At 47.1% G+C, this 72089-nt stretch overlaps 1 protein-coding gene across 1 annotated transcript; it reads right to left on the bottom strand.

Annotated features, from left to right (window-relative positions):
* Positions 1–38126: 38126 nt before the first annotated feature.
* On the bottom strand, positions 38127–61412 carry ADAMTS15 (ADAM metallopeptidase with thrombospondin type 1 motif 15). The gene is made up of 8 exons (XM_012783340.3): positions 60133–61412; positions 50087–50219; positions 49421–49588; positions 48899–49182; positions 43641–43818; positions 42482–42663; positions 42202–42377; positions 38127–40568 (listed from the first exon to the last, which is right to left on the bottom strand). Exons 1-8 carry the CDS (start codon positions 61087–61089, stop codon positions 39794–39796), a joined length of 2853 nt encoding a protein of 950 aa, XP_012638794.1. The 5' UTR covers positions 61090–61412; the 3' UTR covers positions 38127–39793.
* Positions 61413–72089: the final 10677 nt, after the last annotated feature.

Below are 72089 nucleotides of genomic sequence, written 5' to 3'. Positions count from 1 at the left end.
GGCGTCAAGAGGAGGGCTGCATTTCCACTTTCAGAAAGTATAGTGTAGACACACTTGTCCCTGTTCCTCCTGCTAAGTGCAGCTAAAAGCCCTGGGCACTCTCCACCCACAGTGGACAGAAGGCGGGCCAGCGGGGACAACACAGTGGGGAGCAACCTGGGCTTTCTTTTTGCCTCAAATATACCACACGTGGCACTGAAGAAGATGGCCAACAGATGAGAAGACAGATAAAACCCCAACAGAGGCCTGCCCTCTCTAGACAAAGAAAGGAGCAGCTGAGCGAGCAGAACAGAAAACTTTTAGACAATAGCTGTTCTCTTCCAGCCAGACGCCACAGAAAAAGCTGTGACCCACCCTGCTATAGCGAGGACCTCCTCTCATTAGTGGTCAAGCGGCGGCCTTGGGCTTCTGCTTCCACCCAACAATGCCTCAGTGCCCTTCCCCTGCTGGAATGGTGTCTACGGGGGAGAAAAAAAACAGTGAAATAGAAGGTTTAAATAAGATTCAGGCTCTCATAACATGATACTCAAAATGTACAAGTTTCCACTAAAAATCACTCATCGTGCCAATAAATAGGAAAACAATTTGAATAGAAAAAGACATCTAGACCAACACCAACATAATAGAGGTTTTAGAATTATCTGACAAAGATTTTAAAGCAGCCATTATAAAAATACTTCAATGAACATGCTTGAGACAAATGAAAAAACATGAAGTCTAAGAAAAGAAATAGAAGATATAAAGAACCAAGTGGAAATTTTAGAACTGAAAAATACTGTAACTCACTTTATGGACTCAACAGCATAACAGAGGGAACATAAAAGAGAATTCATGAACCTGAAGATAGAACAATAAAAAATATTCAATATTAACAACAGAGTGAAAATAGACTGAAAAGAGATGGACATGAACTCAGGAATATGTGGAATTATTTTTTTAAAAAATCTAACATTCAAGTAATTGGAGTCCTGAAAGGAGAGGAGAAAAAGGGCAGAGCTGAAGAAGACTTGAAGAAATAATGGCTGAAAACCTCTCTAATTTAGCAAAAGACAAAAACATATAGACTCAAGAACTTGAGGAAACCCAAAATGATAAACACAAGCAGTCCACAACAAGACACATCATAGAAAAACTTCTGAAAACTAAAAGCAAAGAAAAGATCCCACAAGAGAGACATGACATTTTATGTAGAGGGGGGAAACAATTGAATAACAATGGATTTCTTAGAGAATACCACGAATACTATGAGGAAGTGGCATAACATTTATCAAGTGCTGAAGTAAAAGAATTGTCAACCCAGCATTCTACACTCAACAAAATATCCTTCTGGAATTCTGAAATGAAGGGAAAATCAAGACATCGTTAGGTGAAAATGAAGAGAGTTTGTCGCCAACAGGTCTACCATAAAAGAATAGCTAAAGGAAGTTCTCCAAGCAAAAAAGGAGTAATAAAGAATCTTGGAACATCAAGAAAGAAAAACAATGGAAATAGTAAAAATATGGATAAATACATATATTCCTTTTCCTGTTGAGTTTTCTAAATAATGTTTGACAATTGAAGCAAAATTGTAGCACAGTCTGATGCGATTTTAAATGTATGTACAGACTTTTGGGGGGAGGGGGGAAATGGGCATTTATTGAAACCTTAAAATCTGTACCCCCATAATATGCCAAAATAAAAAAAAATTAAAAAAAAAAATAAATAAATGTATGTAGAAAAATATTTCATGCAATTATATTACAAATGAGGAAAGGCTAAGGATGTAAAGGAAGGTAAAATTTGACATATTATCCAAACTGGTAAAATGACTACACCAGTAGACTCTTGAAAGTTATATATATAAAATGTAATATCCAGGCCGGGCGCGGTGGCTCACGCCTGTAATCCTAGCTCTTGGGAGGCCGAGGCGGGCGGATTGCTCAAGGTCAGGAGTTCAAAACCAGCCTGAGCAAGAGCGAGACCCCGTTTCTACTATAAATAGAAAGAAATTAATTGGCCAACTGATATATATATAAAAAAATTAGCCGGGCATGGTGGCTCATGCCTGTAGTCCCAGCTACTCGGGAGGCTGAGGCAGAAGGATCACTCGAGCCCAGGAGTTTGAGGTTGCTGTGAGCTAGGCTGACGCCACGGCACTCACTCTAGCCTGGACAACAAAGCGAGACTCTGTCTCAAAAAAAAAAAATGTGATATCCAGAGCAAGCACTAAGAATGCTATATAAAGACTTATATTCAAAAACACTACAGATAAGTCAAAACTCAATTCTAAAATGAGTTCAAGTAACCAACAAGAAGGCAGGAAAAAGAAAACAAAAGAACTAAAATCAAAGAGGAAAAATCAAAAAATAAAATGGCCAGCTTAAGCCTGAATATATTAATAATAATGTTAAATGTAAATGGTCTAAATATATCAATTAAAAGACAGATATTGGCAGAGCTGGGCACAGTGGTTCACACTTGTAATCCTAGCACTCTGGGAGGCTGAAGCAGGTGATCAGTTGAGGTCAGGAATTCCAGACCAGCCTGAGCAAGAGCAAGACCCTGTCTCTACTAAAAATAGAAAGAAATTAGCCAGGCAACTAAAAATATATAGAAAAAAATAGCTGGGCATGGTGGTGCATGCCTGTAGTCCTAGCTACTTGGGAAGCTGAAGCAGAAGGATTGCTTGAGCCCAGGAGTTGGAAGTTGCTGTGAGCTAGTCTGTTGCCACAGCACTCTAGCCCAGGCAACAGAGTGAGATTCTGTCTCAAAAAAAAAAAAAAAAAAAGATACTAAATGTTGTTTATAACATACTTCAAATATAGAAATATAGGCATATTTAAAGTAGAAGAATGGAAAATATCGTGCAAATATTAATCAAAAGAAAACAGGTGGCTATGTTAATATCAAATAAAGTAGACTTCTGAGCAAAGAAAATTACTAGAGACAGAGAGGGACATTATATAATACTACTAGGGTTAATACACCAACAGACATAGCAATCTTAAATGTGCATGCACCAAACAACAGAGCTGCAAAATATATGACGAAAAAACTGATAGAACTGAAAGGAGAAATATACAAAATTATAATTATTGTTGAAGGCTTCAATGCCCCTCTTTCAACAATTAAGTTTTTTAAAAAACTAGAAAAAAGGCTGAGTGCGGTGGCTCACACCTGTAATCCTAGTACTCTGGGAGGCCGAGGCAGGTGGATCACTCAGGGTCAGGAGTTCAAAACCAGCCTGAGCAAGAGCAAGACCCTATCTCTACTAAAAATAGAAAGAAATTAATTGGCCAACTAAAAATATATAGAAAAAATTAGCCGGATATGGTGGCACATGCCTGTAGTTCCAGCTACTTGGGAGGCTGAGGCAGAAGGATTGCTTGAGCACAGGAGTTTGAAGTTGCTGTGAACTGGGCTGATGCCATGGCACTCTAGCCTGGGCAACAGAGTGAGACTCTGTCTCAAAAAGAAAAAAAAAAAAAAAACTGGACAAAGAATCAGCAAGAGTATAAAAGAGTTAATACCACCATAAATCAATAGGATCTAATTGACATTTATAAAACATACCACCCAACAAAAGCAGAGTTCGCATTCTTTTCAAGTGCCCACAGAATACACAAGATAGACTATATCCTGGACAATAAAACAAACCTCAACAAATTTTTAAAAACTGAAACTATATAGACTGTATTCTCCAATCACAGTGAAATCAAACTAGAAATTCATAGCAGAAAGATAATAGGAAAACAAACAACGCATTTCTAAATAATCCATAAGTCAAAGAGAAAGACTCAAGGGAAATCAAATAAAGACAATGAACAGAAAGAAAATGAAAATACAACATATCAAAATGTGTGGGACGCAGTTAAAGCAGTGACTTGAGGGAAATTTATAGAACTAAATGATGGCCAGTCACAGTGGCTCACACCTATAATCCCAGCACTTTGGGAGGTTGAGGTGAGAGGATAGCTTGAGGCCAGGAATTTGAGACCAGCCTGGGCAACATAGCAAGACCCCATCTCTTAAAAAAAATTAGTTGGACATGGTAGCATGTGCCTATAGTTCTAGCTTCTCAGGAGGCTGAGACAGGAGGATTGCGTGAGCCCCAGAGTTCAAAGTTACAGAGAGCTATGATTGTGCCATTGCTCTCCAACCTAGGAGACAGAGCAAGACCCTGTCTATACCAAAATTTTAAAAAAGGAAGAATAACTAAATGATACACTAGAAAAAAAGTATAAATCTCAAATCAATAAGCTCCCACCTCAAGAACCTATGGAAAAAAGAGCAAAAAAAGCCCAAAGCAAGTAGAAGGAAGGAAATAATAAAGAGAAGAGTAGAAATCAATGAAATTGAAAACTGAAAAAAGAATAGATAAAAGCAATGAAACAAAGAACTAGTTCTTTGAAAAGATCAATAAAATTGACAAACCTTTAAGAAGACTGACAATGAAAAAAGAAAGAAAACACAAATTAATAATATCATAAATGAAATATAGGCTATTGTTACAGATCTCACAGATATCAATAGAATAATAAGGGAATAATAAAAATAATTCTGCTTGCATAAATTTAAAAACTTAGATCAAATGGACTAATTTCTTGAAAAACACCAAACTCACAATTCACCCAATATGAAATAAATAATTTAAATGATGCTACAACTGTTAAGGAAATTGAATCTGTAACTTTAAAATCCCCAAAAAAGAAATCTTCAGGCCCAGTTTGTTTCACTAGAGAATTCTACCAAACATTTAAAGAAAAATGTATACCAATTCTATACCATCTCTTCCAGAAAATAGAAAAGTAGGCAAGGCAATGCTTCTCAATTTATTTAATGAAATTAGCATTACCCTGATACCAAAACCAGGTAAAGATAGTACAAAAAAAAGAAAACTACACACCAGTATTCCTCATGAATATAAATGCCCAAATCCTTAACAAAATATTAGCAAATAGAATTCAGCAATGCAGGAAAGAATTATACACATGGCTGAATAGGGTTTATTCCAGATTTGCAAGGCTGATTCAATTCACACCTAGTCAATGTCATCCACTATATTAACAGGCTAAAGAAAAATTTTACGATCATAATATCAATTAATACAGAAAAAGCATTTGACAAAATTCAACACCACTTGTGATGAAATACTAGAAATAGAGGTAATCTTCCTCAACTCAATAAAGAGATCTACAAAAAGCCTACAGCTAACTTAATGGTGAAGAATTAATGCTAGCACCCTCCACCCTGTCAAGTTGAGAACAAGGTAAGGATGTCCACTACTCTTATTCAACATACTGCTGAAAGTTCTAGCCAGTGTGATAAGGCTAGAAAAGGAAATAAAATTCGTACAGATCCAAAATGAAGAAATAAAACAGCCCCTATTTGAAGATGACATTATTATATATGTTTAAAATTCCAAGCAACCTACTTTTTTAAAAACACCTAGAATTAATGACTCCAGTGAGCTTGTAAATACAAAATAAACATCATAAAAATAAATTAGATTTCTATATACTAACTGTAAACACATAGATATCAAAACTGAAAATACAATACCACTTACAACTGCTGAAAAATAAATAAATGCTTGGGTGTAAATCTAACAAAACCTGTACAGAACTTTTATACTAAAAACTACAAAATGCTGGTGAAAGAAAACATACCTAAATAAATGAATATAAACACAATGTTCATGGATTAGAAAACTAAACATGGTAAAGATGTCAATTCTCAAATTTATATACAGATTTAATATAATTCTTATCAAAATGCTATTAAGGATTTTTGTAGAAATAGAGGATTATTCTAAAATTTATATGAAAAGATAAAGGAACTAGAATAGCTAAAGAAATTTTTAAAAATAAAAATAATTAAGAGGAGGCCATCTACCAATTCCAAGACTTATTATATATAAATATTGTGTGGCATTGGCAAAGGGAAAAACACATAAATCAATGGAACATAATAGGGAACCCAGTAAGAAATCTACACAAATAGGCCCAACTGATTATTGATGAAGGGGCAAAAGCAATTTATAGAGGAAAGATAGCCATTTCAACAAATGGTATTGGAACCACTGGACACCTAGAAACAAAGTGAACCTCAATCCAAGTCTCACACTTTATTTAAAAAACTTTATCCAAATGGATCATAGAATTAAATGTAAACCATAAAACTACAAAACTATTTTTTTATTACAGCATATTATGGGGATACAAATTTTAAGGTTTTGAATAATGCCCTTGTCCCCCCTCACCCCACAAGTCTGAGCTTCAAGTGTGACCATCCCCTAGATGGTGCACATCTCACATATTATGTATGTATATACCAGCCCCCCATAACTATTTTTAAAATAGGAGAAAATCTTTGGGATCCAGGCCTAGGCAAAGAGCTCCTAGATAACACCAAAATCACAATTCAAAAAAGGAAAAGTGACAAATTGAACTCCATCAAAATTAAAAACTTTTCCAAAAAAGGAAAAGTGACAAATTGAAAAGACACAATTGGAAAGACAGTCAAATACAGAGCACAATTTACCAGAACAGAAGCTCATGAGCAGAAACTTCCATGGGAGGTATTGGAGTAGGAAAACCTAAACTATAATTGATTAATTACCAGAGGTTCAGTGTGGACAAGTCTCAGAGTTAAAAACTCTAGGGAGATTCAACCAGAGGAGGGACCCCCACATTTTTGTGAGTTTTGCCTCCATATTCTTTCACCGAATGTCAAAGAAAAATCCCCTGTGCTTCTGGGAGAGGAAGAAAAAAAAAACATTTTAAAATACACCAGAACATTCTGTTCTTCTTAGCAAGGCCTTCCCCTAAGAGCAAATATTTCACCAGAGCCTAAACTATTTAAGTGTTTTTCTGAACCTAACTGACCCAGGGGAAGGGAAATACCCAAATCCAGACACCTTTAGCCATTATGTACCACTTATGAGGGTGAATAAAATAAAACTAAGAAGCACTGGTGAAGTCCACAGTCCAGAGGCACAGGCTCACTAATAGACTGAGACCTAATCATAGGATTACTGACCACTTCCCTCTTCCCACACTTACCACCACATTACTAAAGGACTATTTACTGGCATTGTGTCTTAATCTCACGTCTGACTATCAGGAAAAAATTACAAGCCATACTAAAAGACAAAAACTCAGTTTCAAGAGACAAAGAAAGCATCAGAAAAAGACTGAGATATGGCAAGGATGATGGGATTATCAGACCAGGAATTTGAAACAGCTATGAATAGGATTAATATACCAAAGGTTTTATTGAATAAAGTAGACAGTATGTAAGAACAGATGGGCAATGTAAGCAGAGATGGAAATTCTAAGAAAGAATCTAAAAGAAATGCTAAAAGTCAAAAATACTAGAACAAAAAGGAGTAATACTTTTAATGAGTTTATTAATAGACTGGACACAGCTGAAGAAAGAATCTTAAGCTTGAGGATATCTCAATAGAAATCTCTAAAACTGAAAATCAAAGAGAAAAGAAGATTGAGAAAAAAAATATACAAGAACCATGGGACTACAAAAGGTATAACATATGTGTAATGGAACACCAGAAGAAGAAGAAAGAGAGAAAAGAATAGAAGAAATACTTGAAGTGATAATGACTGAAATTTCCCCAAATTAATGCAGCAAGCCACAGATTCAGGAAGCTCAAAGAACACCAATCAGTATAAATGCCAAAAAGCTACACCTACTCATATCACATTCAAACTGCAGAAAATCAAAAATAAAGAAAAAATCTTGAAATAAGTCAAACAGAAAAACTGCCTTTTCTATAAAGGAGCAAAGATAAAAATTGTGTCATATACAACTTCTCCACAGAAACTGGCAAGCAAGAAGAAAATGTTGTGAAATATTTAAAGTTTTGAGAGAAAAAAAACCAACCTAGAATTCTGTACTCTGAAATTATCCTTCAAAAGTTGAGGAAATATATAGACTTTTTCAGACACAGAAAAATTGAGAGAATTTGTTGGCATTATATCTGCCTTTCAAAAAATGTTTTAAAAACGTTTTCAAAGAGAAGGAAAATTATATCAGTTAAAAACTCAGATCTACATAAAGGAAAATCAATGTATAAGGAATAAGTGAAGGTGAAACTTTTATTTTTATTATCTTTATTCACCTAAAAGATAAAATACGAACAATGTAATTCATTATGTATGCATATACATATTTAATGTATAATATGTATACTTATATGTAAGTTAAATGAATAACAGTAATGATACAAGGAATGGGAAGAGGAAATTTTGCTCTTATAAGGTATTTGCCATACCTGTGAAGCAGTGTAGTGTTAGTTGAAAGTGGGCTTGGATTAGTTGTAAATGTATATTGCAAATTCTAGGGTAACCATTTAAAAAGTTTAAAAATAAAGAAAAAAACAAAATAAAGGAAAAGAATTATAACTGTTATCCTAAGAAAGGAGAGAAAATGAATAACATAAAATTCTCATTTAAAACCACAAAAGGCAGAAAAAGGAGTGGAAGGAGTGGAAGAAAAATATAGAATCAAAGAACAAGGACAATAAGTAGAAAATAGTAACAAATATGGTAGATATTAATCCAACTATATGAATAATTACTTTAAACATTAATGGTCTAAATATAGCAATTAAAATACAGAGATTATCAAAGTGAATGATAAAACAAGACCCAATTATATGTTGTCTACAAGAAACCCACTTTATCCAGTTATACCAGGAATGTTAAAAAAAAAAAAAAAAAAGAAACCCACTTTAAATATCAAGATATATATACATTAATAGTAAAAGGATAAAGAAAGATATATAATGTTAACACTAATCAAAAGAAACAGGAATGGCTATATTAATTTCAGACAGAGCAGACTTCGGAGCAAGGAAATTTATCAGTGATAAAGAGGAGTATTACATAATGATAAAGGGGACAATTTTACAAGAAGACATAATCCTTAACACATATGGGCCTAGCTACAAAGTGCCAAAATAAGTAAGGCAAAAATCTAATAGACTGCAAGGTGATACAGATAAGTCAACTATTATTATTGGAGATTTCTACACCCCTCTCTCAGAAATGAATAGATCCAGAAGACACACAATCAGTAAGGATATAGATGAACTCAACAGTACCATCAATCAACTGCACATCTGTGACATCTATGACACCTATTGACATCTATGGGCTACTTCATCCAACAGCAGCAAAATACACATTCTTCTCAAGTGTATCTGGAGCATTTCACCAAGGCAGATCAAATTCTTGACCATAAAACAAAGCTTAATAAATGTCTTTAAGTGGAATTATACATTGTATGCTTTCAGGCCATAATAGAATTAAACTAGAAATCAGTAACAGAAAGATAGCTGAAAAATCCCAAAATAGTTGGAGATTCCACAACCTACTTCTAAACACATGAGTCAAAGAAGAAATCTAAAAAGCAATTTTTAAAAATTTTGAAATGAATGAAAATAAAAACACAACTTATCAAAATTTGTGAGATACAGTGAAAGCAATTAGATAGAAATTTATAGCATTGAATGCATATGTTTGAAAAGAAAAAAGATATAAAGTCAATAATCTGGGCTTCCACCTTACAAAACTAGAAGAAGAAGAGAAGATTAAATCCAAGGTAAGCAGAAGAAAAAAATAAAATAAAATAAAACAGAAATTGAAGAAATTGAAAAGAGAAAATCTATGGAGAAAAATCAATAAAACCAAAAGCTGGTTCTTGGAAAAGATCAATAAAATCAATAAGCCTTTAACCAGACTAACTAAGAAAAAATAGAAAGAAAGAGGACATAAGTTACTAATATCAAAATTGCCAAAGGGCATCACTATAGATTTCATGGGCAGTATACATCCTATAGTAATAGACTAATAGAGGCATACTACAAATAAATCTATACTCACAAGTTTGCTAACCTAAATGAAATGGACCAATTTCTTCAAAAAGGCAATCTGTCAAAACTTATACAAGAAGAAAGAAATAATTTGAATAGATTTATATCTAGCAGATAAATTGAATTAATAATGAATAATCTTCCAAAACAGAAAGGACTAGATCCACCTGGGTTCACTGGTGAATTCTACCAAACATTTAACCACTTCGTAGCGTCGACTATAGCCGATATCCACAGATGAAAGAGCACAGTGACTTTACTGAAAGTCATGATATGAAGGCGCACAGTCGAGCGTCGACTTTAGCCAACAGCCATTATATGACTTTTCTAATTTTTCATTTATCAAAATAAAATTGTGAACATTTAAAAATAACATCACAAAAACATATATGTATATGTTACCTATTCTGATTTACATTACCAGTAAAGCTGCCTGTAAAGTAAAACAAGCTTTCAGTGCTCTGAAGCTTTCCTCATCACACAAGAGCAAAATGGATTCGTCATCAATGCACAGCACAAGCTATCGTGCGGACTGTGAGTGCCCGCTGGGGGCAAGGTTTCATAGCCGGTGAGCGCTGTACCAAAGTGGTTAAGGAAGAAATTATACCAATTCTCTACCATCTCTTTCAGAAGATAAAACAAAGAGAATACTTTCCAACTTATTCTATAGGCCAGCATTACCCTAACACCAAAACCAGACAAAGACGTTATAAGAAAAGGAAACTACAAACCAATATCTCTCATGATCATAGATATAAAAATTCTCAACAAAATATTAGCAAGTCTAATCCAACAATGTATAAAAAGAATTATACACCATGATTAAGTGAGATTTATTCCCAGGTATGCAAGTGTGGTTCAACAATTGGAACTCAATTAACATAATCTGTCACATTAACAGGATAAATAAGAAAAATCACATGAATATATCAATAGATGCAGGAAAAGCATTTGACAAAGTCCAATACCCATTCATGATTAAAAAAAAACAAACTCTCAGCAAACTAGAAATGAAGGGGAATTCCTCAGCTTGATAAAGAACATCTACCAAAAATCTACAGCTAGCATACTTAACGATAAGAAACTCAAAGCTTTTTCACAAGATCAGGAACAAGGCAAGGGTGTCTCCTCTCACCATTTCTGTTAAACATCACACTGGAAGCCCTAACTAATGCAGTAAGACAAGAAAAAGAAATAAAATGTATACTGATTTGGGAATAAAGAAATAAAACTGTCTTTGTTCACATATCACATGAGTGTCTATGTAAAATATCCAAAAGAGTCAACAGAAACACTCCTGGAACTAGTAAGTGATTATAGCAAGGTTGCAAGATACCAGGTTAATATACAAGAGTCAATCACTTTCCTACATACCATCAATGAACAAGTGGAATTTGAAATTAAAAACACAATACCATTTACATTAGCACCCAAAAGAATAAGATACTTAGGTATAACCTAACAAAATATATACAAGAGGAAAATTACATACTATATGAGGAACTATAAAACTCTGATGAAAGAAATCAAAGAACCAAATATTAATAAATGGAGAGATTTTCCATGTGCATGGATAAAAAGGTTCAATATTGTCGAGATGTCAGTTCTTCCTAACCTGATCTATAGACTTCAGTGCAAGCCCAATCAATATTTTAGTGAGTTATTTTGTGGATATCAACAGGCTGATTCTAAAGTTTATATGGAAAGACAAGAGGCCCATAATAGCCCACAGAATATCAGAAGAGAAGAACAAAGTCAGGGACTAAATTTACATGGTCAGTAGGATTGACCCTACCTATTTCAAGACTTAATATAAAGCTCCAGTAATCAGAATAGTATGATGATACTGGTAAACAAAAAATAGACACATAAATCAATGGAACAAAATAGAAAGTCTAGAAATAAACTCACATAAATATAGTCAATTAATCTTTGACAAACAGGAAAGGCAATACAATGGAGCAAAAACAGTCCTTTTTTAACAAATGGTGCTGGAACAACTGAACATTCACATGCAAAAAATAAAAAATTAATCTAGAAACAAACCTTACACCCATCACAAAAATTAACTCAGAATGGATCATAGACCTAAGTGTAAAATGCAAAACTGTAAAATTCCTGGAGTACATAAGAGAAAATCTAATGACCTTGGGTATAGTGATAACTTTTTGGGTACAACACCAAGGGCATGACCCATTAAAGAAATAAATGATAAGCTAGATTCCATCAAAATTAAAAACTTCTGCTCTGCCAAACGCACTATCAAAAGGATGAGAAGACAAGCCACAGACTGGGAGAAATATTTGCAAAATTTATATGTGATGAAGGACTATTATCCAAAACATATAAAGAACTCTTAAAACTCAACAATAAGAAAATGAACAACCTGGTTAAAAAATGGGCCAAAGACCTGAAAGGACACCTCTCTATCAAAAATATAAGACACTCAATATCTTGTATCATCAGGGAAATGCAAATTAAAACAACGAGATACAACTACCTAGTTCTCAGAATGATAAATCAAAACACCGACAATACCAAATGCTGGCAAGCCTCATCTGGTTCTTCAACCCTTCCTTAAACCACCTCATGAAGAAAGGCCTTTTTTTAAATTTTTTTTTTAATTTTTTTTTTTTTGAGACAGAGTCTCGCTTTGTTGCCCAGGCTAGAGTGAGTGCCGTGGCGTCAGCCTAGCTCACAGCAACCTCAAACTCCTGGGCTCAAACCATCCTCCTGCCTCAGCCTCCCAAGTAGCTGGGACTCCAGGCATGTGCCACCATGCCCGGCTAATTTTTTTTTTCTATATATATTAGTTGGCCAATTAGTTTCTTTCTATTTATAGTAGAGATGGGGTCTCGTTCTCGCTCAGGCTGGTTTCGAACTCCTGACCTCGAGCAATCCACCCGCCTCGGCCTCCCAGAGTGCTAGGATTACAGGCGTGAGCCATCGCACCCGGCCAGTAAGGCCTTTTTTATCCTAAGTTAGCTCGAGACAATTCTTGTCCCCTGCAAATCAAAAATTACTGCTCCAAATATCAAGGCTTGGGTTCTGGCAGTTTAACTATCATTAAATAAGTATAATCATGCATAACTAAATCATGGGAATATGTTCTGAGAAATGTATAGTTAGGCTATTTCATCTTTGTGCAAATATCATAGGATGTACTTACACAAACCTAGATGGTATCGTCTACTGCACACTAGGCTATATGGTATAGCCAATTGCTCCTAAGCTACAAACCTGTACAGCATGTTACTGTTCTGAATACTGTGACCAGGTGTCCTCAAACTATGGCCCGAGGGCCACATGCCACCTGCCTAGGACATTTATCCGACCTGCTGGGTGTTTTTGCCGCTGCTGCCTGTCCTGATTAGCAGCCGACTCATCCCCGGGCCCACAGTGTGCACTCTCCAATGGTCTGAGGGACAGTGAACTGGCCCCCTGTTTAAAAAGTTTGAGGACCCCTGTTGTAGACAATTGTAACACAACAGTGTTTGTGCATCTAAACAAATCTATACATACAAAGGGTACAGTAAACATATGGTATAAAAGATTCAAAATGGTACTCCTTAACAGGGCACTTACCATGAATGGAGCTTGCAAGACTGTAAGTTGCTCTGGATGAGTCAGGGGGTAGTAAGTGAATGTGAAGGCCTAGGACATTACTGTACACTACAGTAGACTCTAAACACTGAATGCTTGGGCTACACTAAATTTATTTTTTAAATTTTCTTTTTTCAAACCAAGTCTCAGGATTTACATAGTCTTCAGTTGTAGTAGAATTTTGTTTTTACTCAATACCCATTAAATAAGTGAGCCACTTAGGAGGATTCAAAATCTTGGTTGTTACATGGAGAATTTTGCTGTACTCATACATTTTTGTCAGCAGTATTGAAATGTATGTGTTCATATATTAAAATTTTTACAGGTGTACCAGTAGAGTGGGGCAGGAAAAAAATTATTTTTTCAGTAATAAATTAACCTTGGTTTACTGTAACATTTTTACTTTATAAACTTTTTAATATTTTTCAACTTTTGACTTTTGTAATAACACTTAGCTTAAAACACAAACATTGAACAGCTAGACAAAAATTTTTTCTTTATATCCTTATTCTATAAGCTTTTTTCTATTTTTAATTTTTTTTTTTTACTTTTTAAACATTTTTGCTAAAAACTAAGACACAAACACATTTATTAGCCCAAGCCTATATAAGATCAGGATCATCAATATCACTGTCTTCACCTCCACATCTTTTCCCACCGGAATGTCTTCAGAGGCAATAGCACACATAGAGACGATGATCTCCTATGATAATAATGCCTTCTTCTGGAATGCGTCCTACAGGACCTGCCTGAGGCTTTTTTAATAGCTAACTTTTTCTTTATAAGTAGAAGTATATGCTAAAATAATGATTAAAAGTGTACCATAGGAAAAACATAAGCCAGCAACATAATTGTTTATTAACATTATCAAGGATTATGTGCTGTACATAATAGCATGTGCTAGACTTTTCTACAACTGTCAGCACAGTAGGTTTGTTTACACCAGCATCACCGCAAACACATGAGTAATGCTTTGCACTGCACACTGTAAGGGTTGTCACTTCACTAGGCAATAGGAATTTTTCAGGTCCATTACAATCTTTTTCTTAATTGATACATAATAATTGTACATATTTGTGGGTCTATAGTGATGTTTAAAGACCTATAATCTATAGTGATCAAATCAGAGTAATTAGCAGATCCATCATCTTAAACATTTATCATTTCTTTATGTTGGTGACATTCAATACCCTCCTTCTAGCTATTTGAAACTAAATATTATTGTTAACTATAGTCATTCTACAGTGCTGCAGAACACTAGAACTTATTTCTCCTACCTAGCTGTAATTTGTATCCTTTAACAAATCTCTCCCTATTGCCCATTATTATCATAGGGGATCATCATCTCCATGTGTGCTATTGCCTCTGAAAACCTTCCAGTGGGAAAGGTGTGGAGGTGGAAGACAGTGATATTGATGATCCTGACCCCACCCCCTACTGTTCCCAGCCTCTGGTATCCTCTGTTCTTGTCTTTGACTTTTGCCAGTTAGACTATAATGTGCCTCAAAGAGGACCTGTTTAGGTTGAATCTATTTGGGATTCTTTGAGCTTCCTGGACCTGAATGTCCATCTCTCTCCCAATGCTTAGGAAGTTTTCAGCTATAATTTCATTAAATATATTTTCTATGCCTTTCCCCTTCTCTTTTCCTTCTTAAATGCCCATAATGCAAATATTTGTTTGCTTAATGGTGACCCATAAATCCTATAGGCCTTTTTCATTTTTTGTTTTTTTATTTTTTCTGTTTGTGCTATTTCAAAGGAACTGTCTATGGTCTTTTTCCAAGTCTTTTGTTGGAGATTTTGGTTGTATTTTTATTTCATTCATTAAATTCTTCAGCTGTGGGATTTCTGTTTGGTTCTTTTTTCATATATCTATCTTCTTGTTGAATTTCCCATTCAAATCCTGAACTGTTTTCTTGATTTTATTACATTATCTATCTGTATTCTCCTCTATCTCACTAAGTTTACATAAGATTATTTTGGATTCTTTTTCTGGCATTTCATATATTTTCTTATGATTGGAGTCCATTACTGGAAAAGTATGATGTTCTTTTGGAGGTGTCATGTTTTCTTGCTGTCTCATATTTGATGTGTCCCTACACATGTCTATGCATCTGTTGGAAAAGTCACCTCTTCCAATTTTATGGAGTAGGTGTCATAAAGAAAGACTTATGTGTATGAAGGTTCATAGGGTATTGGTTTGGTTGAGTGCATTGGCTTTGGTTCTAGGTGGACACAGCAGTGTAGTCTCCATGTAGTTTCTTCAGCTGTAATACATGCCAGTGATATTTGCAAGTGTCTCAGTGTCCTAGCTGACAGAGATTGTGGTGGCCGTGGTGCAGTTTGCCGGGAGTGGGCTCACCAGGCTGTTTCTCAGATCAGGGGTGCACGTATGTATACACATGATGGACCAGCCAACTTGGAGCTGGGGTTGGGACCACAGAGCTGTTACTGTGACCAGGACCATGGTAACATAGTTTCTCAGACTGTGTGGCTGTTTTTCAGGTCCAAGATGTGGGTTTAAGGCTGCTCACCTGGCCTGCGGGCATGTCTGCTAGGGGCAGCCCATGAGGCTGTTTCTCAGGCCCAGGATACAGGCACAAGGCTGCTTGGCCAGCCTGGGGACTTACCCAACAGGAGTGGCCTATGGGGCTATTTCCCAAGCCCAGGATATAGGCACACTGCTGCTTGGCCAACCTGGGGGCATGTCTGCCAAGGGCAGCCCACAGGGCTGTTTTCAGGCCCTGGGTGTGAGTGCATAACTGTTCTGCTGGACCAGGGGTATGTCAGCTGCTCCAAGGGTTGGGGGCCTCTCCCACTTGGGGAAGATGCATGGCAGTTTGGCCAGCTCAAGGGGCAGGTCTGCCCAGGGCAGGACTGCCAGGCTATTCCGCTGGCTGGCTAAGAGGGTGGCAGGAGTTGGTTTCCCTGCTATGCAGGACCAGAATCACAGCCAATTCTGGACCTAGGCTTCACGCTGCTAGAGTTGTGACGTTCAGCCACCTGTGTGGGCTTGGTGGAACGAAGATGGAGCCCCATACCTAGAGAGGTTCAGTGACTACTGGCCCCCAGAGAAGGGCACACTTCAGAGGTGGTTCTGGTGTTAAGATGGTGCTGTGCTGCAGCAGCATGGTTCACAGGGGTGGTGGGGGGGTGTACACCTTGTGTTCCTAATCTGGGGCAGTGCAGCTGTGTGCATTCCCAGCAGCTCTCCAAAATGAGCTCAGGGCTTGTGAGGACTGTGGGATTCTCCTGCAGTAAGGACTATAGGTGTTTGTAGTGGCACTAAGGGCTGGTGGGGATCTTCTGCTTACCTTTCCCAAAAAATGGGAAGTCCTTCCTAACTCTCAGCAGTTCTCATCTAGGCTGGGTGCCTCCACACTGCCCTCCTAGACTTCCCGTCACCACTGGTGTGTCTCCACTCCCCACTGCACGCCACCACTCTGCCTTTGACACTCCAGGGAAATCTTGTCTGTTTACTTATGCCTCAGTCCTTTCTTCTGGGGGAAGGGGTGCCAGGTATCTCTAGTCAGCCATATTGCTGACGGCACTCTCTAGAAAGCTTTTATCTTTACAGCAACTCTCTGAAACATGAACCTCATTCCAATAGCCAATGTTTATAATTAAGCAAGTCAACCACGAGTAAAATCCTACCTCTTTTAAAGATTATGATCCTGACCCTCTATTGCTCAAACGCCCCCACCCCTGGTAGGCCGTGACCTCTGCACACCCCTCAGCTCCATCATGACCTTAGGGGACCATCATTGTATTTGCTGTCTGTCATTGAGTGAGATCTTATTATGTAGCACAGAACCGTAATTTTCACTTAAGAACAAATATAATCTAGACTTCAGCTGCTCTAAAGCCACAGAAAGAACCTTCAACATGAAGAGGCCATGGAATGATTATAACAGTAACAACGTAGAACTGGGTGAGTAGAGAAAATTTCCTTCCTCTCCCTGTACTAATTCCACCCTCTGTAAAACAGGAATAGTAGCAATGACAAAAGGTCCATATGTCCCTACCCTCTTTCTCCTTCAAGAATCAGCTTAAATGTCACCTGTCTTCATAGTCTGCCCTCCTTCCTCATCTTCACATAACTTCTTCCTCCTCTCCACTCCAATAAACTTTATCTAAAACACTCCCACACCTTAAATCTTGTGTTATAATTAAATGAACATGTCTGATATTCCCTAAACTAATTCCCTAAAGACAAGCATTTGTTTTATCTTTATTGGTCCATATCCATGGTGCCTGGTAGGAAACAAATAAAGTGGGAAGTGAGTATCTGTTGAAAGAATAAACCGAGAACAAATCGAGACAAGATATGAGGAAGCCCTTTTAAAAAGTATAAACCATAAATTGTGAAGTATAAATGTACTGCACGTAAGCAAAGTCTGATTACCACTTAATGCAGGTGTGATCGTGGGCTGGTACTTAAACCCTTTATGCTTCTCACAAACACGGCTCTCTGGACAAGAATCGAAGGAAAGGCCCAGTTGTATTCTGTTTGCTTTTGGTTTTAATTTCTACCACTCCTAATTTTAAAGAAATGAAATGAAGGTTGAGTACAATAAAACCTTTGTGCCCATAAAGATAAAAGGAAGAAATTGGAAGAGGAAATGGGGGAGATAAGTTAACTGAAACCACAGGTGAAATAGTCACTCTAATTGAGCTTTAAATTCAGCACTAAGCTTCCTGGTAGACAAGGCAAAAAGCAAAACACAATGATGTTCATAGTCCTCATTATTAGAAAAAAAGATCATACCACTTATCAGGAAAGATAAACCCTTTCCCAGAGCTGCCTTCTAGAAAGAATCACGGTGTCGTTCCTTTAAAAAAGGAACAATGTCGTGGGCAATATCCTCGCCTGCCCCATCACTAAATCAGCAAAAATGCCTTCCCCAAATAACATTTTCAATCCAGCATGACGTTGGGCTGTTCTTTCTGACAATGGTTTGCCATTGAATTGTGGTATCAATTAAAACAGATCAGGACTCCTCAGTGTAAAACATAAGCCATGATAATAGCATTGGTTTCCTGTTACCATGGCAGAAGGGCATGAGCCAAATTCATCTCAGAAGTCATCAACTATTTGCAGGTTAAAGATAAGAGCACTGCACAGAGGTCGGGGTGAGGAAATGAATAGCAGAAAGTCTGGGCTTTGTGAATCTGAGCAGTGAATACTGGGATTTTGTTGCTCTATTCCCTCTGCTTTTGTGTCTTTGAAGATATCCATAATAAAAATATGCTTTTAGAGGAAAATCAAGATGGAGGATGAGAAACACCGCCAGACAGAGTGTCTCTGCAGCAAAGACAGATTCTAGCAGAAATTAGAAGAAAGAAGCAAGAAGACAAGCATACATCAGACAAGGGTCGGAAGGAGGGGTACCTCAGACCACAGGAGACTCCACGGGAGGAGGTTGTAGAGGAAAACTGGAAGCAGAGACCTCCGGAGCAGCCTGGAGACCAGCAGCAAAGGTAGGTGGAACAGTTAACATTCCCCTCCCTTGCATCTTGGACTGCTGGTGGGCGGATGGAGAGACCAGCGGGTGGAGAGACCTGCGGACACCAGCCCAGAGACGGCCACTGCCAGCGAGCGGGAGGCTATAGCAGACGGGCACCAGGCTCCCAACTCCCTCGGGGCACCTCCATGTGCACAGACCCGAGCCACACGGCAGGCGCCATATTGTCTCCTTCTCCCCTCCGCCGACCATACCCGTGGCTGCTGAGAGAGACAATACAGCCACCAGCCGGAGGAACCTCCAGAGAATGGGACCTTCCCTTTTGAAGCCCTACAGCTGACTGAGGGGAACTCAGACAGTGAACTCCCTACCTGCCATCCCTCCCAGGTGCTGCCGGCACAGTGATCCCAAGAGAACGGGGCAGACCCTGAGGCTGAGAGGCATAGACCCAGCTTGGGCTCCCCGTGGGTGAATCAGGACTGGCACTCTTCTCCCTGGTGGGGATATAGTTTGAACTCTGGGGCCCAGAGGTCAGACCTGCAGATCAGATCCCGTGCACAGTGGTCTCGCATTGCCCGGGGCAACAGAAGGGATGTACGTGAACAGCCTACTGAGGTGTGTGTGCCTTCAGGGGCAGATCAGCGTCCTAGAGGGCAACCCTCCTCCCAAAGGGAGGCTGTGCACCCAGCCCAGGTGGCGTTCCTGCACAGGGAACCTCCCGGCCGGCATCACAGCCAGGGGAGGCCCAGTGGTGTGAGGTCTGGCCTGCTGGCAGAGGCCTAGGAGTAGCTGCAGAATTGGGGAGGGTGGAAAGAAGCAAGGCCTGCTCCAGACTGCAGGTCTCAGACAGCCCTACCCCACACATAGACTTTCTGACTGAGCAGGGCCATTCTAGCCCCTCCCTGACAGCTTTTCCTGGAAGCAGAGAACAGAACTTTCACACCTGCTAAAGGCATTGGTGGTGCCTGAGGGCAGGCTTACCCAACCCAGCTCCGCCCAGACTCTCTCCTAGACCAGCCCTTACTGAGGGGGAGAAAAGGACACACCTGGAAGTCCCAGGCCCCCACCCACCACCTGAGGCACCAGAGTGCCCCTCTACAGGAAAAAGAGCTGGTTACAGGACACAAAAACAACAGCATAGCCTGTTTCTCCAAACAAGCGCCACCTACTGAAAGGGAGGGCATCCGGCATACCCTTTTCACAGCACCTACTGACTCATCATACAGGGAGTAGTCGATTCTCACCCACAGACACCACCTCCTGGCTCAGAAACTAAACAAAGCATGTGAATACACAAATGAAAACCTAAAGGAAAGAAGCAACAACTGATCAACATGGGAAGAAATCAGCAAAGGAACTCTGGAAATATGAAGAACCAAATGGAAAACACACCCCCAAAGAGGAGCACCAGCCCCTTAGAAACAGACACCAACCAAAATCAGGCAACCAAAATGACAGAAGATGAATTTCAAATGTGAATCATAAGAAAATTCAATAACCTGCAAGAACAACTCAATAACCAACACAAAGAAACCACAAAAGGCCTCCAGGACCTGGAACAAAAAATCACTAAAGAAATCGATACAATGAAGAAAAGTTTAACCAAACTCCTGGAAATGAAGAATCAATTCAGGGAACTACAAAATACAGTGGAAAGCCTCAAGAACAGGGTAGATCAAACAGAAGAAAGAATTTCAGAGATTGAAGATAACACCTTCCAATTAAATAAATCAGTCACAGAGATAGAGCAGAGAAACAAGAGAAAAGAGCAAAGCCTACAAGAGATGTGGGATTATGTGAAGAACCCTAATGTCAGGGTCATAGGGTTACCAGAAGGGGAAGAAGACAACACTCAAGGGTTGGACAAGCTATTTGAAGATCTAATAGAGGAAAATTTCCCAGGCCTTGCTAAAAATCTCAATATACAAGTTCAAGGAGCTCAGAGGACCCCTGGGAGATTCAATGCAAACAGGAAGACGTCATGACATGCTGTCATCAGACTGACCAAAATAGCAACTAAAGAGGCCCTTCTAAGAGCTATAAGACGAAAGAGGCAAGTAACATACAAGGGAAAGCCAATCCGAATAACACCAGACTTCTCTACTGAGACTTTACAAGAAGGAGAGACTGAGGCCCCATTCTCACTCTTCTGAAACAAAACAATGCCCAGCTTAGAATCTTATTCCCTGCAAAACTAAGTTTTGTATATGAAGGAGAAATCAAGACATTCTCAGATAAGCAAAGACTGAGGGAATTCAGCAAGACAAGACCGGCCCTTCAAGAAGTACTCAAAACAGTGTTACCCACGGATCAGCACAATAAACACTCATGAATGTAAATCTACTCAAAGCTAAAGATCAAAGCCCAGACACTACAATGGCTCAAGAGAGAAAACAAAGCAACAAAGTTCAACCCAACATAATGAACAGAAATATTCCCCACCTATCAGTTATCTCAATAAATGTGAATGGCTTGAACTCCCCACTCAAGAGACATAAGTCTGGCCAAATAGATAAAAAACACACTAGCCAAGTACCTGCCACCTTCAGGAAACACATCTAACCTGCAAGGATGCAATTAGACTAAAGGTAAAGGAGTGGAGAATAATATTTCAAGCAAACGGAAGCCAAAAGAAAGTTGGTGTGGTGGTGCTGATTACAGATAACTTAGTTTTTAAATCAACAAAATAAAAGACAAAGAAGGTCACTATATAATGGTGAAGGGTACAATTCAACAAGATAACAATTCTAAACATATATATGCACCCAACCTTGGTGCACCCAGATTCATAAAGCAAACTCTACTGGATCTAAACAAATGGATAAAGAACAACATCATAATAGTTGGAGACTTTAACACCCCACTGACAGCACAGGACAGATCTACCAAACAGAAAATCAACAAAGAAATAATGGACTTAAACAGAACCCTAGAACAAATGGGCCTGACTGACATTTACAGGACATTCTACCCAAAACCACTGAATATACGTTCTTCTCATCAGCTCATGGGTCATTCTCTAACATTGACCATATCCTAGGACACAAAGCACGTCTCAAACAATTTTAAAAAATAGAAATTATACCATGTATCTTTTCAGACCACAATGGAATAAATGTAGAAATCAATCCTAACAGGAGTCCTCATTTCTACACATAGTCATGGAAACTAAACAACCTTCTGCTGAATGATCACTTCATAAATGAGGAAATCAAGATGGAAATCAAAAGATTCTTTGAACTAAATGACAAAGATGACACAAGTTACCAAGACCTGTGGGACACAGCTAAAGCAGTCCTGAAAGGAAAGTTTATTTCCATAATTGCCTATATCCAAAAGTCAAAAAGATCACAAATAGACAACCTAATGAATCGTCTCAAAGAGCTGGAAAAAGAAGAATAGACCAGCCCCAAACCCAGCAGAAGAAGTGAAATCATTAAGATCAAATCAGAACTAAACGAAATTGACAACAGGGAAACTATACAGAAGATTAATAAAACGAAAAGTTGATTCTTTGAAAAAATAAACAAAATTGACACACCATTGGCTAGACTAATGAAAAGCAAAAAGAAAAGTCTCTAATAAGCTCCATCAGGAACAATAAAGGAGAAATTACAACTGATGCCACAGAGATACAAGATACAATTTATGAATACTACAAAAACCTCTATGCACACAAACTGGAAAATGTGGAGGAAATGCACAATTTCTTAGAAACACACAGCCTCCCTAGGCTCAACTAGGAAGAAATAGAATTCCTGAAAAGACCAATATCAAGTACTGAAATTGAAACAGCAATAAAAAACCTTCCTAAAAAGAAAAGTCCTGGACCAGATGGTTTTACACCCGAATTGTACCACACCTACAAAGAAGAACTGGTGCCTATCCTGCAGAAATTATTCCACAACATCGAGAAGGATGAAATCCTCCCCAACACATTTTATGAAGCGAACATAACCCTGATACCCAAACCAGGAAAGGATGCAACAAAAAAAGAAAACTACAGACCAATATCCCTTATGAATATAGATGCAAAAATTCTCAACAAAATCCTAGCCAATCAAATCCAGGTGCTTGTCAAGAAAATAATTCATCACAACCAAGTGGGCTTCATCCCAAGGATGCAGGGATGGTTCAACATATGCAAATCTATAAATGTAATTCACCATATAAACGGAAGCAAAAACAAAGACCATATGATCCTCTCAATAGATGCAGAGAAAGCATTTGACAAAATTCAACACCCTTTTATGATAAGAATACTCAACAAAATAGGCATAGACAGGGCTTACCTAAAAATGACACAAGCCATATATGACAAATCCACAGCCAATATCATACTGAATGGGGAAAAATTGAAAGCATTCCCACTTAGAACTGGAACAAGAAAAGGTTGCCCACTATCTCCACTTCTGTTCAACATAGTGCTGGAAGTCTTCGCTACAGCAATCAGACACGAGAGCAGAATTAAGGGCGTCCAAATGGGAGAAGAAGAGCTCAAACTCTCACTCTTTGCTGATGACATGATATTATACCTAGAAAACCCCAAGGATTCAACCAAGAGACTCCTTGATCTTATAAATGAATTTGGTAAAGTCTCAGGATACAAAATCAATATACAGAAATCAGAGGCATTCATATATGCCAACCACAGTCAAAGTGAGAACCAAATCAAAGACTCAATTCCCTTCAAAATAGCAACAAAGGAAATAAAGTGCCTTGGAATATATTTAACTAAGGAGGTAAAAGACCTCTACAGGGAGAACTATGAAACACTGAAGAAGGAAATAGCAGAGGACGTAAACAGGTGGAAGAATATACCATGCTCATGGGTTGGCAGAATCAACATTGTTAAAATGTCTATACTACCCAAAGTGACCTACAGAGTCAATTCAATCCCTATCAAAATACCATCATCATTTTTCACAGATATAGAAAAAACAATTTTACACTTCGTATGGAACCAGAGAAGACCCCATATAGCAAAATCAATCCTAGGCAATAAAAACAAAATGTAAGGTATCAATTTATCAGACTTCAAACTATACTACAAGGCTATAGTCATTAAAATAGCTTTTTTACTGACACAACAACAGGGATATTGACCAGTGGAAGAGAACAGAGAACCCAGATATAAAACCATCCTCATATAGCCAACTAACCTTCGACAAAGCAGACAAAAACATACACTGGGGAAAAGAATCCTTATTCAATAAATGGTGCTGGGAAAACTGGATAGCCACATGTAGAAGACTGAAACAAGACCCACACCTTTCACCTCTCACAAAAATCAACTCATGCTGGGCAACAGACTTGAACCGTAGGTGTGACACTATTAGAATTCTAGAGGAAAATGTTGGAAATACTCTTCTAGACATTGGCCTAGGCAAATAATTTATGAAGAAGACCCCAAAGGCAATCACAACAGCAACAAAAATAAACAAATGGGACCTGATCAAATTAAAAAGCTTCTGCACAGCCAAAGAAACTATCACAAGAGTAAACAGACAACCTATAGAATGGGAGAAAATATTCACATGCTACACATCCGATAAGGGGCTGATAACTAGAATCTATTTAGAACTCAGAAAAATCATCAAGAAAAAAATCAAACAACCCTATCAAAAAATGGGCAAAGGGCATAAACAGAAACTTCTCAAAAGAAGAAAGAATAATGGCCAACAAACATATGAAAAAATGTTCAACATCTCTAATCATCAAATCAAAACCACAATGAGATATCACTTAACTCCAGTGAGAATGGCCTTTATCAAAAAGCCCCCAAACAACAAATGTTGGTGTGGATGCGGAGAGAGAGAAACACTCCTACACTGCTGGTGGGACTGCAAACTAGTGCAACTTCTGTGGAAAGCAATATGGTGATACCTCAAAGTGATACAAGTAGATCTACCATTTGATCCAGCAATGTCACTACTGGGCATCTACCCAAAAGATTAAAAGTCACTTTATGAAAAAGACACCTCCACTCGAATGTTTATAGCAACACAATTCACAATTGCAAAGCTGTGGAAATAACCCAAGTGCCCATCAATTCATGAGTGGATTAATAAAATGTGATATATGTATACCATGGAATACTACTCAGCTTTAAGAAACAATGGTGATATAGCACCTCTTGTATATTCCTGGATACAGCTGGAACCCATTCTACTAAGTGATGTACCTCAAGAATGGAAAAACCAGCACCACATGTACTCACCAGCTAATTGGTATTAACGGATCAACACCTAAGTGGACATATAGGAGTAACATTTATGGGGTGTCAGGAGGGTGGGAGGGGGGAGGAAGGGAGGGGTATACACAACCACAACGAGTGAGATGTGCAACGTTGGGGGGATGGACACGCTTGAAGCTCTTACTCGAGGGGGGAGGGGGCATGGGCAATATATGTAACCTTAAAACTTGTACCCCCATAATACGCTAAAATAAAAAAATATATATGTGCTTTTAAAACATTTATCATGCAAGATTCTGAATAGGGAAAGGGTTTTGAACCCTGCAAAGCACCATCCAGGGGCGACTGATGACTCCTTGGTGCTGCTGGGACTCAACTGCTCCGTGAGGCCCCAAGTTCACACGTAGGCCTTGTCCTCAGGTCCTGGCCAAGGGCACCCGGTGACCCAGTAGATTCTGAATGCTCCTAGGAGCATCTCAAACAATGAGCCTCTTGTTCCCGCCCAGTGGCTGGGCTTAGCTCCCTCGCTGCCTGCAACAAGAAACTTTGACCCTCAGTGGAAGGGGAGGGGGAATGAAGGGGATAAAGGGTTCGGCCCTCCCTGGAGTGGGGGAGGGAGAATGTGGTGCGGGCCCTAGGGACTGGTGGGTCCGGACCCGGAGAAGGAAAGAGAAGAAGCAGAAACAGGAGGGAAAGAGGGATGCCCTGCCAGGGAAGCGGTTAGCCTCGCAGCTGGAGCTGCAGACTCTGCAAAATGAAGGGGGTGGCCCAGCAAGGAGGAGCCTGGAGAGCAGAGTCCAGCGTGGGGGCGGGGCATCAGCAGTCAGCAGTGCCAGAGGTGGAGGGTTGTGACCTGGAACAGGGGGAAGCGTGGAGATGGTGAACCCTCCCCTACCGGAGCCAAGTTCAGAGAGACAGCGCGATGCAGAGCCCTGGGTTTGGGTGTGCTGACACAATCCGATTCCATGAAGATTGGCCCAAGAAAGGGATATGCCCAGACCACAAGCAAAGAGGCTAAGAAGGAACCTCTCTCTCTGACCCCCTGAGCTTGGCAGCCCCTGTCCCCAGGCAGCAGCCAGCTTTTGCTCTTTTCCTCCCTTTGAAGAAAGCAGCAAAAGAACATGCTTTGATTTCCCTAAAACAAACACCGTGTTGAGTAAAGAGATAAGCCCAGCTGTGGTTGGCTCAGGCTTCCCCAGGCAAGGAAGTCACACGTCCTATTTCCAACATGAACATCCAAGAAGGGCCAGGCCTGACACACGGCAGACGGCGGGAGGCTGCTGGCCCGTGTTCCTCTTCAGGCAGAGGCCTGGCCAGCGACAGTTGTGGCTGAGGCACGTTTCCCTGCCAGCCGGGCCTGTGTGTCCAGAGCCAGAAGATCAAACGCTAAAGGGACCCTGGTGGCTGATGCTCAAGGAAGTGCCACCTGCCACTCCTGGGGCGCTGGAAAAGGGACCTTTTCACTGGGGAGGAATATTGTCCACTAAGAAGCTGCCAGAGTAACCCAGACGTGAGAGGCAGGAGGGGAGAAGGCTCAGGAGGGGTGGGAGGACCCCCCTTTCTCTCTGCCGTCGCCTCCCCGTGGCACACATGGGGGCTGAGACAGCCGGACAGCCGGGCCCTCAGCGTTCTGGCGCTTTCCCTGGCACGTCTCACTCGGTCCCCTAAGCAAACCTATCGGGCAGGTGCTGCTATTTCTCCATGTACAGTTAAGTGAACCAAAGCACAGGGGAGCAACGTCACCTGGGGTCATACGGAGTTCCCAAGGAGTCAAACCGGGGTTCGGACCCGGATCTTTGAACCAAACCGCTGTGCCTCAGCCCTCCATCACCACGGCTGCCCGCACGCCCTCCCGCGGTCGCCTGAGGTGTGGCTCTGGCGTTTCCCGCTCCCCTCCTGGTGTGGCTCTGGTGCTCCCCACAGGCCCCTCGCCCGCAGCACCTCTCGCCTCTCAGTGGGCCTCCTCTTGCACCCTCTCGCCAGACCTCTCCCACCGCCAACGCCTCTGGCGCAAAGCCTGTAAGCCTACGTTCCTCTCTCCTCATCTCTCTCACTAAGAAAGCCAATTTCACGTGACTTCCCCCAAAGGAAAGAATGAAAAAAAGAAGAAATAGAATATCCCCCTATGTCTGGCCCAAATATTCTTTTTATTTTCTGTCAAGTTGGGCTTGCCAAGCCACCTCTTAAGATGCAGCGGGAGGACTCGGATGCGGCGGGGCGCGCGCGGCCCTGGGCTGCACGCGGCGCGCAGACGCACACGCGCCCTGAGCGCAAAGACCCAGGGCCTGAGCCCGGTCAGTCGTGAGACCAAGAGAGCAGAGCCCCAGCGACAGGACTTCACCGGCACCACCAACGACGGCCACAGTGCTGTTGGCCAAGGATCGTGGTTGTCTAACAGGGGCCCACAAAAACACTGTCTTCTAAGACACAGGGACAAGGGACGAGAATCTGCAAGGACCTTTCAGAAATAATCCATTGAAAGCAAGTGCCACAAAGAAGCCAGTCTCTTAGGTGGGGACAATCATCTAAGAAGCTATAACTTGTCTCTGTGGTGAAGTTATATTTAAAGAAGTCATTGGTTACCAAACAGGAATGTCGAGGAGGAAATTTGTCAGATTTCCCCCTGGTGTTGGCAGACAGCACCCTGAACGGCCACCACAGGTATTCCAACCTGCTTCAAGAAATATCTGGAATGATCTAGGCTCTTCATGGCTTGTGACACTTCCCTTAAGTAATTTTTCCTGAGTCTTTATTTCCTGAGCTGCCTTCTAAATTTAATTTTCCAAATAGGTTCCGCTACAAAAGAGAAGCCAATAATAATAGCAGCAAACATTGCCATATATTGAATTCTTGCTAAGCACTTTATAGAGATTTCCTCATTAAACAGTCATAATCCCCCTCTGAGTTAGGGTTATTTTATAGACGCAGCCGTATCTGCCTATGGTTAAGTTACTCACAGGCAGATGGTGTAACTATGTTCATTCCTCTGCCCATTTTAGTGCAGTGTCTTGCATATATGGTAGACTCTCAATTATTTTTTCAATTAAATTGAACAGGATTTAACACCACTCTGGGATTAAGAACACCACACCTCTTTACCATAAATTGCGAATGAGAGGTTTTTCTCTTTGTTACCATAGTAATAAGAATAGCTCATACTAATTGGTCATACCAGGTGCCTAATACATTACATCCATCATCTAATCTGTCACAAAAATCTTATTATTTTCCCCATTACAAATGTAGCTCCAGAGGTGTAGAGAAGCCATTACAAAGGGGCAAAGTCAGGATTTGAGCCTATTCTCAAATTAAGAGTCAAACGTGGGAGGAAATGCCCATAGTTCACTCCTGCACAGCCACATCCCTGTCACTGTGATGTCCAGCACTTTCTCACAAATGTCCACTGTAAAATGTCTGGCATGTATCCTTCCAAGTATTTTTTTGGTATAGATATATACATATATGTTACATATATAATCTTTGTTATCAAAATGGTTATCATACTTATTATATTAATGCTGATCTGCAATTTGATTTTAACAATTCTTTCCACCTTTCCACACGAGTATATATTTAGCTTGTTATGAGCTCAATTGTGTTTCCCCAAAACTCATATTCACATTCAGTACCTCAGATTGTGACTGTATTTGGAGGTCGGGTCTTTAAAGAGGTAATTGAGTTGAAATGAGGTCATTAGGGTGGGCCTAATCCCATATGGTTGATGTTCTTATAAGAAAAAAAGATTAAGACACAGACACATGCAGAGGGAAGACCACATGAAGACACAGGGAGAAGACAAACCAAGGAGAGGGGCCTCAGGAGAAACCAACTCTGCCGACACCTTCATCTTGGACTTCTAGCATCCAGAATTGTGAGAGAATTAATTTCTGCTGTTTAAGCCACCCAGTCTGTGGTACCTGTTTGCCAGCCCTAACAAATTAGTACATAGCTCTCCCACATTCCTCTTTAACTGCCACATAGAATTCCATTTTGTAAATGTACCATAATTAATTTAAACAATCCCTTTTTGGTAAGTATCTAAGCTCTTTTTTTCTCTCTCTTTCTTTCTTCTCTCCTTTTTTTTTTTTTTTTTTTTTTTTGCGCGCGTGTGTGTGTGTGTGTGTGTGTGACAAAGTCTCAATCTGTCGCCCTAGGTAGAGTGCAATGTCATCACGGAAGCTCACTGCAACCTTAAACTCCTGAGCTCAAGCAATCCTCCTACCTCAGCCTCCCCAGTAGCTGGGACTATATGCATGCACCACCATGCCTACTAATTTGTCCGTGTGTGGGGGGGGGGAAGATGGAGTCTTGTTCTTGCTTAGGCTGGTCTCAAATGCCTTAGCTCAAGCAATCCTCCTGCCTGGACCTCCCAGAGTGCTAGGATTACAGGCGTGAGCCACCGTGCTCAGCCTCTCTTCCCTCCTTTGTTTCCCTCTTTCTTCTTTCTTCCTTTTCAATTGCAAGCAATGCTATAACAAACATTCCTGTAGATATATTCTTGCATATTTGTGAGTGAGTGTTTGTATAGGTTAGGGCCGTCAAAGAGGAGTTCCCATGCCAAATAAGAAGCATATTTTATGTCAGTACATATTGCCTGGGAGCTTTGAGTTTTGTGTGTATATGGTTTGTTAAATAATTCATCATAGTTCTTTCCCTAGACTAAATTAGCTTCCTCTGAGGTCCAGCAAAGAAAAAATAAATAAATAAATAAATAAATTAGCTTCCTGTTCTCCGTCTATGTGGCCTATTTCATTTTTTGAATTGCTTTTGACCTCTTTCAAAGAGGAAGTTATGGGAGTTATAAAGGGAAGAAAAAAAGAAAAGAATCATTCACATACTTAACTCCAGAAAATGACAAAACCCTCAACTGCACAAAAGTCAAGGAGCCGGTTCTCTTTCTCCTTTCAGCTTAGGGTCATCATCTCTTGAGTTCCCTGAGCAATTCCTTAAACGTGAAGAGACCGTAGTAAACGACCAGGAAGCAATGCAACACTAACAGTCAATATGGTTGTCATTGCTAAATATGTCATTGTTGTCATTGCTAAATCCCCCCAGGAATAGTTCTGGGTGGAGACAGGCACTGGCTCGGCAGTGTTGGAGAGTTCTCCATGGTTGCTTTCAAAGAGCTCAACACATGAGTGCAGAGACTCATTTCCAGCACAAAGCACATAAATCTATATTCCTCTCTCCTCTCCTCATTTCTCTTACCTAGAAAAGTCAATACGACAGTATTTCAGAATACTATGCCCTTGTTTAGAAACCAGACTCTCATTGGTATGGCTCAGCACACACTCTCTGGGCAGAACGCAACCCCCCCCCACCAGCCTGGTTCTGCTCCCCTGTTGCCCACCACACCTCTCAGGCATGGCACCCCTGCTCCATACCGAGAGCCCTCAATTGTCCCTGTCCCATGCCTTTGATCAGGGCAAAAAAATTATATGGTCTCGCCATTAGACTGTGAGCTCTCAGAGTGCAGATAGCGCGTCTCGTCCTCCATACATCTGGAATATACTGAGAAAATAATAAAACATTGAAAGGGGGGAAGGAGGAGAGAAAGAACAGGGAAGGCACAGCCCCTGCCTCAAGGAGATTACCCTCCTAGGCTCTCCATGCCACCTCTCTGCTCTCATCCCCCGCCTCTAAATTCAAGCCATGCTTTCCTCATTGATTTCAATTCTTCCTCCTCCATAAACTGTTTTGGGCTACTCTATAATATTTCTGTATTTCCAAGTAGATACATAGGGCACAATGCCCTGACCTGGACCGTAGGCCCTTTAAGGACAAGGACAATGCTTTTGGCTTCTTTCTTCTTCCCCACTGCTTCAAGCACACACACTGCAACAGGTAGTTATTGAACTGAACCAAAAATACTGTCCATCACTAAACCCATTCTTCTCTAATGTTTGAGATAGCAGTTGAGACAGAAACTTAGCTGTTTAGAGTCTCTATGAGATCAGAGGCCCAGGAGGAACCATTTTCACCGTTTTTAACCCTAAATTCCACCAAGCCAGTTATCACTTGCCAACTTTTATAAACGTCAGTTTTCTAATCTGCACGATGGGGATAATAATAATAAAATGTAGTTTATCAAGGCAGTATGAAAACAAACAACATGTAACACATAAATACTTATAACCTATAAATACATATAACATGCACCACATACAAACACTTAACAGTGCCTGCGTGTTGAAAACCCTCTATGAACAACAGCAGCAGCCTTCTCATCATCCTGACTTCCAGCGGGAGCCCAGGTTTCTTCACCCAGGCCCACACAAAGAAAATGCAGTGATGAGAGCTACCCACCGGGCGGCAGTGCGGAGTTCAAAACGGATTTCATTTGATAGGTATGGCCATGACACATATGGGGAAGAAAGAAAAAATAGGTATCACTTTCCTGGTCGATGACATCTAAAACTACTTCAAAAGTCAAGAGGAACAGAGAAAACCACAGAGGCTAATCTATAGCCTGAGATTTCTCGAATATTTACTCTCCTCTAGAGGGCTGCCTCCAGATGCAAGAGCTGGTGGACATGCCTTGGGTGAGGAACTTCCAAATAAGAGCAGAGAGGCATGGAAATTTCCAGAGTGTACAGCGGAAAAGATGCATCTCCTTTTGTTTCAGAAGAAGTGGCAGACTAAAGCTTTTGAAAATCCCCTTGGAGCTGAGATTTTTCAGGTTATGGAATTGACGAGTCTTAGAGCTTGAAAGGGAAGTGTAATTAATGATTGAGTCCAAAGCCCTGTCTAACAAACAAGGATATGGACACCCAGAGAAGTCAAGCCATTTGCACATGATCAGTCACGGAGCCCGGAGCTCGCAGAGCCTGAACAAAAGCCTGGCTCTCCTGGCTCCCAGGCCACCAGAGCCATGTCTACACATGTGGCTTTTGAAGAAATAAGAACAAAGTGAACGTACCAATACATAGTGCCCTGGACTCATGGGAAGTAGGAGAATTTCTCATTCAGCAATAAGGTATTTATCTAATGGTCTCAAAGGCAATCGACATGTGTCAAACTTTCCCAGGATGGTGGGGAGAAGATAGCAGTGGCCTAACCACTGGAATCTCTTTTTCAGGTGGAGATTGAGCAACAAGGAGATTGCGCCAGACTGCCTCAGGAAGGCTTCCTTGCCCAGATATAACACAAAACCTTCTCATTCAGAAGATCTTCATTTTTCTCTGCCTAACTCCAATCCTCTTGCCAATGCTGCCCACAGTGTGTGACACATAAAAGCCACAGGATTCCTTATGGGTAACATATGTTGCTGAAACATATGAAGCCACAATATCTCATAACCCAGCGATATTGTCCCCAGAGTTAACATAACTCCGTTAACATATGTTTCTGCTATTCCCATCCTGAGATACGAGTATTGAAGTATATTATACACAATGTATGGTTAATTGAAAGATACAGGGGGTATATTAAAAAATAAATCTGTTTATATGACCTATGCTGAAATATATTTGAAGTATCATACAATTGCTTTCATACTAGTGTATGTGAACTATCCCCGTTGTTTCCTCTGATCTCTCTCCTATTTCCTTTCCATCTCTTCTGTCTTCTTGTATGTCTTCTTGGTGCCAAGCTAACCACAGAATACTAAGCTTAGAGGTAGGGGTTGTGATACCAGGAACTAAGGCAGTGAGTGAAGAGGTTTGGTAGGAAGAACCACATGACAAAGTGTCAGTCATCCCATCCCTCTGAATCGTGGCAGTACTATATTTTAGAAACTTAATCCCAAGAGGAAATCAAGTATATCCACTTTTCCTCTACACTTCTTCCATGTTCAAGGGATGGCCCAATTTTATACTCCTTCGTAAAGCAAGGAAGTCATTGAGATGGAAAACATTAATCTGCAGTTTCCTGACACTTCTTTTATTGTCATACCCTGCACACAGCTCTTAAGACCAGCTCATACTACTCCTATATATTTTTAGAATTTATGTCATCCTCTCCAACCCGCTTACACTGCCAGGCTTTCATGGTCTTAATTCTGGATTATTGTAGAAGCCTCTTACTTGGTCTTTCTGCTAACAGTCACTTCCCATCTCAACCCGTGCTTACTAACAGCTCACCAGAGTTGTGAGCTGATAAAAACCTGCTCTGATTTTAAATCCTTCCCTGTATCTCTTCGTGATCAGACCCCCGGCCAACCCAGGCCGGCCTTTGAGCCCACCACACTCTCCAATGCATTCTACATTGCAGCCATGCCTCCATGTCGTTGTGCATGCTGGTCACACTTCAGGACTCTCCTTTTTCACCAAACAAATTCTATCCATTCTTCAAGACCCAGCTCAAGCATCATTTCCTCTGTGAGGTCTTCCCAGGTCCACACAAAGTGATTACTGCAATTGCTTCTTGTATAATCTCATAGATCTATAAACATACCTTTGTCACAGCACTTCTCACACTGCATCGTGATCATTTGCTTGTGCCTGTCACCCCAACAAAATGAGAGTCTCCTGAAGAGCAGGATAAGTGGTTCATTCTACAACCCATTCAATAAATAGGAGCTCAGAGTCCTGACTCTGCCATTTACAAGTTGGGGGAACACAGACAAGATCCTTAACATCTTTGGTCCTCAGCTTTCTCATATGTAAAGGGGGGTAGTGATAGAATGTAATTAATGATGCTATTATAAACAATAAATACAATAACACAGGTACAGCCCTTAACATAATACTCCTATGTAGTTAATGCTGGGTGATGGGTATTATCATTATATTAGTACTGTGTGCCAAGCACGTACTAAGTGCAAGGGCAACTAAGGCCTACACTCAAGGGCCTTAGAGCACAACTAAAGAGACAGACAACCAGTGCAACCTCAGAGGACACAGAGGATGCCATGAGAGCTCAAGATGGGGCACCTGCTGTTGAGGCTAAAAGTCATTCCTGGGGGAAAGGTTGAAAGGGGATGAATCTGGAACCAGAGAGGCCAGGTACGGTCTACTGACGTGCTCCAGATGAGACGTGGTACTAGCCTGCACTAGAGCAACAGTGGAAAGGCAGGAAGGGGACGAAGTTTGAAGACATCACTGAATGAATGATGAGATGCTGGGGGTCCCTGCAGGGGGTCCATGTGCTCTGAGTGAGCACAGGTGGGCAAAAGGGGTACCTGGATTCATGAGCTATCAATACATTGGTTTTAACTGAAACCGTGAGAGAGCATGTGATTCCCCAGGCAGAGTGCATGGATGAGCCAAGCAGGGTACTGCCAGGTGCACTGGCGCTAGAGTGGCTGTGAAGATCGGCCGGACCACATATGTAGATAGAACGGAGCCTGCACCAAGAAGCGTCCTCGTAGTTTCAGAGAAGACAGGCTCCTTCATCCCTCTTGGTTTGGTGCACGCTCCCAGGGGAGCCCCCCTTTTACAGATACGCCCTGACCACTGCCTGTATCCCAAGCCCTGGCCAGGTGCTGTGTGTAACCGAAGCTTCGGAGCCAGATTCCCACACGCCACACACCCAGCCCAGAGAGGCTTCTTGGAGAGGTCATGTCATCCTCCTGCACACGTTGCCTTCGGACTCCCAAAGGCTCTCTTCTTAAAATCCCCAACAAAAAAACCACATCAGGAGTATCTGCTCAATTACCCGTGGCAGAGGTGAGGGGTCCTCCCTGCTGAGACTAGAATCCCAGTCCCATGAGGTCATCGAACAGTTGGCCAGAGGTCTTGGGCAGCAGTGGCTGAAGCCCCTGCACACTGTCTGGGATGGTGGCCAGGTTGGGGAGGGTGGACGGGGCGGAATGAGAAGGTGATTGTTTATAACAACCCAAGGGTGCAGCTAAAATCTCATCAGCCTCCAGCCATTCCCTATGACAATATTTTCACCCTTTTCCCAAGTCCAATTTTTAATGAGGAGATTCCCTTCTCTCTTCATCTCCCTTTATCTTGCCCTTTCTGCCAAAATTTGCTCCTTCGGAAACAAACAGTTCTGTTTCTTCTTTGGAATGCCTCTGGAGGCCAGGAACTCTCACCTCCTCCTTAACAATGTTCCGGTCAGTGCTTGGAATGTGATTTACGTTACTGACCGCAGCGCATGAGAGCAAAACAAAGGGAGCACAGCCGGACGAGCACCCGAGCACCCGGGCAGCCTGCGGTGCCTGCAGGGCAGGGGAAGGGAGAGGGCCGAGTGCTAGCGCTGCTGCTCCTCCTTCTTCGGTCTCGTGCTTGGTGCAGGGGAGGTATCGTGGCAACCCTCCTGCAGCTGCCATGGGTGGGGGTGACACCGTGGCCATGGCATCTGAAGAGCCTGAAGGGAGCCGTTCCGCTCCTCTGGGATTTGTTGCAGAGATCGCAAGCTTCGGGGCTGACTCACCGCCAAAGGCTGGACGCAAGCCAAGGAGCAACGGCAAGACTCCCGGGTCACACGCGCTGCCCGGGCCGTGCCAGCTCAGCCTGCTGGGGCCAGCCAGGGCTGCTAGGCACGTAGAGTGCAACCCAGGGGCGAGACCTTCTTACAATTATTGAGGCTTTTCTCACTGGGTCAAGAACGCTTTCCCCTCCCTTGGATGGATTACAAAGCAAATTGTCCCTGCCTCTCTTCAAAGGCCCGTGAGGTTAGGCAACTGCTCCTTCCTTCCCCAGAAAGCTTAAATATACAGGCAGCCTTCTTGCCCTCTGTAACCTTACCTGGAGCTCTTCTGCCCCTCCGTGCTGGGTCTCCAGATGGGACCCTGCCTCCTCTGCCTCCTCTTTTATTTGCTGACCCCCCGGCCAGCCCAGGGGACCTTTTCCTTAGAAAGGCTTTACTGGCAGTGGCTACAATAGAAACCAGAAGGGTAACAGAAGTAACCCCAGGAATGTGACAACGTTTTGGGCAATTTCACAAAGATCTTACAGTTGCTGACTTCAGCTTAGACATCAAGCCATATCCCTCCAGGTCCCTTCCAGGCCTCCAGCTAGCTCACAGAGTCACATAAACTCTTTTGGCTATTTCCTCTTTCTTCCAGAACTTTCTATCAAGTGCTGAAGCTTTGTCCAAGCACCCTGCTGAGACCCCTCACCCACTGCCTCAAGGGACAGCTCTCCCAGCTCATAAGGACGTCATTTCCCCGAGGCCTCACCCTGCAGGAAAATACAGGGGGGAAACCTATTCCTCTCTGAACCCCAAACTGAAACCAAACAGTCAGCTACCAAAGCCTAAACCATAACTGTGCCCGGAACCCCAGAGTGTTAAAGCTGAAAGCGCCCTTAAAAAAACATTAAATCTACCTTTCCCACCTTGCAGATAGGAAGTGAGGTTCCAAGAGAAGATCCTGGGCCTGGGACCAACGCAAGTTTCTAGATGTTTTTTAAAATGCTTCACACCCTCCACCACGCCTGTGTATTTGCTAAAATTGCCAGGTTAAAACAGAACTAGGAAGAGGGAAACACTCTCCAAAGAGAGTGAAACTTTCCCTCAGAAATTGTGGGTTCCTCTTAAGGCAGGGGGCTGGACCCCTCTGGCCTCTTTGTGCCTCACCCGTCCCCAAGGTGCAGCCCCAGAGCCCCTCCCTCAGGCACTGCGCACCTGCTCCGCCGGCCCCCAGGCCCCGTCCCTTTAACAGAGCTGCTGTCTCATTCTTCAGTCCCAGCTCAGGGGCCCCATCCTCTGAGCCTTTTCCCCAGTTCTTCCGCTAACACCCAGACCCAGGTTCTCTTCTTAGCCGCTGTTGGCATCTTCTTCTTCGCACTTCCCACCACCTGTCATGACCCTGTCTCTCCGATCGTTGACCTGAGCTCTGCCCCTCGGCCACCTGGGAGCCCATAGGACCGGGACTGCACCCGTCACAGTCACTGCTGCCTGCGTAGCTCCTAGCACCGTGGCTGCCACGAGATGGCTTTCCGTGAACGCAGGGAATGCATAATGAAGGAGATGAAGTCACAGAGGCAAGACACGGGTGTTAAATACTTACGACTTTATTAGGAGCAGGCTGTTGTCACCTCAGCAGCCAGCTCCCACGTATACACAGTATACACGGCCCAGCAAGCACCCAGGTCCTCCGTCCCTCTGCAGGACATGGAATGCAAAAGAACGAAACACAGAGGGGTGGGGTCTCCCGATGACGGGGTCTAGTGCCGTCAGGAGCCAACTCCCACGCTGGGGACGCTCAGGTCTCTCAAACTGTCCTCAGCTTCTTCCAGCCCCCGACTCCAGTATGACAAGGTCCATAAGGGTGAGTTTGGGTCAGGCTCCTCCAATCAGTGCATGTGACAGGCAGCGGAGGCCAGGGAATCTTGAGCCCAAAGCCGTGTTGGTCCCCACCCCAGTGAAGAAGCTGCTGGAGCTCCCAGAATGTTCTTCTCCAATAGACATGACAGACCCCCTTGACTTTTTATTGCATCGCCAGAAACCTGTGCTTTCAGTCTCCTTTCTGGATTAACAAAATGTTCAAAGACAAGACAAATATCCCAAGTTGTCTTGGTCATACTTCTTTTAAAAAGGAAAAAAGAAAAGAAAAAACACCACAACAGAAAAAAACATTGAGGCCTGGCTTGTGTCAGGAGCAAGAGTGGTTGTTCTTCCTTGAAATGGTTTGTAAAGTGACTGATGGCAGAAGCCGCTCTGCTGGGGCCAGCCACCCCCTGACAGCACCTCCCTCCCACCCTCTCTTTTCCCCTGCCCACTCTGCACAGCCCCCGTGCTCCCTCCTCCCCACAGAGGGGAGCGCCAAGCCCAGGGCACAGTGCTGTCGTCGGCTGGCAGAGCTCTGCTTCCACCTGGTGCCCTGGGTCCCTTTTGTCCCTGCAGCCACCGTGCTCACTGGTGCAGGGGGACTCCCCCTCGATCCAGCCTTCAGGGGAGACTGCAGCCCCGCCTCAGAGATCTGCATGGCCCCAGCCTCTGCAAGAGCTCTGTCCAACGGCTCCAGCCCAGGACTCAACAGGTAAAAACATGAGAACACCATCCCAGAGGGCTGGCTGGCTTGGTGGATGGTTGGTTTGTGGATTTTGACTATAAGGGAAAACCACATCAAAGGACTGATCTCCACCCCCCACCCCCCACCCCTCACCCCCCAAGGAAGACACATGCTTTGAAGTTATCTCAGTGAAGTTCTCCACTGAGATCCTGGACTCATGACCTACACTCAGAAGAAAAATGTCCCATGTCCACACTGGGATCTGCACCTTCAAGAAATACCCTGCTTGGCCAAAGGAGCTCTAATCTCAAAGTATCTCCCCACTTGGAGCGATAGGAAATGTCCGGGTTTCTACTCCCCTGCCAGATCTAGAAGACAGACAAGTCTCTGGCAGTTCCCCTGGGTCAAGTCATTGATTCTTGGTGCCTCCTGAAACCTGCTCCCAAGAAACCTGAAGAGAGAGACCCTGTCTTCATGTCTGGGGCCCCAGCAGGTGGCCAGGCTGTGGGAGCAGGAAGCTGAGCTCACGTACTTCTCTCTGGGGCGGAGCAGCAGCTCAGTCTATGAAGATGACAGCTGGGTGTGGTGAAAGGACCAGGGCGCTACTGTCCCGGGGGAGGGACAGGGGTGGGTTCCCAGAGAGAATAATCTGAGGTAGCGAACAGTGAACCCCATCTCCAAGGCCTGGGGAGGATGCAGCGTGACGTGCCTGAAGCAGACCGCAGTGGCTGTCGGGATGGAGACGCGTTTGCAGGCACGTCAGCACTTGGCCCTCCAAGGCACGTCCCCTTGCGGTAGGTACAGGACTGTGGCCACTTTGGGGGTTCTCCGCAGCAACGCAGAGCCTACAGCACCAGCCTCGTTTATACCTGCCTCTCTGGAGGAGGAAATCATTAGAACCGGCACCTCCTCCTCCCTATCCATAGTGATACCCCCCAAAGCCAGGCCCACAGCTCACCATCTACCACCCTAACTCCAGGGACAGCAGAACACTCCAGATCTTTCCTCAAACTCCCTGCCTCAGCCACAGAATCCATCACCTTCTAAGCGTCAGCGTCTTTTGTCATGGCGGCTCTCTCTTAAAGAAGGCGGCTGCTCCCTGCTGACTTCCTCCCTGCAGAGCTGGGAGGACACCTAAGTGGCCGTCTTCCCACCAGTCCTAAGGCCTGGACATGAGAGGGAGGAGAGGCTGATCCTTAAGGGAGGGTCAAGAGTAGAAGATGAGAAATCGCGGGACTCCCTGGGCTCACCCACCTCTTCCCAAACACAGTGGCCAGCTCCAGTGCCACCGGACCTCACTCTCCCTTCGGCTCCATCCCACCCGGCCAGTTTTCACTGTTCAGTCCGTGTCCGTCAGCAAAGAAAAGTGGGCTAAAAGCACCATGAAAACCCTGCCTTGTTCAGAGACGGCTCAGAGCTCCGGGGCTGCCCAAGGGTGCTGAGCTGCTGGGCCATGGCTCTTCCAGCAGCCTGTACATCCCAGATGGGGTCCCTGAAGTACTGCCTGGGAGGTGCCCATCCTCCAGGTCCCTCGGAAACTGGGCCTCAGCACCTCTGCCAGCACCTGCACCTCTCCCGGCAACTGGGCCCGGCGGAGCGGGCCTGAGGTAGACTGTGCATTGGTTAGCTCCCCCGGCCAGGCCAGGAGGATGAGGGAACCTCTCACCCCAGCCCACGGTCCTTGTCCCTGGATGTGGGTGACGTCGTGGCGTGAGCCCCTGGCCACCATCCTCTGCCCACTGCTCCAGCTGGCTGGAACCAGCACACCAGTGGGGCAGAGAGTGAGGGGGAGAAAGGGGCGCCCCCACTCAGCATGGTCTCAAGCTGCAGAAGTCTAGTTCCTGGGGCTTGCGGCGCAGGTTGCACTGGTCCCGGGCCAGCAGCCGGCCTCCGTGGCCCACACACTTGAGTGGACGCCTCTTAAATCCCCGGCCACAGCTCTTGGAGCAGTGCGACCAGGCACCGAGCTCCCAGGTCGGGCAGGGCTCCCCACAGGCCCGCGTCTCCACTGGCCGGTGGGCTGCCTCGCAGGCAGAGGCCACGCGCTGCCCGGGGGAGCCGCGGCAGTCCACGGCCCGCCTCTGCAGGCCACTGCCACAGCTCACAGAGCAGGGCCCCCAGCTGCCAGCCACCCAGCGCGCCGGGGGTCTGTCATCCGGCTGCTCCACCTGGTTGGAGAGGCTGAGGACGCTGTTGTGCAGCACAGAGGGGCCCCGGGGGTCCTTGGGGTGGGAGGACTTGTCCTCCTGAGGCTCTTTGGGCAGATAGAAGGAGTAGCGGACCCGGGGTGGCGTCATCTTCCCCACGGAGAGGACCTCCACGGTCAGGGGCTCCAGGATGGGCCCCGAAGCCTGCAGGCTCTCCACCGCCGTGCCCGTGCCGCTGTAGCGCAGCAGGCTGCCCTTCACCACCAGGTCCCGCTCCACCGCCGACACCACGAAGTGCCCGTTGAGCAGGTACTTGCCTTGGCTGTTCTTCAGGGCCAGGTAGTTGTCGTCCCCAATCAGCCCCTTGTAGCCGCGCTGGCGGATGTCGATGCTCGAGGCGCCTGCAGGGATGGCCACCACGAAGTTGTAGCCGTGCCTGGGGTCAGAAAGGGGGACTGTGTGTCAGACCGAGCGTGGGCATAGGGCCTCACACTCCAAGATCTTTGTTCTTCAGCAGATTTATCTTTTGGCGAAGTCTAGCATGGGAGTAAAAGCACAGGTTTTGGAGTCAGGGAGATTCCTGCTCCTTGCTTAGCGGTTGGTCTCAGATAAGTCACGTGGCTTTTCCAAGCCTCCGTTTCCTCACCTGTCATATGCAGCTCGTAATCACACATAGGATTGTAAGGAGGACTAAATAAGCCGCAGCACATAAGCATGTAGCACAGTGCCTGGCACACAGCGAGGACCCCACAGACAGCAGCCATGGATGGGGCAGGAAGGGAAGGAAATCAGTCGCTGGTCCCCAAGCCCAGGGCTGGGAGCTCAGTGCGGGGGAAGTGCAAGGCCCTGGAGGCAAGAATGGAACTCAGCCTCGGTTCAGACACCAATACCCTGGTGACTGTAAGCCACTCAGTGTCTCTGCATTCCAGTGTCCTCCTCTGTACCATGAGTGGGTTAAGCTAGATGACTTCTAAGGCTCCTGCCAGCTCCAACAGGCTGTGAAAGGAACATGTGCCCCTAACAGTGAAGCAAGTCTGGGGCATGTGCCTTTCACTCCCCAGGTGTCCTCCCCACTACAGGTCCCTATGAAGGGTGGCCTGGAACACCAACTGTCTACAGCACCTGAGCTCCCAGAGAAGGGGCTGGGTGTCCTCCCTGTGTGTCACCCACCTAGGGGCTCCATAGAGGTGTCAAGTCCAGGGGGATAGTCAAGGCTCAGGGACAGACATCTTGGCCTTCCTATGGTCAGCACCTGGACTCCCAAGTTTTCAGAGCCAACCCCCAACTGGGACCTAAGTTGCCCTGCCTGCCCCCACTTCTTCCAGAACTTGGGTCAGGACTTTCCAAAGGGAATGTGCTTGACCTTAGAAAGCTAAGCCGGGGAGCCCCAGACACTGGAGCTTGGGCTACAAGAGGCCCAGGGACATCTCCCAGGAAGTGGAGGCCCTTTCAGTCCCAACCTCTCACCAGCTGTCCCTTGGCAATTTATTGCCATCTCACCTCAACCCCATCCCCAAGGGCAGGGCCTCAGACCCAGGGAGAGGGTGGTGGGCTGTCAGGTTCAGCCTCATCATCATCATGATGATGGACAGGTATTAAGCATTTATTATGCACCAGGTACTATGTGAACCATTTTAGTTGGACCAACTCCATTCCTCCTCCCAAGAGCACATGTGAAATACATTAGAATTACACCCACTTTACAAGTGAGAACTCTAGAAGTCTAGAGACTGAGTTACTTGCCCAAGGTCAAGCAGAAAATGGGGAATTAAGCTCTGAATGCCAGTCTTACTCTAGAGAGACCCTATGCTAGAGAGACCCTAACGACTCTGCCATCTCCCTTAATATCATTTGCTAGGTGGGTCCCACTGGGGCATTTGTCTTTGCATTCATGTTGGTTTGCTGAATGAAGAGACGAGTGAGTGAGTGAACGTCAACCCTAGAACAGCAAGGGCCCAGGCCAGGATCTGACATTCACCCCCTATAACCTGAGCTTCCAAGGCCCAGAGGGAACTCCACTCACCCCTCCTGCCTGCTCCCTGGCGGTACCCTCCAGGACCCAGACTCACATGGGCTTGGTGAAGACTCCGGTCACCTTCTTGCAGCTCTTGTTGTCTCCCCCGCACACCCCACACTTGTCAAACCTCTTCTTGGAGCCCAGGTTGCCGTCGCAGCCAGCCTTGATGCACTTGCCTTGGACACAGACGGAGGTAGAGTCAGGAGTACACGGCGTACCGTCCACCACCTGCAGCACCCAGGAGGGAAGAGAAGGAAGAGCTGGGCAGCTCAGCCGGCGGCTCTCCCAAAGACCTGCTCCCTGCCCGGCTCTCCAGCCCGCAGCGCACTCACCTTGGGTGCCAGCACATAGAAGTAGCCGGTGCCGTTGGCTCGACAGATGAGCTTGCACTTGTCCCGGGGAGACACGCCTGAGTACTTGGGCACCCAGGCCACGGCGAGAGTGAGCCGGTTGGTGCTGTGGTTGTAGCCATTGAAAGCCTCACACTGCTCCTCCCGGAAGCTCTTTCCAGAGGCTGGGGAGGGAGGAAGCATGAGAAGGAGGCTAAAGGCAGTGACCTGAGGGGTGCAAAGGAGAGCCTCCCTCCCAGGGGACCCCGCCTGCCAGGCTCGGAACAGCCCTCTCCACCCTTGGTGGTTTGATGTCCCTCTGCGAAGCTATGACATGCCCATCTCCAAGGACTAAGCAGGCTGGAACCAAAGCATGCAGGGCACCAACCGAAACACATCCTTCGAGCAGTATCTCCCTCCTCCGGTGACCTAGCCTGCAACTCCCTCCAGGGCAGGTTTCCTAAACATTTTTCATGCTATGGAATCTTTCAGTGGTCTGTTGAGACTATTTTCAGACTAATGTTATTTAATGCATAAAATAAATTATATATATTTACAAAGCATATCAATTCTATTGATATGTAACTATCAATGTATTTTGAAACAAATCTGTGATATATGTGCTTCTTTATTAATGCATTAAATAACAAGATTCAATAATGAATCTAATTACTGCAATTTTGAAGTAGGGATGAGCTTAAGTGGCATTTTGAGAATTCTGCAACAACTGAAAAGTCATATGAAAATATCCACGATTCCTACTGGTGACAAAGTCACAGGTACTCCTAACACTGTTGTAGTTTGTTGCCTAACTAAAGAAAATACTAAATTTTAGATGGAAAGGTTAGTAAAAATAAAGATGTAGTTTTTTCCTCACCAAGTGCCCTTTTCGGGACTTAGCTACGAGGGCTTGTAGGGTTTCACTCCCTTGAGTCTTTCAGTCTCCAAATCTGTGCCTCAGGAAGGACACACCCTTGACAAAGGTGAGCAGATGCAGGAATGGTCCCGAGAGGAATATGCACCTCTCCACTCCCAGGATTTGTCTTGGGGTTGGAATCTCGAGTAGTCCTTTTGTGGCCATGAATTACCCAGAGTTTTGGAGGTGGGGGCCTCCAACCTTGCCTCCCCTGGGCCCAGGCTGCTGCTGCCCTCCCCTCCTCACCTGAGCTGGGGCAGGGCTCCAGGTTGCAGGATCGGTATTTCACCCTCACTCCCTCGCAGTACTTGCCCCCGTTGGCAGGGGTGGGGCTGCTGCACTGCCTCCGGGCCAGCTGCACACCCCCGCCACAGGTGCGCGAGCAGGGCCCGTAGGCCTCCCATTTGGCCCAGGAGCCGTCCACCTGCGAGGAAGAGCCTGTTATACTCCTCAGCGGTCCAGGTGCCACACCAGCCCCTTAGCTGGTAGAAAAGCTGCACTGGCACAGCCTCCAAGCTCCCATCCTGCCCCACCAGAATCAATTCACTTTGTACCGAGAGGGAAAAAATGATACGCAAATGGTCAGCGTGCACAGGGCCCGCACTGCAACAGATCAATTAGCAAATACACCTGCTCCTAGGCACAAATGAGGCTGCTCAAAAGAGAGAGGCCTCATGGGCTACGGAGTGAGGCACACAAGTTTCATGCTGACCTCTGCCCTCACCACACCATGTGACCAGGCTTGAGCAAGTGGGCAATGGCCTCAGGTTGCAGGCAATACTCAGATCTGAGGTGACGGAAGACAGGAATGATGCAGGAAAAGGCCTAGCACCACGTACCCCGTGCAGGGGTTCAAAGGGCGCCCATATCTACTGTCAGCTCATTCACAGGAGTCTCAGCCCCCGTCCTCGCCAGTATACAATGCCACCTGAGATATCCGCGTGTTTTTATTTGTGAATGTTCTATAACTCAGACTTTATACCAGACCAAACTGATCTTAACCAGAAGCTGCACTTGGGAAAGTGTCACTATAAGCCATTCTACTGTTTAAGAGGAGACACAAATAAGACGCTATTAAGAAATTCTAAAGGTCTGTCTATTTAGCTTTGAGGTGAATTATGCAGTGGGTTTTTTTTTTTTTAGAGGATAGAGAGGGGATAGAAAATTTACAGCCATCATGATGTTTTTCTCAGACAACACTAAAAGGAGTTTTCACCCCCTGAACACACGTCAGTTGGGCAATAGAGGGAGAGCCCAGGTGTAAAAGCCTGGGCTTAAACCTGCGTCACGGATCACCCATAAAGGGACGAACACGGGGCTAACCGGGCACTGGCCGCACGGAATGTGAATGCTTTGACTATGTCCATGTTCAGCATGTTTATTCCGTCTGTCCTGTCAGTTCATTCCTGCCTCACTGCGTCAACATGTCTCTGTGATGCCGTAAAAACAACCACCACTCTCCCTTCACCCTGCTTTCTCCTCACACTGGGGTCCCGCCTCATTCCATCCGCTCACTCCCTGAGTCAGCCACATTTGCTCCTTCCACGTCCTCGCTCCGCGGCGCCTCGCAATGCGGTTCTGAGGAGCCGCCCTCCATCTCGCCACAGGAGCCGCCCTCCCGAGAGGCAGCCACGGCCATCGGAGGCCTGCGAGTCGTGCCGAGGCCTCGTTCTCTCCAACTCTGCAGTACTCAACGCTGTTCCTGTGCTTCTGAGACAATGCCACTTGTTTTTTACCTGGAATCATTTCTTCCCACCCACTCGTAGGAAAAACATTCGTGTGCCCCTGCCCTGTGGCATTCGTTCAGTCATTCAGCCAACATCTGCTGAGCTCTCGCTACATGCCAGACGCCGCTCGCAGCAAGTCCCTGCCCTCAGCGCCATTACATCCCACTGGGGGAGAAGAAGATAAATAACAAAGCCAGTGCGTGCAGAGAGTTGGAAGGGGTTAAAAGCAGGCGGGTGAGGGTTGGGAAGGGCCTCCGTGAGGTGGACTGCTCTGACGCGGGCTCGGGGAGAGCCCCCTTTGCAGAGGCCTGAGGGCAGCCGGTGTGGGCCACGCGTCAGGGCAGAGCGAGGGAGCAAGACCCTGGAGAGGGCAGGCCTGGAGTGCTCCAGCCTCTCCAGACAGCGCGAGCCAGGTGGAGGACCAGGACATGAGGGCAGAGATGGGGCCAGGCCCCGAAGGGGTCCCAGCAGAGAAGTGGCATAATCTACATCCACTTGGAAAGGGTCTCTCAGGCAGCCACGGCGGGCACAGTCAGTAAGGAGGAGATCAGAGGCTGGGAGGCCCGCTCGGGAGCCACTGCGGTGGCCCAGGGCAGGGGTGGCGGCTTCAGCAGGGCGAAGCAGCTGCAGTGGGGAGAAATGGTTGGATTCGGGATCTGCTCTGAACAGGGACTGCGGAGACGCCGGATGTGGGTGTGTGAGAGAAGAAGGGTTTGGGCACGAGCAACTGGGATGTGGGGGACAAGGCAGGTTCGGGGGAGCCGACGAGGAGCTCAGTTTTGCAGATGCCGTGTTCGGGATGCATGTCAGGGGAGACGTCCAGGTTCACCTGCACACACCACTCTGCCGTTAGGGAGAGAGGTGCGGGCTGCAGGTGCCAATGTGGGAGACTTCAAGCTCTAAAGGGCACTTAAAGCCACGGTCTAGACGTCTCACCTGAGAGATCGGGTGTGCAGAGCGAGAAGGGTAGGGACTGAGCCGCGGAGCACCCGGCCGCCAGACAGCGAGAGAGTGAGGCAGGGTGGTCAGGGAGACTGAGGGGCAGTGTTGGGGGCCAGTGGGCCTGGCTGCAGGGCAGAGAGGCACGGGGGCCTCAAATGCTGCTAGCAGGTCGGGCAAGGTGAGGAAAGGGAACAGGCACTGCCCTTAGCACCGTGGAGGCCCTCGGGTGGCCTTCATGAGAGTTATTTTGGAGGAACAGTGGGAGGGAAAGCCTGACAGTGGCTCCAGAGCAGAGTGGGAAGGCAGGGGCTGGGGACAGCGAGCTGCCTCAGCTCTTGCAGAGAGCGCGGCCGTGAGGGCAGTCTGAGAAACAGACCTCGGACCGTGCAGGGGAAGTGGGATCTGGAGAAGTGTCGTGTAAGGCAGGAGAAATGACGGCAGGTGTGGATCCTGACGGGCATGAGGCAACTCAAGAGCGGAGAGACGGGCACTGCAGGGGAGAGAGCTGATGAGTGACGTCCTAGAACAGGTGAGAGGTCGAGAGAGGGGCCAGAGTTCTAGTGCAGAGCACACGGCAGGGCCCCGCACCCGCGCGGGCAATTCGCCCGCTGTGAGGGCGAGCGTGGGGAATGTGGGCATGCAAGCGGGTCGGACGGAAAAAGGAGCAGATCACTTCTTTTTCCTTAGTGAAATAGGAAAAAAGGTCCCCAGCAGGAGTTGGACACGCAGAGGAGCGTGCTGGTCACAGGAGGAGAGAGGGGAATCGTGAACTATGGTTTAGGAGGTCGGGCGAGTGCATGGATTCGGGAAATGAATTGTGAGACTCCCGGCAGCATCATGGCCACCTAGTTTCCAAGTCACAAATTTAAACTGAGTCCAGTGAGCACAATTGCACGTGTCCTTCTAGCCATATCCTCCCGTGCGAGTACAATTGAGCAGGTGAGTTGGAGTCAAGCCAGGTGGCGGCTTGTCCAAGTGAGTGTGACGCAGAGGGACAGGGACAAGTGAGTCGGGAGTGCGTGTGAGGGGCAGCCTTAACAAAGGACCGTGCAGCCTCAGCTCACTCGGGACGAGACGAGGCCCTGCGGAGAGTGAGAGGAACGGGGAGACTGGGAGACGGTCACATCGGTGGATTGTGGGCCCAGAGGGGACGGAAGGACTGTTGGATCCAGAACCTAGAGGGGGTGGGCCGGGAAGGAGGGCCTTGGAGATCAGAGTGGGATCTTTGGAACTGAGACCCCTGGGGGCTGCAGTGATTTGTAAGATCACTTGGTGATTTGACCTGGCCAATCACGGCAGTGTCCTCTGGGAGGGGCCAAGTTTCAGTTCAAACAAGGTAGCGGAGGGACTGCCCAGAACAGAGGTTGAAGACATAGTGGGCTTTGCTGATGATAGGCTGAGAATTCCAGGAAGTGCATGGAAAGACGGTGCCTCTCAGCCCATTTCCTGCATCCACACCCTCTCAGCTAGCCTCTGCATCCTCCAGCCCCGTCTTCCCAAGACGAGGCGCTGGCCAGGACCCGCCTGTCCCCAGGACCTCCCAGGGCAAACATCAGCCCAGCAGTCCAGGCACTGTGGTCTGGCCCCAAGTGACCTTCCCAGAGATGTTTCCCACCCAGCCCTCCCAGGAGCCCCTGCCTCGCTCCATCTCTGCACGTGGAGATCCAACTCTTCCCTCGGGCTCCCGTCACATCCAACCTGCTCCTCAGCATCTTCGCAGTCCTCTCAAATCGTCACTCATGTCTCAACCCGTTCACCCGCGACCTGCTCCCGTGCTCTGGCCTAGCACACGACACACGCCTCTGTGCCTTGCGTGACAATTACATCTCCAGCTACCCCGGACTGAGCCCCTGAGGCACGGCCTGTGTTTACTTCTGCTTCTGACCTCCACAGTGTCTTACACAGTCCCTGAACACAGGGGTTGTTGCCCAGTCGATGGTCGAAGGTTTAATTAAATATACATTCCCAGGACACAGAAAAAGATTTAAATACTTCTGCACCACCCCCACCTCAAGGCAATTGATGAGGCGCTTGGTGAATGCTTTTTACAATATCGCCTCTGTGCCCATAAAACTCTGAACCAAGTCCTCCCTGGGCTGGGGACAGCGGAGGGGAAGGGCCAGTCACCTGCAGGATCGAGGAGGAGGAAGGACTTCTCATGCCCCCCTGGAAAAGTATAAATGCCTGTGCTAGCCCCAAACAAGCCCTGAGGATATGAAGTTTTTATTCTATTCAGCTCTGAATTTGTTCTGGTTTAATTGCTATTCCTATGTATCAGAGAGGAAAAAATTTTGTTCAATTATGTTTCAATGAAAAAAAAACAACAACAACAAAGAAACTGAAGCCTGGTTCAGCACGTGGCAAGCTGCAGAAGCCTGCCCCAGTCGCCTTGCGTTTCAGGCCTAGCCCTGTTTGCCCTTGTGGCCCCAGCTCCCCGGTGTGGAGCGTGCTCAGAGAGGTTGCGAAGGGAAGACAGGAGGGGGCCAGTGGGTAAGCCACTCCTAATGTCAGGGGTTCAGCTGTGGGACCCGAGCTCGTCCCCGGGCAGAACGAGGCACAGAGCTTGGGGCTGAGACCACCTCCTGAAGGCTGTTCCCATGTGTCCAAGGCCTCACCAGGTTCTGTGACCTGCCACAGCTTTGCTCTCCAGTCTCAAGAGTAGCGAAGGGGACAGAACCATAGACAGGCAACAGAGTCACAGCACAGCAGTGCGACACAGTGATGATCACACAGCCAGTCTGTGATGGGCGCCTCCCAGTGGAGGCCAGGGGCAGGGGAGGCCCCAGGTCCACAGCCTCCCCCAGCAGTCCCACGCGCGGGCTCTGCCCGACTCACCCTGTACTTGCTGAGGTTGTGTCTCTCCACGCAGGCCCCCTTGAGGCAGAACTTGCCCTCGCCACAGCTGGTGCCGTCTGCCCAGGGGAAGTGGCGGGTCTGGCACACCATCTGCCCCTTGGCCTTGCCGGTGCACCACAGCTTGGTGCAGTACTGCATGTAAGGACAGGGCTTGGAGCCCACGCCAAAGGCCAGCTCACACTGCTGGCTCAGGGTGTAGCTGGCACCCGGCAGGTCCTCGGGCAGGGAGATGGGCTTGCTGGGCTGGTCCAGGAGGCAGTCGCCTGCAGAGAGCCACGGACATTCCTTAGGATGGGCTGGGGAAGGTGAGGTTTGCCTAGCCCAGAACCCAAGTGGCAGGGAGAGAATGGACCAAGGAGCCACCGGAATGGACTCATGTCAGAGCCCAACTCCTAGGGGCCTACGCACACCTCAGGTACAGAGGACAGGCTGCACCTCCACCAGGGACAGCAGCGAAGCCCCTTCCCAGCCGGCCTTGCTCCTTCCGCCGCCCTGGCTCACCGTGCCCACTGTCCAGGAAGTCGGTGACAATGGCAGCGCTGCAGGCGGACCAGGGGTTGGCGCGGTCGATCTGGATGAGGGTCGGGGACATCATGTGGTTGGCTCGGAGCTTCCCAAACACCTCCTCGCACACCTTCACGTTGTCGTGGGGCATGTTGAAGACGTGGCCTGTGGGGCGAGGCAGGAGCACTCAGCGGGCAGCGGCCGGCTGTGCGGGAAGGCCGCAGGGCGGGTGAACGTTGCGGGAGGATCAGGGGGAAGAAAGCTCAAGAGCCCGTGTCCGCGGTTTTCAGGCTGGGGTCGTTTCCACCTATCGACAGACTGCTTTGCAAATGTCCTCAAGGTCATGCCCCTGTGGTTTCTGTCCCCTCCACCAGGCTGTGGGCTCCATGGGGACAGGGTGTGTCTCCTTGTCATTGACATATTCTCCCCATGGTGCCTAAGTGACGAGCCACTCTGCAGAGGTGCTCAGATCACATCACAGCCAACTGGGCTAGAAGAAACGAAACGAAGCCACCGTCCACGCAGACTCAGACCCCAAGAAAGGGGCCCTAGGGCTTCAGAGCAAGAGGGAGCAAAGACCCGCGTCCTCCCACCTGTGCAAACCCGCAAGGGCCCCGGGGGCAGCCTTCCTCCCCTCCGCCCGAGAGCCCGCTGAAGCCTTACCCAGCTCGTGGGCGGTGGTGAAGGCTGACGGGAGCCCATCATCCTCGATGACAGAGCAGCTTCTCTTGGGGTCGCACATGGTGCCCACGTCGGCCATGCCCAGCGTGTCGCACGTGGTGGCTCCACACAGGTCCTACCGGGTGGGGACAAGCAGAAGCCAGCCCAAAGTTAGAGAGTGACAGAAGGGACCTGAAGGGAAGAAAGGGCATCCTAGGGACATTCCAGTCCCTCCCATCCTCACCAGGCCCAGCCCCGACCTTCTCCCCAGGGGGGTGTGGGCATCCACGGAACCACCGGGCTGAGGGAGGAGGCCTCAGGAAGGAAAAGCTCTGCGGCTCCCTGAGAAGTTTCTGCCCAAATCCTACCCAGGGCATTCCTCTGGGAGGAAATTAGGAGGTATGAAATTAGACTACAAGGGCCACTGCTTTATATAGACGGCCTTCCAGACTAGAAAAGTGGTTCTGGTCACAGCTCCCGGAGGCAGGTGGGGGTGGAAGGCAACCGCGTTCCCCATCCAGCTCTGAGCAGCCTCGGTCCTTGCCGGGCTGCTCTCAGGACAACCGTGAATTAAGCTGGGATTCTCAGCCAAAGAGCCACTGGCCGAAGACCCACCCCCGCCAGAGGTTTGGCTTCTTCGGGCTGGGAGGAAGCAGAGTGAGGAGGACACGAGCCATCTGGACACAGCTCAGCTGGCTACAGAAGCTCCAAGGGACACGGGCTCGCAGGCTGCTGGGAAGGACAGACGAGTCAAGTAGATCGGAACCCAAGCGGGGAGGCCCCTCGTTCTGTACTGAAGTATAACTTGCTGCAGAAGTGAGGGCTCCGGAGACAAACTCTGGCAGGAAGTGTCTCCAGGGGAGACAGAGGACTTCGGTGGAATTCAGAGGAATGGGGCTTACTGAGAACTTACGGAGCATCACAGGCCACCGACACACCTAGATCCCTTAAGAGCTCACGAGTTGGAAATAGGATGAGACGCTTGTGTACACCCTGCTCCCCTTGAGAAGACGTGTTGAACCGGGGATGCTGGCATTCTCTCCGTGCTATCTCTGCCTTTAATGCACAGGTACTCTACAGTCTACGAGAACTATTGCATGCATCACCGCATCCAATCCTCATGGCCGTCTTATGAGGCAGATATACTGCTATATCTATTTGTCAAAGGTGCAAACTGGATCTCATGGTCATGGTTAATTATGGCCAGGATTTACTAAAGGTGACACTACGCGTGCACTTTGCACGCATGACCCTATTGAATCCTCATGACGTCCACTGAAACGACGATGATTATCACTGTCCACAGACTGAAGTTCAGAGAGGTTCAAGTCCCAGGGCAGAAACATGCACTGAGTGTCCGCATGACTGGGAACACGGTGCTCCTTCCCCCATGTCACAGCTACTTGCCCGCAACTGCTGAGACAGCACTCAGAAGAAAGAGCTCTGTCGTTCTCCTGCGAGAGCCAAAGGGTTCACATAAACACACACACACACACACACACACAGAGCTATTCTCGATGTTGTTTCTCTTTAGGCCTGCGTGTCTGCACGCATGTGCGTGTGTGCAGGTCTGCATGCGTGGGCCCATGCTGGCATGGGGTGGAGGTGGCAGCAACACAGCGAGTGGAGCCAGGGAGTATGGGAGGAAAAGCAGCCATAGTACCAAAAATCAGCAAAATTTAATCCAAAGCACTCAGAAGTTTACCGCCTGAGCAGTCAACTTGGCTTCCCACGGTCAGGTGACAGTCACACCTCCTAATAAGCTAACAGTTATTCTAAGGGTGACCAGCCTGAACCCGGGTTCACCGGTGTCAGCAGCAGGCAGCGTGCAAGCCCAGCCCTGGTGGCCGCCTGTGCCTGCCCGGGGCACTTCCCCCTCTCTGGGAACCCCACGGGGGAACCTCAAATGCCCTTCTCTTCCCAGTTTCCCTCCCTCCTCAAAGACTCACTTTCCCAGAAAGCTTGCTTTCCCCAGAGTTCTGAAACCTAGAAAACAGCCACGGTCAAACCTTGGGAGGGGACGCTGGCCTAGCCATCAGTTTAGGGGATGTGGCTGCCGGAGGACACAGCGCAGCTTGTGGGTGGCGGGCCACCATGGGGAAGGAAGGGACGAAGGCGCACAGTGAAGGGGGTGGGCCGCGGGGCCCGTGTGTCCCTAGACACTAGCGTGTAGGGTCCTGGCAAAGGTGAGGTCTCCAGAAATCCGAGCCTGATGGCTGCAGCCCACAGGGGAGCCTGTCCGCCAGGCACACGCCGCCCCGCACGCTCATTGCTGCCCTGTGTAAGGAGGAGGGCACAGGAATAAGAATCGAGAAGCCTAGTTTCTGGTCCAGGCCCCGTCACTAAGTAGATGTGTGACTCAGGCCTAGTCCCTTCTCTCCTCAGGGCCTCAGCTCCCTGGTCTGGGGACAGTCCAACCATCAACTAAAACTGTCCAGTGCTTTAAGCCTCTGCTCCTCCCCCAGTCGCCAGGCACTCAGCCCTCTCTGGCCCTGTGGGTTATAAAAGGGCCCCACAGAGTGAAACACATTTAGAATGGAAAGAACCCTAGGGAAATCTTGCCTACTGCCCCAAGTCATGTAGCTGATAGCACTAACTCCCATATAAGTGCAGGGCACCCACGTGGCGCTTCACCATCCTGGCCCCACCTAGAAACGGCTAGACCCGATTGAGAGCCCAGGGTGGGATCCAAGAGGGCCACAGGGCCGCCCCGCACCCACCACTGTGGCTGAGAAGTCCTGACAGCCAAAAGCCTCCTTCCTCTCAGGGAGGGTGGATTCTCTCCCCGGCAAAGACATGCAGCTGCAGGCCCTTCCTGGCCAGGAGCAACCTGTTCTTTCCATCAAGAAATCCCGGTTTCCCTGGATCAAACAAGAGGAACAAGGAAAGAGCTGGCAGAATTCCTGAGGGTGAGGGTGTAGCTGAGAGCAGCCACCCCGCAGAAATCACTGCCTTCGCTGTGGGAAGATGCAGCTGTCTGGGCCAGGGGCTCTGCCCGGACCTCTCCCCCCAGTCAGGGACTCGGTGCAGAACCGCTGGGCCGGAGTGCCTTGAACGCCTACGAGCGGTTGTACGGGAGCCCAGTGGTGCCTCATCTGTGGCATCAAATGTCTCCACCCTTCTGGAAGGAACTCAGAGGCACTCAAATTGCCTTAACCTCTTCAGCTCAAGCACTTGTCTCCAAAAAACAGACACTGTTCCGGTTCCTTCCTCCTAGAGGGTGTAGGCATTTCCCGGCCCAGCCCCCGCCTGCCTCCCTTTTGCTGACAATTTGCCATTTCTGTGTGTAGCTGCAGCTGCTCTTCCAGATGACCCAAGAATCATCATGGCCAAGAACCTAACACTCCCAGACTATTCTTTTCTAACTGTCCCTTCTTATAAAATAATTTAGGATTGGGGCCACAATTTGAATAAGTACATAAGGATAACACCTCGCAGTGGCCTGATCTGTGCTCCCCAAAGTCACTCCAAACACACCCCCACCGTGACCCCCACCAGCTGCCTTCCCTGCAGACCCCCTTCCCTCTCCCTCTCACTTCCCAGGCCTGTACTGCAATGCTCAATGTTCTCCAGCAGTACAGAGAGAGAGGGACCCATAAAAATCAAGCACATTAAGTTTTTTTATGTGGCAGAAGATGTATGCATTCTTACATAGCCAATTTCATGCTTCCACTGAAGTCCCAGGCATGAGAGCCACGGCCCATCTTCACGGACACATGACAGCATCCAAGCATTATATGCACAGAACTTCAGAGCTGTCCTCTCAGTTTGCAGATGAGGATACTGAGGCACAATGAGTTAAGATTATACACCCATGTGGCTGTTAAGTGAAGAATGGGATCCTGCATCCAAAGCTGTGTTCTTTAGTCTAAATCCCACCACACTAGTTACGGTACCGTAATTACTGGTGAAAAGCTCCCTGCGCTAGTAACAATACTGCCCCTTTAACTTGTTTCCCATCTGAACCTCTGCCATGCATCACTGCATTTCCTTGCCAGCCCCAAATCCATTTCTGTTTGTAATCCCCAAGGATGGGAGGATTGCTTTGCTAGAAGAAATAAAATCTAACAATGCAGTGCCTGGGCAATGTGACTAAGGCTGCCTGGTGGAGAAGAAGAAGGTAACACGCCCTGGAAGGTTAGTTACTTCTATTAGCAGATTCGGTTTCACTGGCATATAACTCCCTCCAGATGTACAAAATGGTATTATTGCAAGAGACTGACGTAACCAAAACAACAAAAATTACCTCAATGAGAAAGAACAGGAACCCAAAGATTGCAGGAAAACTAAACCTTCTCTAAAAATCATCACTTCAAGAGAGAGTGCCCACCAAATATAATAATATTTAATATTTATTGAGTTGCTACATGTGTCAGACACAGTTCCAAAGGCTCTGCCTGTATTAGCCCATTTAATCTTCACAATAGCTTTCTGAGGAAAATACCATCATCAAGTCCCATCTTACAGAACGGGCCCAGAGAAGGTAAGCAACTAGCCCAGGGCCACACAGTGAGCCCACGGTTGGACAGAGAGGAAGAAGGCAGAGTGAGGACTGAAGTCCCAGCGGTGCAGCCTCAGAGCTGAGCCCTCACGTGACTGCCTACTGCTCCTGGTGCACATCGCCCCAGGAGTGAAAGGGCTGGAGAATCTCAGGAGTGAAGATTGGCCACCCCATACTACCCCTCCCTGGAGCTCAAGCTAGTGCTGGCTGACACTGGGTGGAGAGGGTCCCGGGGAGAGGGAGAGGCAGGATTAGGTGCTGAGAGTGCTCTTCATGCAACGTCTGCGCCTGGCAGGTTGAGCAAGCTCCTGGCTCCTTGCCCCACACTTGCACTGACACACTGACCCCGTCCCTGCTGTGCACCCTGTCTGCTGACTCCAAGGTGGATCAACACACTCCTCTCTGGGGCCCCTCCTTTCTCCAGGGCAAAACCTGATGGCAAAGAGCCAAGATGAAATGCCAGAAGAACCTAAGACTCCCTCTCCCAACCCTGCAGCCTGACAGCCTCAAAAGTCAGATTAATGATCCCAGGAAGGGAGGCGAACAGTCTAAGCACCCATAGCCACAGGCAGGCCTTGCACTTTTGTCTGAGCCTTCCTTCCATGATCACTTACTGAGCAGGGGCCGTGTGGGGGCCCACAAAGACGTAAAGAGGTCCCTGCCCTAAAGGAGTTTATAGATCACTAGGATTAGCAAATGCTAGTGTCCACAGTTTCTACACAAAAACAGGAATATGGAATCAGACAAGCACTAAGTATATTTGCAAGAGCAATGGGACAGAATACTTTAAATTGAGGCTATCCCAAATTTAAATTCTGGCAAGGGATCTGTAGGTAATCATCCAACGACAACAAGAAACATATACTTGTGATAATAATAACAGCCATAATTGGGAGCCTTTTCTGAAACACTCAGTAACTTATCTGTGCAACAGCCCATAAGTTAGGCATCATGTCATCATCATTATCCTCATTCTAAGGGTAAGGAAAGTGAAGTTCAAATTGCTGATTGAGTCAATGTCCATCGCTAGGAAGTTCAAGCACCTGAATTCAAACTCAGGTCTGCCTGCTCCCAGGTCTGTGTTCTCTCCACTGTGCCACATGCCTGCATCAAGGTGTCAAGGCAAGGTGGGGTGGGGGACAGATGAACAACTACAGAGAGGTTCAAAGACAGGGGGGAGAGCAAGACCTAAGGAAGGAGAAAACCTACCTTAACTTCCTGACTTAACCAGTGGTTTAAAAAAATAGGCCAGGCATGGTGGCTCACACCTGTGATCCTAGCACTCTGGGAGGCCAAGGTGGGAGGATTGCTTGAGCTCAGGAGTTCAAGACCAACCTGAGCAAGAGTGAGACTCTGCCTTTACAAAAAATAGAAAAATTAGCTGGGTATGGTGGTGCGTGCCTATAGTCCCAGCTACTTGGGAGGCTGAAGCAAGAGACTCGCTTGAGTCTAGGAGCGTGAGGTTGCAGCAAGCCATGATGACACCACTGCACTCCAGCCAGGGCAACAAAGGGAGACTCTCTCAAATAAACAAATGAAAAGATTACCTCCAACCTTCCTCCTCCATCTTCCCACACTCACCCTAGGAGACAGGGAATCATTCCTTCCTCCCTCTCTCCCCCCCCCCATCCCAGAAGGAATGGTGCTGAGTTTCCATTTAGTGACCAAGAATGACAAACTACTCAATATTAAACCTACTGATGGCCCCTCTCTCCTAAAATATATCAAGGCCTGACTTCAAAAAAGATCCTAATGATACCATGATAATTTATTACATTAGGAGATATATGTGATATATTTATTATCATTTCCTTATTAACTTCTTTTTAATCTGAACACTTAATTTCACTGTCATATCACAAGTGCATTACTATCCTTTTACATGAGGTTCCAGAATGCTGTTCCACTCTGCACAGCACAGAGCACCGGCCTGCAGGAATGGCGCTGCTCAAGGTCAAAATGAGAAGATAACGGCAAGTGAGCAGGACAAGGTCAGAGCATGAATGAAGAAAATAAGAGAGAAGAGAAAGACCATAAAGAGCCTGCCTGGAAGATCACAAAAGAGGAAGATGAGAGCATGGACGAAAAGAGTGAGAGGAAGAGAATGGAACAGACTGACACTAAGGCAATAGTAAGGCTGGACGCAGTGGCTCATGCCTGTAATCCCTGCACTTTGGGAGGCCCAGGCAAGAGGATCACTCGAGGCCAGAAGTTCAAGACCAGCCTGGGCAAAACAGCAAGACCCTGTCTCTACAAAAAATTAAAAATTAACCAGGTGTGGTCATGCACACCTATAGTCCCAGTTGCTCAGGAGGCTGAGGTGGGAGGATCGCTTGAGGCCAGGAGTTCCAAGCTGCAGTGAGCCATGATCGCACCACGACATTCCAGCCTGGGCAACAAAGCAAGATCCTATCTCTAAAAATAATTTTTTTTAAATAAAATAAATAAATGAAGTGATACTAAGGTCAACAGGAAAAATAAAAATAAATAAAGGGAGAAGCAGTAGAAAAACCATAAACTACAAGTCTTAAAAAGCAAAGTCAGTTCGAAGAAAGAAATGTCACAAATAGCAAAACAGATGGTGGAATGGAGAGAGGGCATCCTACAAGGTAGAAAACAAGCTTCTTTCCTCGTCCACACATATTCTCCAGCCTGTGCCTTGTCTTCCTCAGCTCCAGAGCTAAGGAGAATCGCCCCCACCCCACCACCCACAGCCTCTGTCTGGCACCAGCGCGCCCTATTGTAATTAGCTGTTGCCACGTGGGCTCCCCACACACAGTGATTCCTGGGGCCCTGAGGCCACAACTCATTAATATTTGTAGCTCCACAGCCCAGGACAGCACCTGGAAATACTAGATGCTCAATAAGTATTAAAAGAATGTACAAATAAATGAATGAAAGCCATTTCACCACAAACGGTTGCCCACACGGCGTGGGACCTAAAGACCGAGCAGCCACAGGGAGTATGGGCCCATCGGGCCTCAGCAGTAAACGCCTGGTTCCTGCTGCCCAGAGCAACAAGAAGCCAGAGAAACTTTTCTCCTCCCAGAAATAAATGAGAAAGACTCTGGCTCCAAGTCTCTGCAGATCCTGGTTCCAATCCTGTGCTGACCTCACCCTGCTGTTATGAGCCTGCAGGCCAATTGCTTTGAAAAATTAGATGTGCACTCTTTCTCCACAAACTTATTCTGAATCTTTAAGTAAACTCCCCAAATTGTCAAAATATTTGTTGTATGATCAACGTACTCTCCTTTCCAGACAGTTGAGGTTCCTGGAGACCACATCTGACTTAGTCTAGGAAAAGCAGCTGTTTACTGGTGTTCTCATCGAATACTGTACCTTCCTCCCAGGGGAGTTCGGGAATGAGTAGTTCCTGAGACTCTCAAAATGCAGCTGGCCCTGAAGTCTGTGTTGCTGAGGAGGTGGAGGAGAGGTGTTTGTTCTAAAGCATAAAGCACGTACCTTGACGATGGACCTGCCAACACAGCTGCCCCACTCTCTGGCTTTGCCCTTTAGACTCCTAAGGGAAAGACAGCTTCTAAAAGTCACATCTCGTACATCACTGCTTCTGACCCAGTGGTCATGCATCTTGTACCCAATACGCATGGACAACATAGCCCCCTGGAGATCTAGCACACCCCACTGAGAAACAGAAGTTGTTGCGCTGTTTGATTGCTTCTTCTTCAAAAGGTGGGATCCTTCTGGTACCATGGCCCACATTCCAGCAGAAGTCCTCTTCCTAAGGTTGGTTCCAAAAGCCAGCCTTAGCCACAGGCTGCAGGTACTGAGGTCTGCAACTTTCAAGCCAGTGAATGACCTCCACAGGGGCATTCCGGATGGGGCGGCAGCTGCTTTGCCCGTTAAGATATCCTGTTTGTGGCCTTTGCTTTTTTTTCTAGCCCAGCAATCTGACTGCCGAGCTAGTCTGTGTGCAGAGGTTGAAGCCACCTCCTCTGCAGTCCCCCATGACTCAGGCAGTGCTCGCAGGGGCTGGGCAGTGGCAGCTCAGCAGACCTCACTTGGAAGAATGAGAGCAAGGAAATAGACTCAGGCCAAAGACCTCCCTAGAGAAACCAGGTGGTGGGAGGAGAAGAAGGCTGGGAAAGGAGGAAGTTCAACTCCAGGAAGGGACTAGCTGTGCCAAATGGGTTACTGTGGAAGACTCCAGCTCCAGCCCGCGTGCGCCAGTCCAGCTTTGAGTGGCCATGTGGAAAAGTGGAGGTTTAGAGACCCAGAAGTGATCAAGGATTCTCTGCCATCCCCAGAATGCTGTGGTTATGATCATGACAAAACAAGAGCATGGCATGAATTGAAGTCACAGTCCCTAAAATCAGAGGAAGCAGATCACTTGGATGGCCCTATTCCTCCCAGCCTCTTGTACCTGACAAATCTCAAAATTCAGAAACTTTACAGTGCCTGATCACTCCAACACCTGCGCTTCTAAAGGTTTACAGATGCAGAGCTCATCTGAGATAGAATGCCAGGCAAAGACTTGAGAGAGGCCAAGCTGCTTTCCCGGTCTAGGTCCCTCTTTCTAATCCCAATCCTCACTATCTTCCTCCCTGTGCAGCTGGAGTCTCCAGATGTTCTTGGCTAAGCTCAGCTTGACTAAGATCACTTCCACCCCAGCAAGGGCAGAAGATAGAGCCCTGCAGTCGAGTGTGGTCATAAGAAGTTTGGCGAGTTGGGAGCAGAAGGAACCTTGCCTTCTCTGCTCTGCGGTGTACATCTGTGCAAACGGGTCACCCTTGACAGCACGTGGACGAATTGGAAGAAGAGATTTTCCCAACTCAGCTCCAAGTGAAACTCCACTTGCAACTCCAAGTGAAACAGACCCAGCCCCAAACAGGCGCCCTCACTAACCTGCCTGCCCAGAACAATCTGGATGCCCCTGGACAAGGCCCAGCAGAGAAGGGAGCAGGAGAAACAGCAGTGAAGGAGGGATGCTCCCAGCACTTGTCTGGCCTTTTACTGCAACCCATAAAATATCCCAATGATTCCCCCCATCCAAATACAGGTTTTCCGGGCCCAAGACGGAGCGAGGACAACATGTTACCCACAAGAAATGTAGCAGGTGCTGACCTTGGATCACCTTCCAGTTCTACAGCCAGTGAAAGGAAGCCTGGGAAGAGGTAGGTGCCTGAGAGGACTTAGACGTCCCACACAACTGGGGCGGACGGTTCCCGCCTCTTCAACACCATCCTCATAGCGCCTCCTATCGGCTGTGGAGACAAACTGCGGGTCCGGGGCGGCAACTTCCTGGGTTCCAGCCCCTTAGCGCCTGATCCAGGAGGCGCTGATTGGCCGCGCCAGGCCAACACCTTCGGAAAGAGCGGCGCTCTTGCAGTGGCCCAGATGCACGTGAGCCCGAGCTCCGTGGAGCCTAGGAGAGGTCTCTCCCTGGGTGCCCCAAAGTTGGAGTCGGAAGAGATGAACGAAATTTAAATTTGGGGGCGCTGCGCGGCACAAAGGGTATTTGAAGTGCTAAGGGTAGTGACCCTAAGAGAACGGGGCTATCTGGGTCCAGAGAGGTGGCAGATCAACTCACCTGCCTGGTGAAGAGGATGGCGGTGTCCCAGTACTCAGGGTGCTTGTCACTCACTTTGTTCAGCTTCTTCTGCCAGGCGCAGAAGTTGCGCAGAGTCAGGGCCGCGTTGCCCGTGACCTTGGGCCCGGTGTCACGGTCCCCGAGAAGCAGCACCTTGACCACGACGATGTTGATGGGGTTGAGGATGCTGGGGTGGCGGTAGAGTCGCGCCGCCGTGGCCAGCAGTGTCAGCAGATAATGTTCCAAGTCCTCGCGGTGGAACTTGACCATTGACTCGTCCGCCACCACCAGCGTCTCCACGTACCGCGGGATAGACACGAAGCGCTTGGCGCGCCCGGACCTGCGCCGGCTGCGATTCTCCCCCACGCGCGCCCGCTGCGGCTTGTAAGGGTCCAGGGCCCGCAGGATGGCAGGGTTCCAGCCTGAGGCCACCCCGCAGCGAGACGTGGGGTCTCCGGAAGGCCCGCCGAGGGTACCTCGGCGCTGCAGAAGGTGTGCGCCCTGGCTGTTGCGCTGCGCCCCCGGCGCGCTCGCGTTGGGCAGCGGGCTAATGACATACTCGGCGCCTCGGTAGCCGAAGGCTCCGCGTAGCCCCCCGCACAGGCTCACAGCGGCGAACGAGTCGGGCTCTGCGTTCACGTCCCCGGAGTAGAAGCAGCGTCGCAGGTCTGAAGAGCTCCCGGTGAGCCCCGGGAGGGGGACTCCCAGATGCTCAGTGGCGAAGGCGGGCGCCAGAAACTGAGCATCCGGCGTCAGGTGTAGGTAAAAGTCCTCCTGAAAAGCTGTGATCTGAAAAATGAGTCCCTGATCCCCGGAATCCTCGGGACCCCCCCGGTAGTAGTGGCGGCCGTTGATGTCCGGGTCCAGTCGGATGGGGACGACTACCTCCTGCTCTGGCTCAGAGCCGCCAGCGAGTGGCCCGGCGAAAGCCAGGGCAAAGATGCCCAGCAGAAGCATGGCGCCGGCCGGCGCACAGCCGCGCTCTGGGAAGGGGCTTGGCCGGGCTGCCCGGCCGCGGACACGGGCTCAGTGCAGCCAGCACACTGGAACCACCAACGCTCTGGGACAGCCGGCAGCTCCTGGAGAGGGAAGCAAGGGGAGGGAGACGCCTCCGAGAGCAGCGAGCGCGCACCGGGCAGCCCGCGCCTCCTACCTGTGCCTTTCCAAGCAAAGCGCGCCCTGGGAGCTTAAGTGCAATCGCTGTCAAGTGCAAGGACTAAAATTTGCAGCCGAGAACTAGCGGGAGGTGCCGGGCGGCTTCTCGAAACCGCAGCCACTCGCAGCGCAGCAAACCAGGCTCTGGGTGAGCCTATTAAAGGCCCCCTCCTCTTTGGACTGCCCAGTCGGCGCCCCTCCCCTCTTTCCCTTCCCAGCCTCCCAGAGCTCGCAGCCCCGAGCCTCCAGGGGCCACCCGAGAACTCGGTCCCGCCTCCAGAGCGGAGAGCCACTTGGCGGGGAGGGAGTGGCGTTGAGCTGAGGCAGGAGGCGTGGGCTGGCCAAAGAAACCAGTGCTGGAGTCTAGGTTCGCGTTTTGCCCTCGGTTATGCCCCAGTGCCTTGACACATCAGTTACTTCTGCCCCGGTGGACATCTACCCGTCCTCTGGGTCTTAGCCTTTCTCTCGAGGCAGCTCAGGTCAGGAGTTAGGAATGAGGACTCACCACTGACCCCTCCCCAGGCCCTCCTCCTCTCTCCTGTTGCAACATTCCTGCTGTTTCTTAATCACAGAGTCCCCCTAGAAGACCCAGAATCAAGAATTCTCCCTGTAAATGTCCTGTTGCCAGAAAAGCACCTTCCCAGGAAGGTGGAGAGCCCTCCCCAAACCCAGGGCTGCCTGGGCCCAGCGTCCGCCCTGGGGTCATGGTGTGCTGTATGGGCTGGTGCAGGCTGTTCAATTTTCAGGAATTTAGCCAGCCAGCTGTTAAATAGCCATTTTTTAATTAAACTATATAAACTTACAATTAAATTCTATTTTGAGCAAAGGCAATCAATACTCAGAATCCATCTCTTCCTAAGTATTTTACTTATTGTCTATGATCTTGAGCCACTAGAGCCACCAACCCTCTGGGACAGTGGTCAAAACCTATAACAGCACAGAGGGAGGTGGAACATGAGAGAAATACTAAGTGGAGTGCCACTCTGCACCTCCCTACTCAGGGCCATCCCAACGGACGCTTGACAAAGAGCTCTGGTGGATTTACACCACCTGAATAGGCAAATGCTACCAATCAGGGCTTGAGGGCTGGGGGAGACAGTCCGGGTTAAACATTTACCTGCATGAAGGGTTTGTGGAGAGCAGGTGCTGGGGCTTCAGGTACAAGAGAAAGAGGTTGTCTTCCTACCAGGAAGTGGCCAAGGGACTGGCAAACAGCAGAAAAATCAGATGCTGCATCTTCCATGGGATTCTGTGCTTTGATTGTTGTCCGGTGTCAGCAAGGGCACTGGTCAAGGCGGAGCGTGGAGCAGCTGGAGAAGACACAATAAGCTGTAAGTCACCACCTAGTGTGAAAGAGCCTGTTATACACTCTCCACCTCAGGATCCTCCCTGTCTCTCCAAAGAACCGACTTCTCTCTCTGGTGAGCAAGAAAGAGGCTTTCCTAGTCCCTCCTGATACCTAGAAAATCTTTCTAGAACCAAAGGGCTCTGGTTTGAGTTTGCAAGAGGAAAGGACAGGAGAGGGGAGTGTGCAGGGATTTTAAGCGGAGAAGGGGTGGTGTGGAAGAACTGTGGAATTTTCTTAGGGAAGTGGCTGCTCAAATAAACAACTCTATTGTTGAAGGAAAGAGAAAGCGGGGATGGTGCATCTTTTTGCCCATTATCTTCTCCCCATAAAGGACCCGCTCTCAGAAGAGCCCCCAGGGGCCTTGGAACAGGAAGACGGCTCAGATGCCCATGATTCCACTGGGGCCCCCTCCTTGACTGAGAGGCAAAGAGCTGAAAGTCATTATGTGACTGAGTAAGAGATGGGTGTTTATCTGTAAATGAAAGCGAGAGTACCATATGGAAGGACTGTGGGTGACAGAGCAGGAGTTCAAGTTTACAAAGGCCCTGTGTGTTTGAGTATTCAAAGAAGGCCTATAATTAAAGAGAAACTCAGAAAACCAAGGGCAATGATAAGTCACTTATTTAGGGCAAGCGATTGTTTTTCTACACCTAACAGTTTTAATGTTGGCTTGCAAGGTTTCCAACGACTTTTACTTTCACTGTGACCAGTGGGTTTTGGCAAGTGCTGCAGCATGTCAGTCAAGATAGCAGGCCCAGGGAGAGGAAGCCCCCTCCCTACCAATGTGCTTTGCTTCTCTTTCCCCAATCACAGCCCGACTGTCCTCATCCCCGAGCACAGAATCTGGCCACGTGGAATTGCTCAAAGGCACTAGCGTGTCTTGCAGCCTTACTACGTGCTAAGCACTGCACCTAGAGCTTGATGTGCATGATCTTATTTAATGCTTGCCTGTTCCCCTTGGGAACCTGTAGTTCCATCCAATCAATTTTGCCAGGGGTTCCTAACCAGGAATGGAGGATCTAGGGACATATTGAGCACCTGAGTATAGGTGAGGAACACTCAGGATTGACACTCCATTTCCATCACTGATCTGATTCTCAAACTCTGCATTTCCTCATCTGCCAAAAAGGAGAGATTATCCTAGATCAGAGGTCTTCAAAGGACTGCATCAAAAACCTCTGGTCTAGATAATAGCTAAGATCACTTCCAGGTCAAATATTACATGACTGTTTGGGGCCTTCGGAAGCAACACAGTGTGATCAGTAAGAGCACAGGGTCAGAGGTCCTGTGCGTGCCCCTCCACCAGATCCTAGTTGTGCAATCTTGCGTAAGTTACCGTATCTCCCTAAGCCTCATTTTCCTCATTATTAAAATTGGGCTAATAATACTACCCACTTCCTATAGTTGTGAGGATTGAATGAATTAATGCTTCCAAAGTGCTCAAAGTACATTAAAATGGTTCTTAAATGTTATCTAATGGTACTATTAATATCCTTATTAGCTGTTATTATTACTACTGCTTCTACTGCCAAGCTTTACCAGGCCCTCCAAGACCATGCCATCATCATCCTCTGAAGTTTTCTGGGATTTTTAACAGGGAAGGGAGGAAAGCTATAAAGGGTGTGTCCTCTCCCAGCTCTGCTCGGGGACTTCCACATTGACTCAAAAGTCCTTCTACACTAGGACTCCACAGCTGCCACCCTCTTGCTTCTCCTGTCTTTTATGATCTTACGATCTTTAGGAAATGAAAACGCAACTCCCTATCTACATATGAGAATGAAAGTACAAAGGAAAAAAAGCAACCCTCTCCCCAGGTAGCCACTGTTGGGGGCCTAGGCCTTTATGCGCTTCACCCACAAGGCTGGTCTCACACCACGTGCAGCCTCCTCAAAGGAGCCTTCCAGAGCCACCCAATCTAAGAAGTCCCAAATCATAACCACTATTGCATGTTTTATTTTTTCCGTTAGCTTTTACCTCCATCTAAACCTATTTTGTTCACTTGCATCTTTACTTTTTCCTTTTTTCAAGAGACAGAGTCTCACTCCGTTGCCCAGGCTGGAGTGCAGGTGCACAATCATAGCTCACTGCAACCTCAAACCCCTGGGTTCAAACGAGCCTCCTGCCTCAGCTTCCTGAGTAACGGGGACTACAGTCCCGTGGGCCATTGTCCCCGGCTAATTGGATGTGTACTTTCTTATTGCCTGACTTCCTCCCACTAGAATAAGAGTGGGAACTTATCTGCCTCGCTCATTATTAAATTCCCCAGGGCCTAACACAGTGCTGGGCACACAGGGACCCTCTATAGATACTGAACGAATGAAATTAGACCTGATTCTAATTTCCACTTGGTCACTGGCTGTCTGTAAAACTTTGGACAAGACACTTCACCTCTAAAATAGGGAAAGGCTACCTTAAGGAGTTGAGTGCCTAGAATACTGCTCCCACAGTGATTAGTTTCCTATCCCTCTCTGACCAAATCCTCAGCCCAGTACACTCATCAAGAAACCCTCGTTTCAGACTTGAGAGAGCTGAGCACCAGAGAGAGGAAGTTACTTGTCCAAGGCTACCCAGCCAGCTGCTATGTTCATCTCATGAAATCATTCCTCTTTGCTCTTTACCTGCAAACCTAGCTCTGGCTAAATTAATTCTCTTGGCTGCTTGTTCTCAGAAGCTGTTATCTCGGCATGCATATTCATGTAAGCCGTTTCTTCCAAATGGCTCTCCCAGCCTCATCCATGCCTACCCAGATAACCCTCACCTCCTCTAGGAAGCCACTTGATTTAACTCCCACAGCTGCAGGAGCTCTTTTCCCTTAGTTCCTCTTGGTGTGCATGTATTCCATTTCTAGCACAGGCATGTTCAGTTTGAATTTGCTTGCCCTTTGCTAGTTGTGTTAAACCTTCTCCTAAGACAGGGGCACGGCCACGCTGGATCCGAAACTGGTCGGCAGCAGGGCTCCCTTTTCTTCTGTATCAGTCTCCATGGTAGTGCCCAGAGTGCTCGACTGCTTGGCTGAGCCAGGAGCTCACAGGTAACATCAGCCCCAAGAGGTGATGTCCCGAAGCCAGAAGAACGCAGCCACAGAATTGAGTTTGGAGACTGAGATTTCACTTCTTTTAGATCCTGATTATCCACCATCAGGACCAAGTATGGCTTCTGCCTACCTATAAAATCAAGCATCCTGGAGGATCTTCCCAAAATAGGAGAAAATAATTAAGGATAAAATGAGGGTGTGGGTGTGGACAAGCACTATGATCCAGGCAAGATTTTAACGGGAAGGGAAGTGACTGCAAGAAGTCTCCTGACTCCCCAGATTAGATTTAAAGCAGGTTTTGCACAGCAACATGAAAAAAGATTTACAAATTTGTTTTTCGTGCTTTACATCTTTATCATTCTTTTTCAAAGATCCCTTAAAAAAAAATCCCAGATGTGTCTGATCTGCTCCTCATGGAATCTGTGCTACAAAGATGGGCAGAGCAGACAACATCTAGAAAAGCACAAACTTTGGGAAGCCCCTTGGAAGGCCCAGAAGTGCTGAGCGACTGAGCTGCCGTCCTCCCCCGGCTTCCACGCTGCTGGAGCCCTTGGCGGATCTTGTCCCAGATGTGGAGACAGCTGAAGCTCTGGGGCTTCATCTAAGGCCCCATGTCACAGCCCTGGCCTGGCTCCATTCCCCATTGCTCAGAGGAAATATTTAACTCTATTTTTTCCTTCTCAGCCACCCACTCTGTTTTTTTCCTCTGGGGCTAAGTAGTTAAGTAGAAATTCCTCTGATACTAACTCCTGTACTTGTTCTCTTGGATGCTAGGGGGTTAGAACAAAGGGTCCTGATTTGGCTTGGGCAAACTCAACAAATAGTATTTCTGCCTCCACCTTGAACCCGCAAACCTGAGCCTGCCTCCACCTTGAAGCCCCCTTATACAGTCTTAAATAACAATCATCACCCTCGTATCTCACGATCCCCAATTTAGCAATGCATTTTATAGATTTACACCCATAAACACACACACACACACACCCCTCAGTACAAATGACTTTGGCACTCTTGGCTATTCAGGATAGAGCTGCACCGTTAGCCTTCAGGCTGGTTGAGGGAAAATGCCTAGAATGGAAATAAAATGAATGCTAAATCCTCAACTCCTGTGTAGGGATTGAGAAAGCAATTAGTTTTTGCTGCCAAATAAGCTCCTATCTCATCTACTCCCAGGATGCCCTTTTCCCATCACCATCCACATCCAGAATAGTAGCTTCCAGATTGCACTTGGCCACAACCCTCAAGCCCCCACCCACCAGTGGGAAAGGACCATCTCCAGTCTCCTCTTCACCTTAGATGAGGCTCCAAGATAAAATTCATCGTTTCTCCAAGTACCATAGTTTCTTACACCAGCCCATTAATAAATTACTCCTAATAAAAATACTTGACATATACAAAATACTGCATGGTTTGTAAATGAGCTAATATATATAATCTCACTTTACCCTCACAAAAATGCTTGGGGAGGGCAACGTGGGACAGGAATTATTAATGTTGCCACGTAAGACTCAAAGAGTTCGAATGAGTTAACAGAGATCACCTCCTCATTGAGTAGCAGGAGTTAGACTAAAGCACTCATCTCCTGTCATGTTCCAGCCCCGGGGACTCCTCTGACCTCAGCTGCCGTCCCCCTGGCAAGGCCATCCCATTTCCACGCTCACTCGCACTGTGGGCGCACCCCATGCCGGCCTATTCTACACGCCCAGCCACGCTCGGCCCTGCCCTGCCTTCCTTCCCTTCACACTCTCCCTGAACACACACTCACCAGCCACTTCAAATGGAATCTATAAGAATCCAGTGAGCTGCCTTTCAGCAGAGCCTAACAATTAACCTGAAGGCCCTAACGTGTCTCGGTCCACCGTCTTTGGAGCTTCTACAAGAAGCCACAAAGAACACTCATAACAGACAAGTATTATTAATTTGTATTAAAAGAACATTTTTTTCCATTACATGCATTGTCATTTCCCTCGCTGTGCGCTATGACGTGAAGGGGACTGGATTCAGCGGAGATCGCATAAATCACATGGGCTCTGATGCAGCATCTCTCAGTCATCCAGGAGCCTTGGAGAACGTCGTAGACACTGTGGAACTTCATCCCTGAGAAACATCAAGGCACGTGCACACACAAAATTTTGCCCACAACTTTGGGAGGTTTATATAGGCTCTCAGAAGCCCATTCTTCAACACCTAGAATGTTTAGCGAGCCTTGCCCATGCCCAAAGAGGAGGAAAAAGCTCTTGTCCTGCAGAGGGTAGGTCGTTAAAATACATGAAAATCAGAAAAGGCCACGGCAGGACCCAAGCCCAACACCCAGCTCTTCTGGTCTGAGAGGTTGGGAGCAGGGAGCAGTCTAGCTCACTGCCCAAATGGCAGGTCCACAAGCCAGGGCCCAGCCCAGCTCTGATTGAGGTTGGTTTATTGGGGGGTGCTGGTTAAATGACCCTGTCTCCTAGAGATTTGAGTTCCTTATTTATGAAAGAGGAAGAATGTTCTTATTATCGTTAGTAATGACACATTGAGCCCACGGAGTGAATAGCATATAGAATATTTGGGGCTCTTGTAATTAGAAAGTATTAAATACAATACAGTTCTCACCTCAGGAGTTTGTGATTTATTTTATTTATTCCGCCAAGACAAACTGCAGGCTCTTGCTCTCATCTAGGGGCAGGCGTGCGGCCTGTGGAAGCCCAGAGGCAGCAGCCCTTGCAGCCTGCACCCTGCTCCTCCTCTCTGGTCTCCTCCCGGCACGCCCCTCCCCTCCCCGCAGGTCCTGCACAGCACAGCCCTAGGCGGTGCAATTCTCACCAACAAGGACCCCAGAAACAAAGCACATGCACAGCAACTGATTCCATCTACCCAGCCTGTTCTCGTCCATCAGGCTTTTTTCTGAACCCAAAGAGCTTCTACTTAGTGAGCTACTGCCCCCATTGATTTGTCTGGCACCTCATTTAGAAAGGTTTACTGGGGTGCCTACCTCCTCCGGCCCTCTCTTTCACTAACCACCAGTACGAACTGCCTCACCGCCTCATTGCAAGCATCATGCCTCTCAGTTTCCCTCCGGAAGTGCGGAAGTGAGTGGGCAATGGAAATGAGCATCGTGATGGTCAAGGGGAGAGCATGAGCCCAGAGTGGCGGATGCAATTTACAACTGAGCCCCCACAACATAATATGCGTGAGGCTTACATGCGTGAGTTCTCTCTGGTCCTCAAGGACACAGGAAATTAAAGGGCAGACAACTCTGGCATTTAACTAAAGAAGAACATAAAACTATCATTTGAGCCAGGCCGGTCACAGGAGAAAAGCTGCTTCTGAATGCCCGGGCCCAGGCCCACTCCCACCTGCACGTGGGCCCAGAGCACAGCCCAAGCCAGGTGCCCTGCAGACCTGCCGTGCTCCCACCTTGGGTCCCTTCGTAAAAGCTCTCCGCACTTTCCCTTCCCTTGCTCCCTCCTCTCTGCACCTCTGTGCAGCCTCCCTTGTCACCACGGAGAGCCAAGAGGCGATAGGATCCAATAATGTCACTTCTTAGCCAACCTGGCAGGAGCGGCCCAGCAACTTGTCCAACACTTTCAAGTGGTGGTTGGTGAGACTCCAAAAGTCAAGTCACTCCCAAGTAAAGATTCCCCCCTCCCTTTTTTCTCCCTGAATCGGCCAGGAATCTCCTCCTTCACGTCAGTACATCCCACCCTGACGTCTTGAATCAGCCAACAGGCCAAGTGGAAGACACTTGTAGACCACAAAACCCAAATGGGTGGAAGTCACTGCACTCTGAAAAGGAAAACCGAGAGTGCTTAGTGTTTCTGGAAAGGCCCCAGGTGTGCCGGGAGAGGAGAGAGCAAGAGTGGTGATTGACAGGCAGATTTCACCTGTGCTTTCGGAAGTATGAAAAAAAGAGAAAAGTGAAGGAATTGGGAAAACTAGAAAGATGGATAGAATTTTAAAAGGAAAAAAGAAGACCCTTAATTTCACATATACCCCACAGAGCAGAACGTGCTTTCAGGTCAACCTCAGCTGTGCGTGTCTACGTCTGGCCCCAGATCTGCCCTTCTAACCACCCCCCAATGCCTGAGCTCCATTACGTGCCTACATCTCCACCCCCATATCCCAGAGGGTCCTTAGCAAACCTAAAACCTAAAATCTGCGCCCATGCATGTGCCCAAAGCAACACACATGTCCACATACACCCTTTCCCTCCCGTCTTCCTCAGCTAGGTCAATGGCATCTCTCTTCACCTCACCCCTCTTCCCTTGGCCCCCACAGTGCTAACTCAAAGGGCGCCTGTGTCTTCCTGCATCCCACCGCCTCTTAGCTCAGACTCCTGCCATCTCCTGGAGTCATGCCTCAACATGTCTCCACTATCCAATCTCTCCCTTCATGTAATCCTTATTCTACAAAATTGCTAGAGCTATTTTTCTAAAAGATAAATACGATCATGTCACTTCCCTGTTTAACGGTCTTTAACAAGTCTGCATTGCCCTCTAGCAGACAGCTCACGGTACAAAGGGTGAGGAATACAGCCCTTCACACACTGCCAGCCCCAACCAACTTTTCCAGCTCCACTGCCTGCCGGGCCTCGGCAGCCCCCCACCCCCCACACCTGCAAGACTCGAAAAACTCCTCCCCTTCTCAAAAAACCAGGCTTTTTATGTCCTCGTGTGTGAGTGCGTGTGTGCCTCCACCTTTCTGAAATGGAATGGGTTTTCTCCCTGCAGCGCCCGGCAAACTCCTGCTCATTCATTAAAGTCCAACAAAAATATCACTCAAATGGAATCTTTCCCAACCTGCTCTTTACCTGTCAAAACACACTGTCTCTCGACTCTCACAACATAGTCATTCCTTCCATCACACACGTTTACTGAGCTCCTACTCTGTAAACATTGTAAACAGCCTTTTTGCATATGGCTTTATTCTTGTCCTTGCAACATGATATTCTAGTTCCTGGGCTATTCAACTTTCTCTTTCAGCAGACTAGGCATTGTCTTGATGGAACAGAGCATGAAAACACAGGAATTGTCTTTTGCATTTCTTTGCCCCTGGTGTCTAGGCATTTCTCTGGCACAGAGTAGGTTTATGGAATTACCGCCTGACAGTGAAGATGCAGGGGTGGGGAGCCAAGGAAGGAGGGGAGGAAAGAAGAAAATTCAGTAAAGTCCAAGGAGAAGAGAAGGGTGGCCCAGAGATGGGAGCAGGAGAAGAAAAATGAGAAAGAGGAGAAACAGAAAAACATAACATTTCTCCCATAACCACCAAAATACGTGTGTGCACACACGTGTGTAGGTGGGTGAGGGGGTTTGGGTGTGAGTGGGTGTCCATATACACACATAAAGCAACATATGAAAAAAGCCTGTAACCTATGAAGCTTCAATACTAATTAAAATGCTTTTCCATCAATTGCACTGGGCACCTCTGTCCCTGTCCTACTCCCCTTCCTCTTCTGCCACGTGGCTGCTCTAAGTCCCTCTCTCTTCCTAAGACTTGGGGCCTTTCTTCCTTCTCCATCACCTTTTTTTTTTTTTTTTTTTGAGACAGAGTCTCACTTTGTTGCCTAGGCTAGAGTGAGTGCCATGGCGTCAGCCTAGCTCACAGCAACCTCAAACTCCTGGGCTCAAGCAATCCTGCTGCCTCAGCCTCCCGAGTAGCTGGGACTACAGGCATGAGCCACCATGCCCGGCTAATTTTTTTATATATATATATTAGTTGGCCAATTAATTTCTTTCTATTTATAGTAGAGACGGAGTCTCGCTCTTGCTCAGGCTGGTTTCGAACTCCTGACCTTGAGCAATCCACCCGCCTCGGCCTCCCAGAGAGCTAGGATTACAGGCTTGAGCCACCGCGCCCGGCCTCCATCACCTTTTGAGACAATCAGAAGATACCTTCACATGCTTAGATAGTTTCACACAAGGTAAAACACTCCTTTGTAAGTCACTAAGTATGGCTAGATTTTAAATATTTTGAATTCCTCCACAATGGTAGAGTCTTTTACGGCAGAAAAACAAACACATCAAAAGGGAGCTGTCTGTGAAGATAACGTGGCCTGTTGGCTTAGGAAGGATGCTGAAATGTATTTGTACGTCCTGCGGCCCTCCATGGACCCAGATTTGACTGCCAGCCCTGCCTCCAGGCAGCTTGGGCACTTTGGTCCTGTCGTGCTCAGATCCTGCTTTGCAGGACACAGTGAAATTAAATGTGACAAGGAGAGAACACTGGCTGAGAGCCCACGTTCTAGCCTGAATCTCCTGCTAGCCAGCTGTGTGACTCCGGTCAAATGACATCCCTTAGGTCTTGATTTCCCCATCCGTAAAGTGAGAGGTTAGAGAAAGGGATCTCCTAGGTTCCAACCCCCTCTAACATCTATGCCCCTCTTTAAAATTCCCTGATGCCAGCAAGCATGATGGGCCTCCAGACAGAGCAGACCTCCAG

The sequence above is a fragment of the Microcebus murinus genome, chromosome 4, assembly GCF_040939455.1.
Source record: "Microcebus murinus isolate Inina chromosome 4, M.murinus_Inina_mat1.0, whole genome shotgun sequence".
Taxonomy (NCBI): Eukaryota; Metazoa; Chordata; class Mammalia; order Primates; family Cheirogaleidae; genus Microcebus; species Microcebus murinus.
The sequence above is the reverse complement of the archived record's forward strand: the minus strand, read 5'-3'. Positions and strand labels throughout refer to the sequence as shown.

Coding starts and splice junctions, on each gene's coding strand:
- ADAMTS15 (XM_012783340.3), bottom strand. CDS start 61,089: ATGCTTCTGCTGGGCATCTTTGCCCTGGCTTTCGCCGGGCCACTCGCT. Junction 43,819..48,898: donor ACAACCTCAGCAAGTACAGG/GTGAGTCGGGCA, acceptor TCTTCCTCGCAG/GTGGACGGCTCCTGGGCCAA. Junction 42,664..43,640: donor GGAGCCCTGCCCCAGCTCAG/GTGAGGAGGGGA, acceptor CTCCCTCCCCAG/CCTCTGGAAAGAGCTTCCGG.